Here is a 72,089-nt window from a genome sequence, read left to right on the forward strand (position 1 = left end):
GGGGGAAAGTCATTGTGGCAAAATTGGTCATAGGACTTTTCTTTTCTCTAGTGTCGAAATTGTGTTTTTGTTTTTGTTCTCTATTTTGGTAGCTTTACTTTCTTTTTTTGTTGCATTTTTTGGTTGAGGCCGAATTGACCATTTGCGTATTTTCCTTTACTTTTTCAAACCTTAGCTGATTACCCCTTTCTCTTTTCATTTCTATTCCTTCCGCTTTCTTCAAGCGTCCCTTCTCGCATTGCTAAAACCGAACACTTTCTACTTTGCCCTCATCTCTTTCTTTCAGTTCTATAGTTATTGGTTTCTTCTTCTCTCCTCTCTTTCAGATTGTTTTATTTATCATCTCTATTTATCTGGTATCCTGGCCGAATACTCCACCCTCTACTCTTTTATCATTGTTTTTGTTTTCGAGTTAGTAAGGGTTCACTGACAAATCGGTAAGTGTTCTTGATTTTCCTTTTTCGTTTCTCTTTACCATTATTATCTTTCTTTTAATATCTCCTTTTCTTTGCCGATTGCTGCCAAGGGTACGATTGTACCACTTTGTCCCTATAACTCTGTATACTTTCGGCTTTAGTGTGGGTGTGGGCCGATTATTATTTCGTCCTAGTCTGGACATTGCGTTTTGGTAAGTGATTGTTCATCTAGTTCAACTGTTCATTTGTTTGGTGGTTGATAAGGGTTAGTTGGAGTGCAGGAAACCCCTAAGGCCTATTGTTATGCTTTTGCAAACGGATTTAGCGGGCAAGCCACGATCGACTGATCTAATCAAGTAAGAGGTAAATTTTTGGAAAAGTAGTTCGATGGAGGTTTTGATAAGTCAAGTGGGATGCGATTAACCGAAACTTGTGATTGAATGTAAGTTGAAGTGCTCGGGGCCTAGTTGCACATTTTCGTAATTAGGTGTGTAATCACACTGCTTTAAACGTAGATCGGTAAAAGCCAAAAAAGTATGACCATTGACGCTACCCGAGCGTACGCTCGCTCGTGTGGTAGTCTGAACACGTAAAACGTGGGCGTTTGTTCGTAGAGGCCACCATGAGCAATTTCATGGGTTTAGGTTGTTTTAGGCCACGTTGGGCCGTGTGAGCCCCACACGGGTAAACCACACGGACGTGTGGAGATTATTGTGCCAGGCTGTGTAGTCCATACAAGGCCATTTTTGGGCTTTATGGGCCGTACAGGCGTGTGAGCTCACATAGGTCGCATTATGGGCTTTGGGCCCATTATTACTGTTTGACTGTTAAGGTTGCACGGGTCGCCTGAGACGGCTGTGGACCTACTGTTGGGTTGATAAGTACACTTAGACCTTATACTGATGAAATGACTATGATACCGCTACGAGGTAAAATGATTGATATACCCCTATGATATGTATGACTGTATTCGAGCATGACATTCTTACATACACGTATGATATTATAACCTGACATGTTGCATAAGGATGGGTTTGATATATTTGGAGGAAGTGTACTGTACTGGAAGCTCTGTTGCAATCATTGTTTAGTGTCGCAATCGGTGCTATAGTTTGGAGTGTAGGGATGGGTGGGTCAAATTTATCCCCACATGGAGTGTGGGGCTGGACGGAGTGAAGTGTAGATGATGGATGGGTAGGATTTCTGATTGCATTACTGTTACTGTTACTGTATTGGGCTAAGGCCCACACTGATATTGATACTGTAATGGGCTATAGCCCTAACTGATACTGGACTGTCACTGAAACAGGCTTAGGCCCAAACTATTTTTGCCTACGGTCAGGCTGGTTAATGTAAAGGGGTTATACACTTAGTTTTTCATAAACTCACCCTTCTGCTTTCATGTGCAAGTAATCCTTAGGCGGGTCGTTGCTGCGAGGGACTTGATAGAGGCCACACAATTGCTTTTGCTACAGTTTTAAACTTTTATTCTTTAAGTTATTTAATTTGGGTATTTGCTATGCAATAAGGCCTCTTTAAATTTTTACTTTAATTTGAGATTTACTTATTTTGATTTGTATCTACTAGTAGTAGGACTCGAGTTTTTAAAAAGAAAAATATTTTCCAAAACACCACGCTATTACTACATATTTCAAAAAGCTTCCGCAACAAACATTGTTTTTAGAGTGTAATAACAACCCAAAATGATTAACTTTTGCTAAACCTACTTGAGTTTTTACCAACGATCTTTAAAAGATCACTACAATGGTTTTGATATAGTTTGGACTTTTCAAATAGAACAATGCTTTTCAAAACACACTTCAATGTGACATCACAGATTCGGCCATAATGTCCAGGCCGAGTTTGGGGTGTTACATTTAGTGGTATCAGAGCTAGGTTGTAAAACTTGACTGTGGATTTGGGTTTCTTTTAAAACTTGGAAATTTCAAAAGAAAACTATCTTAAATAATTTCAAATACTTGAAAATGTTTTCCTGAATGTGTGGCACACTGAGTCTCCGGCGTCGATTTTGTAAGTTCTCTGAAATTACTGTAGGGTTAAATTGAAATATTGAGATTACTGTAGGCAATAGGCTGTACTGAAATACTTTGTTTAGGGTAACCTAAAACTGTAGTAAGACTACGATCTGTGAATCAAAACTCTAAATTATGATAATATTTTCCATAACATATCCTGTAATAAACACTAGAACTGTAAACTGATGCATAAGATTTATAATTAAGATAATACGCAAATCGATAAGAGCACTAGAGGTACTCGTAGAAGGGGTACAAAAGGTCGCGGCGGAAGTCGTGAAGGTGCTCGGGTTGGGTAGTCGGCATCGGGTCATATGCCTAACAATGAAACTAGAGAGGCACCAGCTTCACCCGTGACTGAGACTGGGTCACACGATCGTGTAGCTAGGGATGACGCACTGTTCCAAGCTGTGTTGCAAATTTTGAAAAGGGTCGCTGGGCCTAATACTAGTACTGTGGGTCGTGGGTCGGTGACGGAACGACTCATGTCTAATGGGGTTGAGATTTTTAGGGGTATCGCTGGAGTTGCCCCTAATGTGGCTGAATATTGGATTAAGGCCACAAAGAGGATCGTGGATGACCTCAACTGCACCCTAGAGCAGAAATTAAAAGGTGCAGTGTCGTGCTACTAGATGAAGCCTATCAGTGGTGGCTTATAGTGAAAGAGGGTACTCAGCCTGACCAGTTGACTTGGGAATTTTTCAAAACTGCATTCCAAGGGAAATATGTGGATGCTAGTTATGTGGATGCCCGAAGGAGAGAGTTTCTAAATTTGACTCAAGAGGATAAATCAGTAGCTAAATATGAGTCTGAGTTTTTGTGACTTAGCCGCTATGCGCGTGGGATGGTGGCAACTGAATCTGAGCACTGTGTTTATTTTGAGGATTGCCTCAGAGATAATCTACGGGTTCTGATAACTTTACAAAGGGAGAGAGATTTTATTGTGTTAGTGTAAAAGGCGAAAATCGCTGAAGATGTGAAGCGCGCTGAGCCCTAGAACCGTGAGGAGGAAAAGGGCAGGAACAAGAGGGATTCAGAGCCCTCAAGTTCATTTTAGAGGCCTAAGAAAAAGGCCAGAGTTGATGGATCAGTTAGAGTTGGGCCCCTTGTTGCTGTTTTTGGGTCACAGCCTTGTGCTGATTGCGAAAGACGCCATCAGGACGAGTGCTAAAAAAGGTTAGGGGTATGTTTAATGTGTAGATCTATGGAACATCGTATCAGAGGTTGTCCACGGAGGCCCAATTAGATGCAAGCTACTAGTATGGGTACTGTTTAGCCGGCGAGAGGTGTTTAGCGGCCACCAAGAGGTCGTGGTCAGGTCAAGGGTGGAAATGGCATGGGTTGTGGTCTTAAAGCACGGGGTAGGGGTGTTGGTTATACTGAGGCAAGGCAGATGGCACTGGTTTATGCTGTACGTCAGTGAGAGGACGAAGATGCCCCAGATGTTATTATGGGTATGTTCTTTATCCATAATATACCTTATACTGCATTGATTGATGTTGAGTCTACGCATTCTTATATAGTCTGCACTGTGTCTAATACTTTGGGTATAATGGTTGAAAAAATTACGAGTGAGGTTACAACGTTGAGTCCATTAGGGCAGTCTGTAAGGGTGAATAAACTGTTTAAGAATGTACTTTTGGAGGTCCAAGGAATGATCTTTTTAGTGGATTTAATGGAACTCACTTTTGGAGAATTCGACTTAATACTGGGCATAAACTGGCTGATTAAGCATTAAGTGAATTTGGATTGTGCTGTTAAGCGGGTGGTACTGAAAACTACAGAGGGTGATGAGGTTGTTGTAGTTGGGGAGCGTCAGAATTATCTGTCAAATGTGATTTCTGCATTGAGGGTCGATAAATTAGTTTGTAAGGGTTGTGAGGTGTATATAGCCTACATTGGTGTTTCAGATTCTGAAGTTTCTTTGATTAAAGATATCAGATGGTTAAGGATTTTCTGAATATTTTTCCCGATGAGCTACCTAGGTTACCTCCAAACCGTGAAGTTGAGTTTGGGATTGAGCTCCAGCCAAGTAAAGCTCCGATGTTTATCGCTCCTTATCGAATGGCACCGAATGAGCTTGTAGAGCTCAAAGCTCAAATTCAAGAATTACTGGATCGAGGGTTCATTTGCCCTAGTGTGTCTTCATAGGGAGCATTGGTCTTATTTGTGAAAAAGAAAGATGGATCCATGCGAATGTGTATTGACTACCGGTAGCTGAATAAATTGATTGTTAAGAATAAGTACGCTGTACCGAGGATTGATGATCTATTCGATCAGTTTCGTGGAGCTTCAATTTTCTCTAAGATAGATCTTCGATCTGGGTACCATCAACTGAGGGTCAAGGAGACTGATGTTTATAAGATAGTGTTTAGGACTCGTTATGGTCATTACAAGTTTCTAGTGACACTGTTTGGACTGACGAATGCATCAGCGGCTTTTATGGATTTGATGAACTAAGTGTTCCAGCCCTACCTAGATCGGTTCATAGTGGTGTTTATAGATGACATTCTGGTGTATTCGAGAACTGAAGATGAGCATGATGCACATCTCCGAGTGGTTCTGCAAATTCTTAGGGAAAAATAACTGTACGCTAAATACAACAAGTGTGAATTCTGGCTACGAGAGGTAACTTTTTTGGGTCATGTGGTATCTGCTGAGGGAATTAGGGTTGATCTTCAAAAAATTGAAGCTATTCTGGATTGGAAGCAGCCTAAGTCGGTATTTGAGATTCGAAGTTTTCTGGGTCTAGCAGGGTATTATAGACATTTTGTGGAAAGGTTTTCGTTAATTGCTGCACCTCTGACTAAGTTGTTGTGTAAAGGGGTACTGTTTGACTGGACTGATAAGCAAGAAGAAATTTTTGAGAAGCTTAAAAAGGTTCTGATGGAGGCTCTGTCTTGATTCAGCCAGAGTTTGAAAAAGAGTTTATTGTCTACAACGATGCATCACACGTTGGTTTGGGTTGTGTGTTGATGCTAGAAAGTAAGGTAGTGGCTTATGCGTCTCATTAGCTTAAGACGCATGCGGTAAACTATCTGACACATGACTTGGAATTGGCCGCGGTGGTATTCGCACTGAAAATTTGGAGGCATTACTTGTATGGTGAGAAGTGTATCATTTACACGGATCACAAGAGCCACAAGTATCTCCTCACTTAGAAGGAGCTAAACCTTAGGCAACGTAGATAGATTGAGCTACTTAAGGATTATGATTGTTTGATTAAATACCATCCGGGTAAGGCTAATTTGGTGGCCGACGCACTGACCCGTAGGGCTGTGACTGATCTAAGGGTGATGTTTGCTCGTCTCAGCTTATTAGATGATGGTAGTCTGTTGGCTGAACTTCAGGTTAAACTAACGTAGATTGAACATATTAAGGGTAAATAGATAGAGGATGAGTCACTAGGTCTTCGATTCCGACAGATAGAGAGTGGGGAAACTTCAGATTTTAGAATGAATAGTGAAGGGGTACTTTGTTTCCGTGGGAGAGTCTGCGTATCGAGGGATACTGGTCTGAGGTAGTCTATACTGTAAGAGGGGCATAGTAGTCTTTATGCTATGCATCCTGGCGGGATAAGATGTACCGAGACCTTTGTGAGTTATATTGGTGGCTAGGTCTTAAACGGGAAGTTACCGATTTAGTGGGTAAATCCCTTACTTGTCAGCAGGTTAAGGCTGAGCACCAATTACCTTCAGGGTTGCTCCAGCTAGTTAAGAGTCTACTGTAGAGGTGGGAGAGGGTGACTATGGACTTCGTTAGTGGGCTGCCCTTAACGCCTACTAAGAAGGATTCAGTATGGGTCATCGTGGATTGATTGACCAAATCTTCCCATTTCATACCTGTTCATACTAATTACTCGTTGCAGAAGCTAGCTAAGCTGTATATAGCTGAGATAGTGAGATTGCATGGGGTACCGATTTCTATAATATCTGATAGAGATCCTCGCTTAACGTCCCGATTTTGGAAAAAATTGCATTAAGCACTGGGTATAAGGTTAGTCTTCAGTACTGCGTTCCATCTTCAGACTGATGGTTAGTCAGAGAGGGTGATTTAGATATTAGAGGACATGTTAAGGAGATGTGTAATAGATTTCCGAGGTAGTTAGGAGGATTACATTGGCAGAGTTTGCATATTACAATAGTTATCAGTCTAGCATACATATGGCACCTTACGAGGCACTATATGGTCGTAGGTGTTGTACTCCTTCGTGTTGGACTGAGTTGGGTGAGCGGTGTGTTTTAGGCCCTGAATTGATTTATGATACCGAGGACAAAGTTAGACTAATTCGTGATTGACTGAAGGAGGCATCTGATAGAAAGTCGTATGTAGATTTTAAGCGTAAGGAGATTGAGTATTCTATAGGGGACTTCATTTTATTTTAAGCGTAAGGAGATTGAGTATTCTGTGGAGGACTTCATTTTTCTCAAGGTCTTGCCATGGAAGAAGGTATTGAGGTTTGAATGGAAGGTTAAGTTAAGCGCTAAGTTCATTGGGCCTTACCGCATACTAAAGCATGTGAGACCGGCTTCCTATCAACTTGAGTTACCACTAGAGTTAGATCGGATTCACGATGTGTTCCATGTATCCATACTGAGACGTTATTACTCTGATCCCACACATGTTGTCTCGACTGAGGAGATTGAGGTTAGGCCAGATTTGGCTTTTAAGGAAGAACCGATTCAGATTTTATACCGTGATGTGAAGGTCCTGAGGAGGAAGTCTATCCCACTGGTTAAGGTATTATGGCGTAATCACAGTTCTGAGAAAGCCACGTGGGAACCCAAAGAGGCGATGCGACAACAATACCTTTATCTATTTTGACCAGGTAAATTTTGAGGCTGAAATTTTCTTTTAGAGGGTAGAGTTGTAACGCCCTAAAATATAATCGCTTATTTTCTGTATGTTGTGTATTACAAATGCATGATTGTCTCAGTGGTTAAGTATCTTGGGAAGTTCCTGAGAAGTCTTTGGTTCAAGCTTAGGCATTTACAAAAAACTTTATTTTTTTTAGAAATAAAACCTTGCCTTTGGTTAATGGACTTTTAAATTTATGTGAGTAAAACATGACATAAAGAGCCTGTTGGTCTAGGGGTAAGTGGCCTGTGGAGTGTTCCTTGGGGTCTGAGGTTCGAGGATTGGTGATGCAAAAAGTGCATTTTATTTTGGTACAAGTATGGTGGAAGTATCCTTGGTTGACCGAAACTGAGGTGTGTGATTGGAGTTTGAATGAACGGTTGAAAACATTATGCTGGAGGAAGTTATGGAGGGATTTGGGCAAGTGATTCTAGGAGTTTTGTGGGGAGAAAAGTTAAGAGTTTTCGTAAGGATGTGGATACATTCAGCCTATTATTATTCCCTCTTAGTCTGGACATTGCGTTTTGGCAAGTGATTGTTTATCTAATTCAACTATTCGTTTGTTTGGTGGTTGATAAGGGTTAGTTGGAGTGCAGGAAACCCCTAAGGCCTATTGTTAGGCTTTTGCAAACGGATTTAGCGGGCTAGCCACAATCGACAGATCTAATCAAGTAAGAGGTAAATTTTTGGGCAAGTAGTTTGGTGGAGGTTTTGATAAGTCAAGTGGGATGCGATTAACCGAAACTTGTGATTGAATGTAGGTTGACGTGCTTGGGGCCTAGTTGCACATTTTCGCGATCAGGAGTGTAATCACACTGCTTTAAACGTAGATCGGTAAAAGCCAAAAAAGTATGACCATTGATGCTACCCGAGCGTATGCTCGCTCGTGTGGTAGTTTGAACACGTAAAATATAGGCGTTTGATCGTAGAGGTCACCATGAACGATTTTATGGGCTTAGGCCTTTTTAGGCCATGTTGGGTTAAATTGGGTCGTGTGGGCCCCACAAGCTCATGGGCCCCACATGGGTAAACCACACGGACGTGTGGAGATTATTGTGCTAGTCTATGTAGTCCACACGGCCACAACCATTTTTGGGCTTTATGGGCCACGGGCGTGTGGGCCCATATGGGACGCATTATGGGCTTTGGACCCGTTATCACTATTTGACTGTTAAGGTTGCACGGGTCACCCGAGATGACTGTGGACCACCGTTGGGTCAGTAAGTAGACTTAGACCCCATACTGATGAAATGATTATTATACCCCTACAAGGTAAAATGACTGATATACCCCTATGATATTATGATTGTATTCGAGCATGACATTCTTGCATACACGTATGATATTATGACATGACATGTTGCATGGGGGTGGGTTTGATATATTTGGAGGAAGTGTACTGTACTGGCAGTTCTGCTACAATCACTGTTTAGTGCCGCAATCGGTGCTATATTTTGGAGTATAGAGATGGGTGGGTTGATTTTATCCCCACATGGAGTGTTGGGCTGGACGCAGTGAACTGTAGAGGATGGATGGGTAGGATTTCTGATTGCATTACTGTTACTGTTACTGTATTGGGCTAAGGCCCACATGATACTGATACTGTAATGGCTATGGCTCTAACTGATACTGGACTGTCACTGAAACGGGCTTAGGCCCAAACTGTTTTTGCCTACGGTCGGACTGGTTAATGTAAAGGGGTTATACACTGAGTTTTTCATAAACTCACCCTTCTGCTTTCTTGTGCAGGTAATCCTTAGGCGGGTCGTTACTGCGAGGGACTCGATGGAAGCTACACAACTACTTTTGCTACTGTTTTAAACTTTTATTCTTTAAGCTATTTAATTTGGGTATTTGATATGCAATAAGGCCTCTTTAAATTTTTACTTTAATTTGAGATTTACTTATTTTGATTTGTATCTATTAGTAGTAGGATGCGAGTTTTCAAAAAGAAATTTTTTTTCCAAAACACCACGCTATTACTACATATTTCAAAAAGCTTCCACAACAAACATTGTTTTTAAAGTGTAATAATAACCCGAAATGATTAACTTTTGCTAAACCTACTTGAATTTTTAACAACAATCAAGATACCTAAAAGTTTGTAAAAGATCACTACAATGGTTTTGATATAGTACGAAATTTTCAAACAGAATGATGCTTTTCAAAACACACTTTAATGTGACATCGCAGATTCGGCCATAACGTCCAGGCCGGGTTTGGGGTGTTACATCTTGTTTTGGAAGAAAAATTAAACTCTAGTTTTTCCTTAAATCTATTTTCCACTTCGTTTTCAAAACCCAATCTTCCAACAAACGCAAATGGCTTAAATTGCTAAAATATTATGATATGATTATCGGCTTTCACCTAGGTAAAGCTAACATTGTGGTTAATGCCCTGAGTCGGATATATTTGTTTGCCTTAAAAGCAATGAATACCCTTTTGACTGTGAAATGTGATGGTTCTATTTTAGCTGAGTTGAGAGCCGAACAGGTATTCCTTCAAAGATTAAGGAATTATAAAAAAAGTAATCCGAAGTTGCTAGTAAAACGAAAAGTTGTTGAAAAATAATAGAATTCTGAGTTTAGTGTTGATAATAAAGAAAATTTGTGCTTTTGAAACCATTTATGTATGTTTAATATTGATAATAATATATTTTATAACAACCCGTTTTCAATGAAATTGGAACAGTGGTTTCAGGACCACAAATCTGAGTCAAAAAAAATTTATTTTAATAATATTTCATGGTCTGCATTATGATAGAAATGTTATATGAAAATTCTGATAATAAAATTTTACCGATTATGTGTGTAATTATGGAAAGGATCAAATTGCGTAAAATACAAAAGTTGAATTCTAGTAGTTAGAAGGATCAAATAGCTATGGAATTCAAAATGAGACGTATTTATATGGTAATTAGACTATTAAATAAAAGTTAGTAGATATTTTTGGTGATTCATCCATGGAAAATTAGAAAAAGAAAAGGATGAAATTGGAAAGTTGAAAAATAAAGGATGATCAATATAATAAATATCAAATAACATCATTTTGTATCATCTTCTTCCCCAAAATTTCTACAGAAACCCTAGGAAAGAGAAAATAAGCTTTCTTGGCTTAATTGGGTAAGTATCATTGTCTCGTTTTTAGTAATTTTTATATTTTTAAGATTGGAATAGCTTAATCTGTCTATTTTAGGGATTAATTTGAAAAGTTATCAAAGTATCAAAATTTTTCCATGGATGAATATGCTGAAATTTTGAAATTTATGGTAGAAAATGAAAAGTTGTTGATAGATAAACAACTTCCACAAAGTGAATTCTCATGAAATTGTGATTTAGGGACTAAATTGAAAAGTGGTAAAACCCATGGAAAAATTTTGATTTTTTTGAAATTCATGGGTTGTTATTGTAACATGTAAAATTTTGTTAGGCTTGAAATAAGGATTAAATTGCATGAATTTTATTTTCCGAGCTTAAGGACAAAATTGTCACTTATGAAAAGTATAAGGGCAAAATAGTAATTTTGCCTAAGAAGTGAATTGAGTTCAATTGAGTATGAAATGGATTAAAATGATGTTAAACTCAATTATATTGATTTGGAAAACTCAAATACAATGTTAGATCGAGGAGAAGAAAAAGTGTCGGGTTTGTAGATTTCTGTATACGAAGAAATAACGAGGTAAGTTATATTAATATGTTTGAAGAGAATGTTGTATTTGTGTGAATTGCATAAATGTTTAATGTAAAAATTAATCACATAATCGATATTGTTCGATAATTGATGAGTTTCGTTTGAATGATGAAATACGATGGATACAATATTTTCCACTATCGATTATAGTCCTGCATATGTTGCAGACATTATAGCTCAGACGAGCATCCTATTAAAAGCCTTCTTGAGCATCCTGTTATATAATTCCTGCGAACATCCTGATCAGTAGTGATTCTGCATGTGTTACACACCACCGCAGCTCTTTGTGGGCATCCTTTTACATGATTCGATCAGTTGTAATCCAACATATAATGAAGACACAAACGCAGCTCTACGTGAGCGTCCTGATATAGACTCTTATGAGCTTCCTGACATGGCTCGTCTGAACTTTCTATTACACTATCCAGAGCTCCCTAATAATAACTCTTTGGAGTTACTTGTTAAGCTCTATGAGTTCCCTGATTAAAACTCTTATGAGTTTCCTATTTAACCCGGATAAGCATCCTGTTACATGGCTCATCTGAGCATCCTGATATGTGGCTCGAGAATGTGCTCCCTGATTATATGCCCTAGCAGGTACCCCTGAACATGAATTGACGGATCACTAATTTGTATACCTTGTGTATACTACTTGAGTATCCATCGATATTTCAATAATTCAACGGATAAAACTCCTGACATGAGAAATTATAAGATTAAAAGAATTATATCTTGAATACTTCTGAAATACGTGAAAGTTTGTAGAATGATGAGCTCATCAATGTTTATTTGATATATATGTGAAATGTGACTAACTTACTTAATTGAGCGTATATGATTAGGAAAACTTGCCAATTTTTTGGGAAGCATGTGATTGTTATGCTTATTTAAATGAATATGATTGGTAAGTTTAATTCATATTATACGAACTTACTAAGCATTAAATGTTTACTAGGTTTCCTTTTTTCTGTTTTGTAGTGCTCGGAAGCTCGCAAAGGTTGGAGATTGGTCGGAGTGTAATCACACTATCCACCAGCTCGTTTTGGTATAAATAGTAAACATATTTTGTATAATGGCATGAATAGGTTAATATGGCCAATTGTTGGCTTGTAAATGGTTGTTTGTAATCTAGCCATTGGAATGGCTACAAATGGTTTGATTTGATATATTTATAAGGTTACATCATGGTAATTACATAAGTGTTTAGTATGGTTTAATTGAGTTATGTTAAACAAGTATGTCTATAAAAGGTAAGATTATAAACATGAATGCATGTGAAGATATATCATGTTAGATGTTAGTGTTGGCTTGGTTATAATATTTGAATTGGTTGGTATATGTTTTCAAGTATTAGTGTAATTTGTTGGAAAATTTTGGGTGAGAAATAAAGCTAAGGAATGGCTTTATTTTGTCCACATGGGTAGACACACGTCCGTGTGTTTTGACCGTGTATGACACATGGCTTGGCACATGGGCATGTAGTTTGGTCGTGTGCCTCATGCATCTTAAATTTTAGAAATAGAATGCTCAGAATTAGGCACACAGGTTGAGACACGGGCGTGTGTCTCGGCCGTGTATGACACATGACCTAAAATACGAGTGTGTGTCTTGGCCATGTGAATACTGCACCTAATTTTTGAAAAATTAAATTAAACACATGGCCTAGCACACAGACGTGTGGCTGACCATGTGACTCAAGTTAGAGAGTTACACGAGTGAGGACACAGGCTAGGACATGGCCGTGTGCCTCACATCGAATACCTGCACGGCTTGAGACATGGGCATGTCACACTAGCGTGTGACCCCTGTATTAAAAAAAAATTTGAAATTTTGCGAAAAATTATTTGAGATCCTGATTTAGTCCCAACTTGTTTATAATGCTTAAATTGGGCCTCGAGGGTCCATTCAAGGGACAATATGGTTATTTTCGAATATGATTAGCAAATGACATGAATTACCTGTAATTGTTCTGTAAATTTAGGAAATGCTCTGTAACCCTATTCTGACGACGAATACAGGTTAGGGGTGTTACATATTTTGTATTAGGTTTATCTAACATCTATTTTGGCGGATCGAACATTTTGGCATATTATTGCAAACTGACTGTCTGAAGAAGTGTTATCCACCCAAATGATTACTTTGGCACATGCGTGTGGGCAAATTGTATCTACAACATAAGAAACTATGAATTTTACTTCATAATATTCTGCTATTTTACAAAGAAATTTGTGTTAAGATATAAAGGGTAAGTATGAAATGAGTATTCGCTAAAAGTATGGTATGCCTAATTTGTATGGAATACTATGCTAGTTAAACTTTAAGTAATCTAGTTAGAACCTAACTATATAGCTTAACCTTATAAGTATGAGAGAGAGTATTTATTTATATTTATCTCAGGAATTGAAGGCTAATAAGAAGGCAAGTACTGATACATATGACACATGTTAAATTTATCTAAGTAAGCTGAGTCATATTTATATGTGAGAGATGAGTTCTGAAAGGATTCTTTTTTCTTCTTCCTCTTCCTTAAGTGATATTTATTGATACTTTCCTCAAGTTTGAATGTACCTTTCATCGATGATTTAGAGGTTATGGTTCTTTTATGATCGGTGGTTATTTCGCACTAGGGTAAGTATTTTAGTTCTGCATGTTAATTTCTGAATGAGTAAATCTATATGTAGTAATTGAACAGTAAGATGGTAAGTATAAGGTTTCTGGAGTTTGTTAGTGATTGAGAAGATAAGTAATTTTCTTGTACAAGAGTAGTAATAGTGAAATTATGTTTTTAAGCAATGGTGGTTGTTGGTTTGAGATGGATATCTGAATCTAGAATTTTGAACTGCAATAAGTGAGAATTAGGTGAGTCTATACTCTAACTCTTGCATGTATACTGTTCATATTGATGTATATCTATATGAAAGTGATCAACTAGAAACTGGAAATCATGGATAGTATAGTATGAATATGTTACTTATACAATTATAGGAATAATAATATAATTAGATTAAGAGATAAGTTTGTCTAGTTGAAAATAAGTTCCTTGGGATGTATGAAGAGTATTATGGAATTATGAAATCTTAGGTCTGGGATGTGTTTGGTTCGTAGAGCTTGTAAAGTGCGTCAGGTCAACATAGTGGTAAATAGGGAAGTTTGTCGAGACTGTAAACATGAACTCTGATATGAAACTCTAAAGGAAAAAGTCCATGGCCATGGAATACCTTAAAAAGGAACTGTTGAATGGCATTTTATCTAATGGGGTTCTCTACGTGTCCTAGGGCGACTATAGGCAAACCTCACTCAATGTGAGTTTAGGCAAATCCATATTGAAAACACGAACTCTTATGGCATGTACAGTATATCATTTGTTTTCCTCCGATGTGTTTTATGAATTTCACCGGGAAAGTAAACACGAGGCTCTGTATGATTTCTTGTATGGTATGTTTTGTTAGGCCTTTGTGGCATGAATTGTCAGGAATGCCTGGTAAGAATTTAATCTGAATGTCTGTATTTATTGTAAGATATGAGTAAATTCTTTTAGTTCTATAATAAGTAAATCTAAGATGATGTATTGATATGTTATGGGTTATGAATGACTAAGACTTAAGGGTTTCTATGAAAAAAAGAGTGTATATGTATGATAAGAGGGGTATTCGTTAGGATGATCTGTATATATGGAAAGTGAGGGGTATTGTACCTTCATTATATTGAATCAGAGTTAATTTATCTTGAATTATGAGATTCTGATATATCATGATATAAAATTCGTCAGAGTGGTCTATGTAGTGATTTATCAGTATGGATATGTTTGGTATTGAATAAGGATATGTCTGATTATGGATTGATGGTATTATATTTTGTGTAAGTATTTTCAAAACATAATATGTATCCACCCGTGATAAATGTCAGTGAATAGCTGTTTGAGATAAAAGTATGTGTTAAGGCAATGATTATTGGAAGTAGTTTCTAAGGGTATGTATTGTTAACAAATTATTGTGGGACAAAAGATTTATGAAACGTTTGGAAGGATTTCTTACTTAAATAGATAAGGAAGATGGAGTATGAAAAAAGTAAGATAGTTGGATTTTAAGGGAATGGTATTTTGTGGTGGTATTCGTCAAAATTAATAATGTAGAATAATTGACACTTAGTAGTTCATAAAAGATTGCAAAGAATCCTTCAAGGTATTGTTATAATAAGCTCACTAAGTACTTCTGTACTTACAAGATTTGTTATTACTTTTCAGGTACCTGAGAAGAGACTTCACTTGGAGGGACGACGTCAGAAGTAGGCTAAGGTAGTGGCGAAGTGGGCTATTATACATACAGTAGATATGTAGTGTAGCCTAGGAATACGCCTTTTGATTCTATATGAAATAAACTTCTAACTTGTAAATATTTGTATCAAGATTGATGTAATCAAATATATTTTAACGACTTCCTTTGTTTTCTTGTAATAAGTTTTTAATTAAAATGCCAAAGAACATGTTTAAAGAAATAGGAAATTTTAAATTATTTTTGTTAATGATTAAGTTTTGTGTAGTAACACCCAAAATCTAGACCTGGTGAATTGGGTCAGGTTTGGGGTGTTACAAGTTTGGTATCAAAACTCGGTTTAGCCTGTTCCCGGATAAATAATGTGAAAAAAAGCCCTATATGCATAATGTACCAAGCTTGGCTTAGCCTCTTAGGTATGTGAAATTTATCATTTTAGGAAAGACAGTTAGTAAAATGACTCTGAGATAAGTAAGACAAAGATAAAATGAGTATATTCATTGATAAAGTTGATTTACATTACTGAAATAATAAAAATAAAAATGCAAGAATTGGCAATGTATATATAAGTTTTCTCCCTTAGTAGGCTAATCAGTGGGTTCAGTAAGGGCCTCTTCGGTTGGAGAAAGATCTTCAAGATTTTGACCCTTATTGGCTGAGCTTTCATCGTTGTTAGCAGCGTTAGGTGTAGAAGGAATGATAAAGTCATATTATTATTTCCACTCCCTTTGAAATACATCCCATTCTTCGCCCTTAAGATGATAAATGTTAAAGTTAAGTGACTCAGTAGAAATATCTTTCAAACAGTTGAAGTTTACTCTACTAATATTAAGAGGACATGTAACTACTTGGGTGTGTAGTTTAACGACCCAAAAGTTGGGGTCGTTGGAAAACATACTCCTGGGACCCTGCCTTTGTGTGTCGAGTTTAAATATTTTGATATTATATTTCGGGAAATTACTGTAGATGTAAATTGAATGTTAATTTAATAAATCTTAATTCTTAAGGGCTATATTATATATATATATGAAAGTGAAATAGTTGCTAGGACTATTTGAATAAATAGTCCATTTCTTATGTTAGTCAAATAGAGTTAGTGGATGAATATGAGACTAATAAATATAGACATATAGGTGATATCGTTAATAATTATAATAGGATATCTATTATATATGAAAGAGAAGTGAATAAATAAAAGAAAAAGAAATAAAGTGATGAATAAATTAATAATAAAAAGAGATAAAAGATAGAGTAGGTAAAAAAAAGGTTGAAAAGTGGAGTAAAAGTTTCATTTCCTCTTGCTGCCAAAAATTGAAGAAGAAAAGCAAGAAATATGTTCAGCCATGGGGGTTTGACATTTATATAAAATTGTAAGTTTTGGTTATTTTTGGCATGAAGCTATGTTTTTGAAAGTATGGTGTTATGAGTTAGTTTACCCATGTTAAAATTTTGAGAGTGAATGGAGATTCTGAGAGTTTCCATGAATGAGAAATGTGAAGGTTTGAGGTTATTTTGTTGAATACCTAATGTTTGTGATATGAAGATTTGAGTGTAAATTTTGTAGACTAAGTTGGTCATGTTGTGAATGATTTTATTCGTAATAATTTCTAGAGATTTGAATATGGTAACCTCAAAGACATAGTTAGAATTTTGGTAAAACTAATGGATTGATTTGGGTGAATTATATTGAGTTGAAATGCTTTTAAATTATATGTAAATGTTGAGGGTTTAATGTGGTTAAATTCTATGTTTAGTATTAGGATCGAATTAAACAAGCGACTAAATGTTAGGACAATTTTATAATAAAAGTAGAATAATGTAATTGTATAAATCTCATTATTAAATTGATAAAATAACATTGATTGAATTAAATTATGAAATTTTTTTAAGGAACGAATCAATCAGACTTGAACCGAGGAAAAATGAAGGTAGCAGACTAGCTATTGGCCTCACTAATACGACCATTTTGTTAAGCAGAATAGCTATCGACCTCACTAATACGACCATTTTGTTAAGTTAAGTTCGTGGACCCGAACTTAATTTTACTTTTAATTATTATTGATTTTGCTAAATTAATTCTTGATATAAAATGTATGCACATTATGGAATTAATGATAAGAAAATAAATGAGGAAGTTGTGGAAATAAATAATCGTACAATTGTCGATATAATCGACTAGCACTAGGGGCAATCTTTGTCAGCTTGTCTGACTAGAGCTAAGCTCATAATTATTATCGTCGGTTAACCTGACTAGTACTGGGTGCAATTATTGTTGGTTTATCCAACTAGAGTTGGGCTCACAATTATTATCGTCGGGTTATTATTATCGTCGATTAACCTGACTGGCACTGGGTGCAATTATTGTTGGTTTATCCAACTAGTGCTAGGATCACATTCATTATTGTCGGTTAATCTGACTAGCGCTTGGCGCAACCTCTTCTGCGGATTACCTCTAGGCATCGGGTGTCACATCGTTAACTAATATTACGATAAAGTTAAATGAATTATCGAGGGACTAGATTCTTATTTGGCGAAGTTAGAAATTTATATAAATGGAGATTGGGATTGTGTTTGTTAACAATTGAAAACAATTGAAACATAATAATGATAATTTGATTTACATGTTACAGGTTAGATAGATAGTAGAGTTGGACTTGGCATCCAGTGAGAATCCCGTCCACAAAGTTGGTGACGTCTCTTCTTTTTGTGTTTGGCATGTACCTAGGATGCAAATTTAATAATAGTGACATTTTGTTTATTGAACACTAAAGTACTAGCTTTTGTAAGTGTATAAGATGGTAAATACTTGTTGACTTTTAATACTATGTTAAAATGATGTTTTTTTTAATAAGTCGAATATGAATGATAGATGAAGAATGTGTATTTAACAAATTCAATGTTGTATGTGGTAATGCTACAAATTTTTAAGTCCAATTCTGGGTTGAATTGAATGCCTATTATATTATGGTCATATGCATATGGTTGAATTTAGGTTGATGTTAATTTGGATGAGAAATAAGGCTTGGAAAATAACCTATTTTTGTCCACACGGGCGTGTATCTCAGCCGTGTGTGACACACGGCCATGCGCACAGGCGTGTGATTTGGCCATGTGACCCCTGTATCTTAAAATATAGAAACTGAATGCTCAGGTAACTTTACACGACCAGAGACACGGGCGTGTGTCTTAGTCGTGTGATACGCACGGCCTAGCACACGGGCGTGTGACTTGTCCGTGTAAACCCTGTACCTAATTTGTGAATTTTACAACATCCACACGGCCTGATACACTGGCGTGTCTCTTGGCCGGGTAAGCTATACAGCCTGGCCACATGGGTGTGTGGTAGGCCGTTTTTCTCAAGTCAGAGAGTTACACGAATGTGGACACGGACTGGGACACGGCCGTGTGCCTCACATCGAATGTCCATACGTCTGGGACACGGGCGTGTCTCCTGGCCTTGTAAGCCACACGGCCTGGCCACACGGGCATATGCCCCCTACATCTTTGAAAAATTTCTTGAGTACCTGGTTTAGCCCTGAACTATTTTTAATGATTAATTTGGACCTCGAAGGCTTATTTTAGAGACTATATGAATGTTTATGAATGGTTTGTGATTGAATGAAATATGTGTATAAAATGTTTGATTGATTAAGTCATAAGTCTGATAATACTCCGTAACCTTGTTTCGACGACAAACATAGGTTTCGGGTGTTACATGTAGAATCAAATTAGACCTCCACTCTTGTAGAGCATCATTGAGATTCTTCTCGGTATCCTCTTGAAAGTTTCTAAAAGTTTCATCATGGGATTGACATAGACTTTCTAACTTTGCCTTGTAACTTTCCTCCTGAGGCTTGAGCTTCTCCTCTAAGATAGACTTTTCATCCTTTAAATGATTAACCTCTTCCTTATACTACTTACATTCAACCTGTACATCCTTATATTTACCCTTTAAATTTATGATTCGAGTATCAAGCCTCCTAATAAAATCAGAAGACTCTTGATATTTTTGGTGTAATTGGGGCAAAAGAGTCCTGGCCAGTTTTTACATTCTTTTTTAACTTTACGATTCTGTCATTTTGACTCTTACTTGCATATTTGAGAGCACTACCCCAAAGATTGTGTTCCACTGGAAAATCTTTGTTAACTATTTCTATGAGTGAAAGAGGAGACCTTTCAAACTTTGTGGAAAGGTAAGAGGAAAAAGCCTCCATTATCTGTTGAGGCACTGAACTTTGTTGATGTTGAAAAATGGTATCAAGGGAGATAGATGTTGGTATTGACTCCAAAAGATCATGTCAAGGACAGTTTCTTATTGTTCCAACGGAGGGAACATCTTGCGAAGGAGTGGGAATGACAGCTGATTGAGTTAAAGGAATTGCCTTAGCATGATTCGCTGACAGTGAAGGATCATAAATGTGTATGGGAAAATCTATTTGATGGGCAGACTCTTCAAGTAATAATGGAACCTCAATCAAAGAAGGAACTGGAGGAGAGTGAGTAATTGCTGTGATAGGCTCCCTATTTGGTTTATTCCTTTCTAATAGAAGGCACTCACTACTTCCAGACTCTTGAATACTATCCTCCAATCTAGGCCTCTTCTTAGACTTTTTGGCTGATGATTTACTTGATGGAACAACAATAGCCTTCTTTTGGAATGAGCTTCCTTAAGAATAGAAGAAATATCCATGTTCTAAGTATAAGACTAAAATGAAGACCCTATACCATCAATAGGAGAATTAGCCTGATTTGAAGTAGAAGTAAAATCTATAACAGGATTAGTTATAAGATTCCAATTTTGTGGGCGAAGACCAAAGATCCTATAAAATTAGAAAGGATGTTCTTTCTTATGCCCCAATAAAATGTGTGCCAAGTCACTGTCTGAATTGTAGGGCCAAGCTTTAACAGCAGAAGGCACGACTAAATCATCCAACCATTTGGTAGATTTTTTTGAATGATAACAATTCGAGCTTAAGTCTTGAAGGCAATATTGAAATACATTTATGACTGAAATGAGTTCTACCAAATCTAGTACCCGCCTTTTCTTAAACTTTTATACTGTTCTTTGGTAAGCTGAGAATCCACTGGTTGACATTGTGCACAAATTTTCTCTTTAGGAAGAGACCATCTTGTGAGGAATCGAATCTGGGATTCAAGCTTACAAACAACCCTTATGTTTTTATCTCTTTTTTTTTAGAAAGATTGGAGATGGTATTATGAATGATGGGTTTATGACTTGTGTGAACACTGAAGTGAGCATTACTAGTAGAAATCCTCTGTCTTTTCATCTTCAATTGATAGAATTTTTAGAAAACCCAAAACAACAGTAACTCATTGTGTTTGCAGCAAACAATATAGAAAGCCGCCAATATCCACCACGAAAGGGCTGATAATTGCCTTAGTGAAATGTCGTATTTTGTTAGCACGACACAAAAGAATGGATTGAGTGGCAAATGGAAATCAACTTCTAGCAGAACCAGAGGTAAGATGAAACCTTCGGTGTTGTCACTCAAACAACAATGTTGAGGTCGTTTGCAATAACTCAAATTTTACGGTTATCGGAAAAAGTGTATTTTCGAGTCACCGTTACTGAAAAATGGATCCGTAAGTAATTATAATTTTTTTTAAAAAAAGTTGATTGAGTGATTAATTAGAGTTTAATTAAGTGAATTTAGCTTAATTAAGGATAATTGATAAAAGGATTAAATTGAATAAAGTGTGAAAGTTTAATTATAGATTAAAAAAATAAAAATGACCAAAATGGAAATTATGCCATTTAGCATAAGTGAGGCAACATATAAAGTAAAAATCTAAGATTTTTACTTAGATTTCAAATTATAAAATAAATATATTTATTAGTAATAAATGATATTAAATTAATTTATTATAATTATATTATAAGATTTTATATGATAAATATATTAAATAATGGCAAATGTATGGTTATAAATGAATACAAATGTACTAATAATATACACATGAATAAATAAATAATACTTATTATTTAAGTATAAATACATATGTGTGTATACATATATATGTATGAAAAAGAAAGAAAGAAAAAGATAGAAATGAAGAAAACAAAGCAAACGAAACAAATAGCAGGGGAAGGAAAGAAAGAAAAAGAGAAAAGAAAGAAGAAAAGGGGAAAAATAAAAGGTGTGATGCTTGGAAGTTTAATAGGTAAGTCAATTTAGCCCTTTTTATTTGATTTTGATGTTTTAGAAGCTTTGGAACAAGATTTTGATAAAATTAAGTTGATATTTTGAAAGTTAATAGATTTCTAGATAATGTTCATGTTGAGTAAAATGATTCATAAGGGTTTAATTGATAGAAATTCAAGTTAGAAATGAAATAAGGATTGAATTGTAAAGTAATTCATAAGTTTTATGTTCAAGGGCTAATTTTTAAAGTTATTATGGATTAATGTTGGAAACATATGATGAATAAACATAGAATTGAAGCTTTAATTTTGATATATGATAATTTTATCAAGTAAAATTAATGGAAATTGATTTTAGGACCTAATTGTGAAAATGTTTGGAATTAAAGTCTAGTGCTGAAATTATGATTTCCAAAAGTTGTAAAGTAGTTTAGAGTGATATAATAAAGTGTTAATTGAGAAAAATCAGCTCAATTGAGAGGCTAATTTAGTAGGGACGAAATTGTTATTTATTAAAGCTTAAAGAAAAAAAATGGTAATAAACAGCTTGCACTAAAACAATATTGGACAGCAGCAATAGAGTAACTTTGAAAAATCACCATAAATTTTAGAAATCGAATTATAAGATAAAAGAATATGAAATTAAATCTTATTGAGTCTAGTTTCTCATAGAAGAAACGATGTAAGCAATGAATTTGTAAATCATGAGATATAATGAATTTTGTGAGACAAAGTCAGAATGAATTCGGGTTCCCCTGTTCTGATTTTGGAAAATCATAAAAAAATTGGATAGAAATAGTTATGGGCTTAAATTTATATGTTTAGAATCCTAAATGAGTCTATTTTCAAAATAAATAAATGAGAATATCATTCGAATCCTGTACAAGGAGATAATTAGTTTTTAGTGAAGAAGGGTTAGAACTGTCAGACAGCAGAACATGGGTAACTTTAAAGAATAAACTGTACTTATTTTCTAAACCAAAAATTCTTAAAATTTTATGGTAAAAATATATATGAGTCTAGTTTTAGAGAAAATTTATGGATCTTAATTTGGAGTTCTATAGCTCCATATATAAATAATTTAGTGACTATGACACAGATGGACAGCTTGAATATTCATAAAAGTAAATAATAAAAATTATAGATGATGTTACTTACAAGTGTGTTATATACATTAAAGATGTGGAATGGAGAGGAGGAGGAGGAAAATATATATGACTATCCAACTAGCATAGCTAATTTGCATGTTTTAGGCTTAAGGACTAAATTGAATAAAAGTAAAACTTTAGGAGCAATGTTGTAAAAATGTCAAAAATGACCAAATTGAAGGGAATGAATTGTTTTATTATCCAAATTAATAAATTGAATGAAATTGTCAATTTAAGATTGAGTGAAAATCGAGAAAATGGTAAATTACCAAAATGCCCCTGAATCTTGATATTTCTGCAATTTCGCTAGGTAAGTTTGTGTAACTTGAATTATATTCTTAAATGCTTGAAATGTATGTTTTTGATATGAATATGATTTGAATTTTTATTATATGAAAATTGATAAAACATTGATATATTTGATAAAAAAAGGGGGAAGAAATCCTGGTTGAATGAAAGGAAAATTCGATGGATCTCTGAAAAGGAATTGATGGTAAAAAGGATCTAGCCCGGACGAGTGATCCTATCCTGATATAGCCCTCCTGAAGAATATGTGGAAATGGATTTAGCCCGGACGGGTAATCCGAATTAGGGTCTGAATTTAGCCTGGACTGGTAATTCAGATCCAAACTCATAAAAGTAATTATCGTTGCAGGGGATTTAACCTGGACTGGTAATCCCGACAATACTCTATGAGTTTATATTACACGGGATTTACCCTGGACTGGTAATCCCACTGTAAGGATAAGGTTCGCAGGAGTGTGCTCTCTGATATGAAATGTGTAAGACCATGGTTGAAAGATACCATGGCAACCTGATATGAAATGTGTAAGACCATGGTTGAAAGATACCATGGCAACCTAATATGAAATGTGTAGGACCATGGTTGAAAGATACCATGGCAACATGATATGAAATGTGTAGGACCATGGTTGAAAGATACCATGGCAACATGATAGAAAATGAATAAGACCATGGTTGAAAGATACCATGGCAGCGTGACATGAAATGAATAAGACCATGGTTGAAACATACCATGGCAACATGACGGGAAAATGAATAAGAACATGGTTGAAAGATACCATGGCAACATGACAGAAAATGAGTAAGACCATAGTTGAAAAACACTATGGCATCATGTCAAAGATAAATAAGACCGTGGATGGGAGACGTTATGACATCTATTGAACAATTGATATTCAGGTAATATGTACCGGATGATGAATGGTTATATGAAATGGTTATGTGAAATGCTTACAAGAATTGGTCATATGGAAATATATGTACAAAATAGTTGTATGAAATAATTATGAAGATAGATAAACGAAATAAGAATAAGTACATGAAATATAATTTATGTTAAGTTTGATATAAACTTTACCAGAATAAATATACATAAAATATATGGAAATTATGGAGCATGAAATATTAATATAATGAAATGATTGATATATATACTTATGAAAAAAACGGTAAGAGAATGATATGTTTCATGACATGTACATATATGATTGTCTTTGATATGTTGATACAAGGAAATTATGTAAGTAAAGAAAATTATTAAACTCAAGTGTGACATGTCGAGAAAATAAGTATATCAATTTTGAATTTATATGAAATATGTGCAAGTATACTAACAATGATGTTGTTTGACGCTTAGACAAGTACCAAGCTATTGATTGAATGGTAACATGTTTAATTATAAGGAGCATTGAAATGGTAAGTACTTAGATGAAAATAAAATTTAAGATTTTGCGAAATTTTTTTAATCCCGATTTAATTCCAGTTGGATTCTAGTGTATGTTTGGGGCTTCGAGGGCCCAATAGAGAGACGTTATGATTATTTTCAAAATCTGAATAATAAATGACTCAAAATTATCTGAAAATGTTCAGAAAACTCCGACAGTGCCTCGTACCCTATTTCGACAATAGATACGGGTAGGGGGTGTTACATCGTTGAAAATTGTAAGCGAAGTTCGGGTCTTGGATACTCAAAACTCTTAAATATTGATTCATTTCATCTTGAGTGGTGCTACAGTTGAGCATCTTTGTCTCTACCTGCGGTGGTGTATCTTTGAATTCTCGAGGACCACATGGAATGAAATTACTGAGTGTGATATTTTGTCTGGCTTGGCCTCGACGTCTTCCTCTAGTTGTAGTTCGAACCATTGTGTGATTTTAATGTGATAAAAGGACATGAAAGAAATAAAAAGAGTTACCTTTAAGAAAAAAATTGAAATTGAAGATGAAGAATACAATAAGATTAAGCAGAAGAAAGGTTAGAGATTTCAATTGGTTTTGCAAAAATGTTTGAAAAAGTGTATATGTACCTTTTTTTATAGGAATAACTTGTACAAGAAGTTTATTTTGTGGAAACTGTTCAGGTTCTCCAATATAATCTAGACATCTATAAAAAAGGGTAAGTTTGCAACCTTTAAATTTAGGCAGTTAATAGCCAAATTCTGAATTTGCCTAACTTATGGTACGCATCTGGCATGGTCAATTAGTTATTAGATATGTTTAAATTCTTCAAAGTTAGAAAATACAAGGAAGAAATTTTGTTAAGGGGAGGAGAGTTGTAACACCTAGTTCTGGTGGATCAAAATTTTTGGCATATTATAGTAAACAGGCTGTTTGAGCAAGTGTTATCCACCCAAATGATTATTTTGACATATGCATATGGGTGAACTATATCCACCACATAAGAAAGTAGTAATTTTAGCTCATAATATTCTGTTCTATTAAGGAGAAATTTGTATTAAAAGATTAAGGGTAAGTATGGAATGAGTATTCGCTAAAAGTATGGTACACCTGATTTGTATGGGATACTGTGCTAGTTAGATTTTAAGTAATCTGATTACAAACCAACTATATAGCTTAGCCTTATAAGTATTTTAGGAGGGTACTTATTTATATTTCTCCCAGGAACTATAGGCTAATAATAAAGCAAGTTTTGATACGTATAACACTTGTTAAATTCCACTAAGTAAGTTGAGTCATATTTATATGTAAGGGATGAGTTCTGAAAGGGTTCTTTTTTCTTCTTCCTCTTCCTTAAGTGGTATTTATTGATACATTCCTCAAGACTAAATGTATCTTTCATCGATGATTTAGAGGTTATGGTTCTTTTATGGTCAATGGTTATTTCACACTAGGGTAAGTATTTCAGCAGTTGATCGCGTGATTTCGTGATAGGTTTTAAATATTTATAATTAATCGTTCTTGAAACTAACTATTATCGCAATGTAGACAAGTGTACCTATCGAACAGTAGTATAGTTTTAGCAAGACCGGATTGTTGAACCCAAAGGAACTAAAAGTACTAGTAATGACTGTCTTTTTATTATCTAGCCTAAGAATAAAGAGGTTTTGTTTTAACTAACTAATTATCTAAACTAAGAATTCACAGAGAATGGAATTGGGGAATTGCTTTTGGGAAAATCGATTGAATTAAGACAATACCTAAGGAAAAATCCACCTAGACTGTACTTGATATTCTGGCTCTGAATCGGACGATTTATTCATTTAAATTGTTCCGTAGAGATCCTTAAGTTATGTTATTATCCCTATTCAAGAATAATAACGTCTAATCTCTAGATTGAATAATTGAGATCTTTCTCTAATTAACACCCTAGGGTTGCATTAACTCGATCTATGAATCCCCTTATTAAGTTTCACCCTAATCCCACAAAATCTTGTCACCCTATGTCTAGGGGCGCAAACAACTCCGCTTAATTATGATAAATGTACTCTTAGACAGGGTCTATTCCTCCTCTGAATAAGAGCTTATCTTGAATCAGTATCCTGGGATATCAAAACAAGAATTAAGAACACATAATTAAGAACAAGTTAAATATTTATCATACGATTCAGAAAATGATAACAAGATTCGTCTTAGGTTTCATTCCCCTTAGGTATTTAGGGGTTTTAGTTCATAACTAAATAAGAAAACATCTCAGAATAATAAAGAATACAAAACATAAAGAAAACCCAAAACTCCTGAAGGGTAAATTGAGGAGAGATCTTCAGTCTTGATGGTGAATCCGGCTTCTGAGATGGATCAATCGGCTTTCTTGGAGTAATTCTTTACTCCCTATTCTGTGTCCCCCTTTTACTTCCTCCTCTAGGGTGTATTTATGGGCTTTGGAATGCCTAAGAGCCCTTAAAATTAGCCTTTTCCGAATTGGACTCAACTTGGGCTCAGTAGGGACACGCCCGTGTGATACGCCTATGTGCGATTACTTCAAGCTGCGCTCGAGCCTGCCAAATTGACATGGTCGGCCGTGTTGATTTCATACTTTGGCCCATTTTCTCCGTTTTTGGCCCGTTTCTCTTTCCTTTCGCTGTCCTATGCTCTCCTAAGTATAAAACATGAAATTAAAGCATTAGGAGCATCGAATTCACCAATTCTAATGGGAAATCATCCATAAAATGCATTAAACATGGGGTAAAAATATGTATAAATTACAGTTTATCAAATACCCCTACACTTAAGCATTTGCTTGTCCTCAAGCAAAATTCTCAACTCATAATCAAAATAAATTCTTCTTAACTTATAATTTCTATCGATAATATCTCAAAATAATCCATAGGTAATCATACATTGAAAATTCAACTAAAAAAACATCACAGTTTCAGTCATTCCAAGTTAAGCATTTTATTCCGAAAACATAGGTGTCTCCCCTCGTCTAAGTAATTACCTTTGATTCAGAATATCACAGAGTTTCACATCCTCTCTAAAGATTCACTCAAATCACTCGAGGTGTTTAAGGATAATAAATGAAGCACTCAATAGTCAATAATGAAAAGTCATTACCATAGGCTTGCATGAAAATCAGATCTCCACCACTATAAATTGAGATGATACATCAATCAAAAGGTCTTTAGAGGGTTTTAATAAGGCTTGGTTAGGGGGTGTGGTTACAAGCTGAAAGAAAGGGTTAGAATCGAGATTGAGTTGAAAAATTACTTAACTAGAAAAATATTTAATCATCACTTACGTACAACATAACTCCTTCTCTGACTATGGAATTTAAATATTGAATCTTACAAAAAAAATCACTACTAATATGTATACATGTTTTTTTTAAGAACAAGTTAAATAACATAGACTAACTATTAAGAACAAGACATAGCTAAGAAATTTATTCAACTCAAATCTTGACAAAAAATAGGGATCAAATTAATTTAGGGGATTTCAACAATAATGGGTTAAGGGTTAATATTAAAGCTAATACAAGAAATGGTTTGTTAGCTCAACGGAGTTTACTAAGGGTTAATCGTGGAGTAGGCTTTTCATGGCATGAGTAGGTTAATCCTAAGTGCCTTTCTCATTTTGACATATCAAATTAAACAGTGTGGTCTTGACATGCATAATCAAGCAAGTTCTAGAATAACAGTTCAATACTAAAGCACTCAAAGCAATAATAAAAGTGAGCATGAAAGAATTAATAGATGCTCAAAAGGCTCAAAAATCTCACAAAAATTATGGCTTTTTGATGTTTAAAACTTGTGAATTCCAACTCAAAGTAATACCTAAATTTTGGGGAACAACCTAAAATTTTAAATTCTTAAAAATCAACTTATCATGCTTGATTCTCTAATGTCTTGAGGTTTAAACAATCAATGCATAAGTGCCTATGTTTTAATTCAAGATATATCAATCAACGTTATAAATCAATCAAAATTTATCCTGAATACGATATGAGAGTTTTCCAAGAGAACAAGACAGTCATTCAGGGATTTTTCTGATAATGAAATAAATACCCCCATACTTAAGATGTACATTGTCCTCAATGTACAAAGATAGATATTAGAATATAAAAATAAGATAGAGAAAGAAGTGAAACTTCCTGTATGATGAATTCCTCAAACTGGAGTTTTGGAGAGTAATCAGTGCGAGAGTGGAGAAGGATACTCTGGCGGTGGTAGAGGTTCATTAGTCTATAAGTCTTGCGCCAAAAGAATATTATATCTAGTGGTAGCTATGGTCATGGTCGATCAGGACATGGCAGTTGTGGAGAACCTTTCCCGGTGGAGTTTTTAGTTCCTATGCGATGATGAGCTTAAGAGCTCTATATAACTGTGATAAAATCAGGATCTTTTTAGGGAATATTAGGACGAATAATTATTCATAAAGATTCTAAAAGCTAATAAAAATAAAAAGTAGTTTTAATAAAAATTAAAAACATAAAATAATAAACAAATGTTTTTAAACATCTTCATCACTGGATGGTTTGCGAGGTGGGATTGGCGATGAGATGTGGAGGTGCTGACAAATCTGCTGTAGAGTAGCATCAATGTTGTCAAATCGTTGAAAACACTATTGCTCGAATCGAGTGAGGTGCTCAGAGATGTCAGCATATGAAGTCGCCGCATAAACTGGACGTGAGAGTGGTGGTTGCTAAGTCGGTGGGTCCTCGTGCTGTGGAGGGACACCATCAGGAATGTCCTCGTAGGCCTCCTCCTCTGTAGATTGGGCGAGACGATATTGAGGAAGGTAGGTTCCTCGGCGCTTTTCGATCATCCTCATGCTAAACATGCTCGAGATGCCTTGTAGAGACATCTGGCCAATGAGGGTTAAGGATGATTCTTGGGCTGCGATGCTGAGGAGCCCAAAGTGTCGTGCCAACCGAGTAACATAAGGGCCAATGGAGATGACCCCCTTCCTATGACGCTCCGTCTGGTGCTGAATCTCGAATTCTGAATTTGAGTGCGTTTGACATTTAGTCCACCCCGTGTTCCTTGGGCGGATGGGTGCACACGGCCGTGTCGAACGGCCGTGTATGGCATTGTTCGCTTCTCCCACGCCCGTGTATGAAGACCCACGTCCGTGTCAATCTAACAGGTTTGAACACGGGTGATAGTCACAGGCGTATCGCACGCCCTTGCTATTTTAACAGGTTCACCCATGGTTCTTCCACACGGGCGTGTCTCACACTCGTGTTGTTTTGGCAGGCTCGACTACCACCATGTCGCACGGTCGTGGCATTTTATCATAGCCCGTGTTTGGGAAAATTGTTGCCCTATTTTCACAATGCCCTAAGCACGTCCTTGTGCTTGGCCGTGTCTCTGTGGAAAACCTGTATTCAAGAGCTCCGTTAGTAAGTTAGGTGTTGAAGACTAAATTTTAAAGAAATTAATACAGTTAGTGCTTGGGTTGCCTTCCGAGAAGCTCTTATTTATAGTCTAAGCTCGACTTACCTCTCCATTGAATGGTCATGGTGGTTTGAGGAGTTTATACTCCTCATTCGTGCTATCATTCGCATCAAAATAATGTTTCAGACAGGTGTTATTTACCTTAAAAGTGCCGAACTTGGGATAACTCACCTCGACCGTACCGAATGGGAAAATGCTAAGTACCGTAAGAGGGATTTCTTCATTTGGTGTGGTAGCGACAATGTGGGGATCTGCGGCACCTAATAAGACTTTATCTCCAACCTTAAGTTGATTTGGAAATGTATTGAGCTCGTTCTGTCGTAGATTCGGTTTGTTAGGTGTTCTCGGTTTATACGTCCGCCATTCATCTAGCTCCTTGATTTGTAGCCTTCGATCTTCATGAATAGGTCCTCTACTATTGCTTGAGAATGGCTCATGTACTTCCTTCAGACTCATTTCCTGCAAAGAAGGTTGCACCATATTGTCAGTTTTAGTAGAACGGTTTAGACGATCACCTTCAATTTCCAATGTGCTGCCGGAATTGCGAGCTTGAAGGGTGATTGTTTCGTCTCCCACACGGAGTGTGAGTTCACCTATGCCAACATCAATAATTGTTTTAGCAGTTGCTAAAAAGGGTCTTCCTAGAATTAAAGGAGTGTTGCTATCCTCCTCTATGTCTAGAACAAGGAAGTCAACGGGAAATATAAATTTATCGATTTCAACTAGGACATCTTTAATAATACCCCTAGGGAATCTTATAGTTTATCTACTAATTGAATGCTCATCCTAGTCTGTTTGGGTTTCCCGAGACCTAGTTGCTTAAACATTTTGTAAGGCATGACATTGATACTAGCCTCTAAATCAGCTAATGCATTATTAACATCTAAACTACCAATTAAGCAAGGAATTGTAAAACTCCCTGGATCTTTTAATTTGTTTTGTAGCTTATTTTACAGAATAGCTGAGCACACTGCGTTTAGCTCCACATGCGACGCCTCGTCCAACTTCCTCTTATTTGCTAAAAGCTCCTTTAAAAATTTCATTGTGTTTGGCATCTGCGATAGAGCTTCAATAAACAGTAAGTTAATGTTTAATTTTTTAAGAGTTTAAGGAATTTACCAAATTTTTCATCTAAGTAGTTTTTCCTTGTCGCGTTGGGGTATGACACATGAGGTTTATATTCGACATTCACTGATTTGTTTTTATTATGACCTACCTCACCGTGACCTTTACTTACCACAGTTTCTTGCCTCGGTTCTGGTTCAGGCTCAACGACTCCTTCGTCATCTTCAATATTAATTGCGTTGAGCTATTCCCTTGGGTTGGGTTCAGTATTACTTGGCAAGCTACCTTGTGGTCGTTCGGAGATTAGTTTGGAAAGATGGCCTATCTGAGTTTCGAGTCCTTGGATCGACACTTGTTGATTTTTAAGTACTGACTCAGTGTTCTGAAAACGGGTTTCTAACACCGATATAAACTTTGAGAACATCTCTTTAAGGTTCGACTTTTTTTCCTGTTGATAGGGTGGTTGTTGAAAACCCGAAGGATGTTGTGGTCTTTGATTTCCTTAACCGCCCTACAAGAAATTGGGGTGGTTTCTCTAACCTGCATTGTAAGTGTTACTATATGGGTTATTTTGGGATCGAGAGTTATTATTACTCATATATTGGACTTGTTCCTCCTCGATGCTAGGGTTGAAGGGTTGATACTCTGTGCATGCTCCTCCTCCATTTGTCTCACACCTCATTACTAGATATATCTGAGTAGAACCAAGTAAACCATCAATCTTTTTATTTAGAAGTTCTACCTGGTTTGACAGCATAGTAACCGAATCAACGTTATAAATGCCTACTGTTTTAGTTGGTTTAGTCCTCATAACTTACCACTGATAGTTATTCAGTGACATCTCCTCTATAAACTCATAAGCATCTTCAGGTGTTTTGTGATTGATGGTTCCGCCAGCAGCTGCGTCAACCATTTGTCGAGTCGAAAGATTCAGGCTATTATAGAACGTTTGAACCTGTAGCCAAAGCGGTAACCCATGGTGAGGGCACCTTCTCAGTAAGTCTTTGCATCTCTCCTATGCATCGTAAAGAGTTTCTAAGTCTATCTGCACAAATGAAGAGATATCATTACGTAATTTAGTTGTTTTAGCAGGCGAAAAATATTTTAATAGAAATTTTTCAGTCATTTGTTCCCAAGTAGTGATTGACCCTCGTGGTAATGAGTTCAACCACTGTTTAGCTTTTTTTCTCAATGAAAAAAGGAATAACCGAAGACGAATAGCATCATCAGAAACACCATAAATTTTAAATGTATCGCATTGTTCCAAAAAGTTTGCTAAGTGAGCGTTGGGATCCTCATCCTACAAACCATCAAACTGAACAAATCGCTGTATCATTTGAATAGTGTTAGGTTTTAGTTCAAAAGTATTTGCAGCTACAGCAGGTCTAACTATGCTCGATTCAGTTCCTGTTAAAGAAGGTTTAGCATAATCATACATAGTGCGTGGAGCAGGATTTTGATTAACTGCAATTGCAGGATGTAGCTGATTGTCTTGGTTTTCAGCCATCTCTTCGGTTAGGGGTTGAGTATCGTCCTCTTGCTCGTTCTCTGTGTATCTTAAGCTTTGCCTTATTTCTCTTTGGTTTCTGCAAACTATACAATCGATTTCTTCGTCAAAAAGTAGTGGTCCTGACGGGTTTCTTCTAGTCATAAACTATAAAAACTTGCCAAGAGAAAGAAAAAGTAAATTAATAAATAATAATAATAAATAAAAATTAAATTGTAAGAAAAATAAATGGCTAAAGTAATAAAAATTGAGCGTTTCTAATATCTTCGTTCCCTGGCAACGGTGCCAAAAACTTGATTGCGTGATTTTGTGATAGGTTTTAAATATTTATAATTAATCGTTCTTGAAACTAACTATTATCGCGATGTAGACAAGTGTACCTATCGAACAGTAGTATAGTTTTAGCAAGACCAGATTGTCGAACCCAAATAAACTAAAAGTACTAGTAATGACTGTCTTTTTATTATCTAGCCTAAGAATAAAGAGATTTTGTTTTAAATAACTAATTATCTAAACTAAGAATTCACAGAGAATGGACTTGGAGAATTTCTTTTGGGAAAATCGATTGAATTAAGACAATACTTAAGGAAAAATCCACCTAGACTGTCTGGCTCCGAATCGGACGATTTATTCATTTAACTTGTTCCGTAGAGATCCCTAAGTTATGTTATTATCCCTATTCAAGACTAATAATGTCTAATCTCTAGATTGAATAATTGAGACCTTTCTCTAATTAACACCCTAGGGTTTCATTAACTTAATCTATGGATCCCCTTATTAGGTTTCACCATAATCCCACAAAATCTTGTCACCCTATGTCTAAGTGCGCAAACAACTTCGCTTAATTATGACAAATGTACTCTTAAACAGGGTCTATTCCTCCTCTGAATAAGAGCTTATCTTGAATCAGTATCCTGTGATATCAAAATAAGAATTAAGAACACATAATTAAGAACAAGTTAAATATTTATCATACAATTCAGAAAATAATAACAAGATTCGTCTTAGGTTTCATTTCCCTTAGGTATTTAGGGGTTTTAGTTCATAACTAAATAAGAAAACATCTCAGAATAATAAAGAATACAAAACATAAAGAAAACCCAAAACTCCTGAAGGGAAATTGAGGAGAGATCTTCAGTCCTGATGGTGAATCCGGCTTCTGAGATGGATCAATCGGCTTCCTTGGAGTAATTCCTTACTCCCTATTCTGTGTCCCCCTTTTTCTTCCTCCTCTAGGGTGTATTTATAGGCTTTGGAATGCTTAAGAGCCCTCAAAATTAGCTTTTTCCGAATTGGACTCAACTTGGGCTCGGCAGGGACACGCCCATGTGCGATTACTTCAAGCCGTGCTCGAGCCTGCCAAATTGACACTACCGTGTGCTCCGCCCATGTGAGGAGGTCCAGGCCGTGTTGATTTTGTACTTTGGCCCATTTTATCTGTTTTTGACCCGTTTCTCGTTCCTTTCGCTCTCCTAAGTATAAAACATGAAATTAAAGTATTAGGAGCATCGAATTCACCAATTCTAATAGGAAATCATCCATAAAATGTGTTAAACATGGGGTAAAAAATATGTATAAATTACGGTTTATCAGCTGTGCATGTTAATTTTTGAATGAGTAAATCTGTATGTGGTAACTGAACAGTAAGATTGTAAGTATAAGGTTTCTGTATGAGATTGTATAGCATGTTCTATTAGACCTTTATGGCATGAACTGTGAGGAATGTCTGGTAAGTATTGAATCTGAATGTCTTTCTTTATTGTAAGATATGAGTAAATTCTTTTAGTTCTATAATAAGTAAAGCTAATATGAGGTATTGATATAGGTTATGACTAACTAAGTCCTAAGTGTTTCCATGCAAAAGAGAAGTGTATCTATATGACAAGAAGGTATCCGTTAGGATAATCTGTATATATGGAAAGTGTAGGGTATTGCGCTTCTTTTAGAATTATTTTGAATTAGAGTTAATGTTATCTTGAATTGTGATATTCTGGTATATGCCTTAAACTAAATAGCTTATTTATGAGCCTCAATAATAGCCATGTACTTAGCTTCAGTATTAGACAAAGCAACTGTAGTCTGCAAAGTGACTTTCCAATTAATTGCGCAACCCCCAATAGTAAAGACATACCCGTTGAGAGATCTTCTTTATCAAGGTCTCCGGAAAAATCAGAATCAACATACCCAATGACTTCACCTCTAGTTCTTCTAAACTGTAAGCAAACATCAATAGTACCTCGTAAGTATCTAAAAATCCACTGAATTGTTATCTAGTGTTCTTTACCTGGATTCGCCATGTATCTATTAACTGCAAATGATTAATCTGGACGTGAGCAAACTATAACATACATTAGAGATCCCACTAACTAGAATATGGAACACGTGATATGTAGTCAATCTCATTATCTGATTGCGAAGAAAAAGCCGATGGAATTTTAAAGTGGGCTACTAATGGAGTACTAACAGGCTTGGCACTTTGCATATTTGAACCTGCATAGAACTTTCTCAATGTACCCTTTCTAACATAGGTACAATTTACTTATTTTTCTATTTTTGAGAATATGCGTCCTGAGTATTTTTTTTTACTCCCAAATCTTTCATCTCGAATTCTTTACTAAATTGGGCTTTGACCTTTCCTATCTCTTCTTTATCTTTGGCTTCTATCAACATGTCATCAACACCAAGAAGTATATATCCAAAACTGTCAATGCTGCTTCTTTTGAAATCATGAGTAGTCATAAATGAATCAAACCTCTTATACCATTGCCTTGGTGATTGTTTCAAGCCATAAAGGGACTTTTTCAACAAGCAAACATAGTCCTCATTTTCTGAGACTATAAAAATCTCTGGTTGTTGCATGTAAATATTTTCCTCAAGTTCTTCATGCAAGAACGTTGTTCTTACATCTAACTGCTCAAGCTTCAAATCATATCTGACCACAATACCAAGTAAGGCTTGAATCGAACTGTGCTTAACAACTGAAGAAAACATATCTATAAAGTCTACACTTAGAATCTGACTACAGCCTTTTACAACTAGCCTTGCTTTATACTGGAGTTCTTCAACTCCTGGACTCTATTCTTTCTTCTTAAACACCTATTTACAATGAACAACCTTTTTACCTTCAGAAAGCTTCACTAGTTACCACGTTCTATTCTTATGGAGTAATTTCAACTCTTCTTGCTTGGTAATCATCCACTTTCTTAAATCTTTACAGCTAACTACCTTATAATAAGTAAATGGCTCCTGATTTGCACCTATATCTTTTGCCACATTTAAAGCATAAGCAACTAGATCAGCCTTGGCAAACCTCTTTAGAGGTTTAATTTCTCTTCTAGGTCTGTTCTTGGCAATAGAACATTGTGATACTGACTGTAGTGAAGAAGCAATTCTGCTCTAAGTTTTTGTACTAACCTCAGTAATAGACTCTGTTGTAGATCTTGGATTAATCTGAAACTCCACCTGCTTCACATGTATGTTTGATTTCTGCTGGCTTTATTGGAAGAGTCTTTAAGAGATAAGTTTGGCAGCATAGTAGTTTCATAAAAAATAATATCTCTGTTAATCACAACTTTTCTATTTTCAGGACACCATAACTTATATCTTTTAACACTAGCCTTATATCTAAGAAAAACACGCTTAATAGATCTAGGTTCCAATTTACCATTATCAATATGAGCATACACAAGACACCCAAAAATCTTCAAATTAGAATAATCAGCAGGAATACCAGAGCATACCTCTTGTGGAGTCTTTTTCTCAATGGCAACAAACGGAGACCGATTAATCAGAAAACATGCAGTAGAGGTCGCTTCAGCCCCAAATGACTTCAGTAAATAGGCATTCGACAATATACATCAAAATTTTTCCATTTTTGTTCTATTCATTCATTCTGCAACACCATTTTGCTATGGAGTATGGCGAACTATCAAGTATCTCACGATCTCTTCTAATTTCACAATTTATTAAACTCATCAAAACAGAATTCCAACCCATTATCTATGCAGAGGTGTTTTATTTGTTTTCATGTCTACTTCTCGATCATAATCTTCGAAGCCTTAAACATAGAAAACACATCACTTTTATACTTTAGGAAGAATGCCTAAACTTTTCAAGAAAAATCATTAATGATCGTCAACATATAATTAGCATCACCCCTCGAAGGCACTCTAAATGCTCCCCAAATATTAGAATGAATATAATCCAACGTTCCCTTCATGTTATGGATTCCTCTGGTGAATCAAACTCACTTTTGCTTCCCAAAAACGCAGTGCTCATAGAACTTCATTTTGCTAATACCTTGTCCATCAAGAAGTCATTTTTTTCTTAATTTTATCATGTCACTCTCACTTATATGTCCTAAACACATATGCCAAAGTCTAGTAACATCATCATCTGACAAAGAAGAGACAATGACAACTGTATCACCAATAATAGTTGAACCCTGCAAAACATATAACTTGTTAGTCTTTCTTTACCCTTTCATCACTACGACGGAACCCTTGCTAATATTTAGAACCTCACTTTCAATTGTGTACTTGTACCCTTTTGAATCAAGAGTATTCAATAAAATTAATTTCTCTTCAACTCTGGTACATGTCGTACGTTACTAAGTGTTCTAACGACTTCATCAAACATCTTAATTTTGATCGTGCCAATACCTGTAATTCTACATGAAACTTTATTTCCTATCAAAACAACTCCTTCAGATACTATTTCAGATGTTGTAAACCAATCTCAATTGGTACTTATATGAAAGGTGCAACCACAATTGAGGATCCACTCCTCGCTCATGTTAGAGTTGTTGGCAGAAGCAACTAGGAGTTTAACATCGTTGTAGTATTCTACAACACCATCTTCATTGGATTGTTCTAGTTGTTTTCTCTTTTAATTTGTTGCCTCCCTTTTGATCTTTTTTTGCAACTTATAGCACCCAAACTTAAAGTGCCTTTTCTTCTTGTAAAAGTTATAGGTTTTACCTCTATTTGAATATCTCGATCTACCCTTAGATTTACTACAACAATTTCATTCTCGTGTCCTCCCATAATTATCATAGTATTTTGTTCTTGTCTTCCATGAGCAATGAGACCCTCTCCTCAAGAATCAGATCCAGCTACAAGATGCTTCATCTTGTTATATGAGGATAAGGAAACATAAACTTCATCAACTGTGAGAGATTTGTGACTATACAAAATCGTATCTTTAAAGGTTAAATAAGATGGAGGTAACGAACAAAGTAGAGTTAATCTAAATCTTCTTTATCATACTGAACCTCCATGGCCTCTAAGCCCAAACAATTTCTTTAAACATGGTTAAGTGTTCGAGCACAGACGTACCACCTTCTTCCAAACGATGGGAATAAAGATGATGCTTTAGATGCAACTTGCTAGTTAGGGTTTTTGACATGCATAGCTACTCCAGCTTTGCCCATAACGTAGGACGATCTTCTCCTTCAACATGTCTTATAGAATATCATTCGACAGATGTAGATGTAATTGCGTTAAAGCCTTTCGATTTTTATGCTTCTTTTCTTCAAGCGTCAATGTTGAAGACATCTTATCTAACCCTAGTAAGGCATCCTCCAAATCCATCTTCGTACGAACTGCCTGCATCTTTACCTGTCACAACGCGAATCTGGTGTTGTGATCCAACAGCGAAATATCAAACTTCATCATCATAATTACAATGATCGACACAAGCAACCCGAAAAGCTTTGATACCATTTTGTTATAATAAAGGCTGATAATGGCAATAGAATGATCGCAATATAAGAAAAATAAGAGCGCGCACATATTTTACGTGGAAACCTTTTCGGGGAAAATCACAGGCAAAGGAGAAAAAATTCACTAATGTTGAAAAACGAATGATACAAGAGGAGTTTTGACTACATCTATTTAAAGGTTAAAAAACCTTATTCTAATCAATGTCACATAGAAAAAGTGTAGTTCTATGCAGATTCTACTTGTGTCGCCCCCACGGATTCTCTTATTTTGCCACTGTGTTTTATTTCTTTAACAAGTGATAGGATTCGGGTCACACAATTCTAACAAATCTTTTAGCCAACTTAAATTATTCTAAAATTCATGTAATTATAAATTAATTTTACGTGGTACTAGACTAAACAAAATTTAACGAACTTAATCTAATTAATTGGTTTGTGTTGTAAATTCAATGATAAATGAATATCCATAACTCCTAAATTCATCATCTTATAACCCCTAAATAATTTATAAGGTACGTTAATATTAGTCATTAATGCTTTGTAACTTTTGGCACTTAAAGCCCTATAAATAGAGGGCATATACAAGCTTATTGTATTCTAAGTGGAGGTTGAATCATCCTTTCATTTCTTTATCTTTCTTTCTCTCTTAATCTTTGTATTCTTCTTTTAGTTTTATAATAATTTGTAACTTTAATAATAAAACCTTCTAATTAATATTAATTAAATCTAAAAACTGAAATTAATAACAATAATAAAATTATCATATCTTAAAGTTCTAACAATATTTTGAAAATAGCTTAATTTGCAACAATTCAAAATAGTTTTGTGCTGTTAGTTGTTCGAACAAGACTTCGACAAGAAAATAAAACAATGAAATTTTATACGAGAATTTGCAAAGAGAGAAAGAAAATCAACATAATAAGTTTGTTAAAGTAGTTTGGATTCATTAATCCTATGTCTATGAAGCCTTGCTCAGAGAATGGTTTCATTCAACAATTTTGATGGACAACTATTGGTTTAACCCTAATCTATCTCCTCATAATAGATAATTGCAGCCCTAAAGTGAAACTCAAATTATCACAAGCACTCTTCCCAAAACTTCACAATACAATTAAAAATAACTCTTCAATAAATGGTGGAGTAAAAGGTGTTTGAATGCACAACAGTCATCTTTCAAACTATTGAGAAAAAATGCCCATAAAAGCACTTAATAGGCACCTCTCCAAGAGAATCTCATTAGGCTATTTATAGGCCAAGTCGACAACTTCTCCAAACAATCTTAGAAATAAATTAGCATAAAATCTTCCTTTTAGACTTTTGAAACAAAGCCTTTAGCTCTAAGCAAATTAAAATCAAGCTTGGCTTTGACTAAGGTTAAGTCAAAAACCAAAGCCTTCAACTCCAAGCAAAGTCAAATCAACTTTGACTCCAAGTAAGATTATGCTCGAGATTTTAAAGAATAATGATAAAATACTCAATCATTACTCAATCATCTCAAACTTCATAATATAATTAATTTCATTTCAAACGTCCCTGGCTACTCATTTGTTGCTTAAAAATCTTAAATCAAAAGCCATGTAATTAAAAGGTCAAGCATGCCAACACAAAAAAAAAACTTTGACAACACCACGACTATTATTTTAATTATTGTTTGAACATAAAGTAGAGCAAGAGAAGTAGTTAAATGTTCTAACAATCTCCCCCTTTGGCATTTTGAAAAAAAAAACATGCAACAAATGATATACACAAGGTCAATATGTAGGAACACTAGTACACCCCGTGGCACAATGAAAAAAAATACTTTTGACGATTTCAACCCATCAATTTGTGTATGAGAAACAAATCCTGGTTGAGAAAGGGTGAAAATATACCAAAAACAATTTGAAAAAATAGCATTGGTATGGTATTAAAGCCTCTGTGATGTCACAAACCTCAACCTCAACGAAAAAGTCCGAGGCTCTATTTGATCCACTTGGAAAAGAACGGCCAAAAAACCTCCAAACTTTTCAAAGAAAAATAAAACTTTGCTATTAGTCAAAGTGATATTTCGAGTAACTTGAAAATTGGGATTTAACCATCTATTTATTCAAAACTCTTTTAAGTGGTATATTTTTGCAAACTTAATCTTTATTTACCAAATTTTATTAAATACTATATTTAATAAATTTGATAAGGTAGATTTATCACATTAATATGTGAAACATATTTTTACATTATTTTAAGGGTAAACTTTACAAATGGTCACCTAATTATGTCTGTATTCTTTTTTTGGTCACTCAACTTTAAAAATTTTCAATTTAGACACTAATGTTTGAATTTGTTCTTATTTTTGTCACCCACCGTTAAATTGATAAGAAAATACCTTTTTCTAACTAGTATAATAACATATTTAGTCCTCAATACTTACATATTCTATCAATCTGATCCTAAATCTAAATAATTCAATAATTTTAACCTTTCACATTTACAAATTTTATCAATTTGATCCTCAAACCTCCCAACCAAGACTTTTAGCTTTTAAAAGAGAGGCATTTCACATCTATAAATTTGTAAACACCCTCAGTGATTTAAATGAAATTTTTTGAATAGTTTAGTGACCAAATTGTACCTTTTTTAGTTAAATAACTAAAATGAAAAGTGATTAATAGTGCAATTTACCCTTTCTTTTATAAAATCACTATTACATTTATATATATATATATATATATATATATTTTGCGCCACTTACATTGTTTTCGAAATAGAAATCCATGTTTTAAGATTTAAACATTCAATTGATATCTAAAATAGAAAGTCCAAAGTTTAATTTCTAGAAAGTGATATTTATGTTTTAATTTAACATTAACAAATATTTAGGTGAAATAAATAAATAATAAAAGGTGTAATTCTGATTTTGATCATTTTACTTTACAAACATTGAAAATTTAGTTCCTCTTCTACTTTATTAAAATTAAGGAATTTATAAATCAACAATTTATATACACGAAATTAACAAAAACCAATTGTTCGTGAATTTATATGTAATAAATTAGTAAAATTCAGCGATTAAAGTTTATGAATTTACTAACAATTAGATTAACTTTTCAACTTTCATAAAATATAAGGAATAAATTTTAATAAATTAAAGTAAAAGGACTAATTTATCAAAATAGAAGAATGAAATTCATAAAGTTGAATAAAAAGGATTTTCGACTTTTAATGGTACAGCTGAGAAATTAAAAATAGATCCAAACCATGATGTATGGATGATTTTTGGTTAATCACCGAAATAGAAATTAATTCTATTTTTCATTTAATTAAAATAGTATCAAAATAAATATATTATATTTAAACTTAAATTATTATATAAAAATTAGTTTTAAAAAATTCTAAGAATTATGATTTATTTGAAAATTGTTTAAATATTACTAAATATTGTAAAAAAAAAGATCCCATTTTGCTAAAAAAAACAAAAAAATTAAAAAAAAAATGGAAAATCTAAAAGGTGCGACCGAACCTGTTGAATTGCATGGATCCGACCAAATAATCCGATCTTTATCAATAAGATCTTAAAACATACATGGTCAGAAATAAATCCAATGACAAATCAGTAATTTTTATATATTATAATAAATATAAAATATAAAATATAAATCAAAAGGCTAAAGCCTGATCTCGATCTCCGGCCGCTCCCATCTCCGATCCTTTCTTCCCCGTCTCTCTAAACAATTATTTCCTTTTTTAGAAAATAAAACTTTAGAAAAATATATACATTTCTTACTACACACTTCAAATCTTTCTTTCTTTTTTCTTTTAATACACATAAATTATTTATTATATATATTTTTTATTTCTAAGGATTTTCTCTCTCTGGAAGGCTGTGAGCTAAGTAGAGAGGGAGAGACAGAGAGGAGAAGATTACAATGCTAGAATGGCTCAGTACAGGCAACAGTATCAATACAGTAATGGAACGACGTCAGATCATGTCGCCATTGGGGTTCGAGGCGGTGCTGGCAACAAGGCCGCTCGATGGCGCCGATCCGGACGCGCCGACAGGAGCCGCCGAATCTCCATCGGCTCTCTCATCTTTGTTTTACCTCTCGTGTTTCTTGTAACTGTTCTCGTATACTATTACATCTCTGCTGATAGTAATGAGAATCGTAGAGGTCAGTCTTAAATATTTAATGCGAATTTTAGATTTTAGATTTTCGATCTTTCTTCTTTTTCTTTTTCTTTTTTTTTTGTAATTTCTCGTTTATTTGCTTTGGAAAATGGCATGCAAGTGAATTTCAGATTTCGGTTGCTACTGTCTATCAGCACGTTTTTATAGATAGTTCCTCGTTTATAGATCATTGCCAATTGTTTTTAGGAATTGTTTGGATTCAGAGAAATGGAGAGAAAAGAGAGGAGTTTGAATGAGTTTAGGTCCCAAACGTAAGGATTATTTATGGCGAAAACAAATTAGATGTTTGGGTATTATGAAACTTGCATTGTTTAAAAAAAATGAGATTTTATCACACAAATTTTTCATGCCATTTGATGAATGTAAATTTGATTTGTTTCGGTTAAATGAGTGGAATAACTTTCCTTTTAGGGCTTAAGTTTTGACTTTTTTTTCTTCTTTGTTTTTGAGTTAATTGTGATAGAATGAATGTTTTTGAGTAATTACAATATTCCAAGCATGAATGATCGATATGATCTATTGCTGGGAGAAATTATTAACTAGATGTATGTTGCTGCAGAGTTAATTCGTTATCAACCCGAGGATGATGATTTGAAGGCTGATTCTGATTTCCTCACAAATGTCACACGAATGGAAAATTTTAAAATCCTTAACTTTGGCAATGGTTCTGTTGCACATGGCCGCGATTCACGATATTGGGATAGGGATGATAGGAGAAGGGATGATGATTACAATGAGGATGCGGTAGAACACAATATCATGGATTCTAGAGATAAGCCTCTTGATGGTGGCCATGTTCCCACGAAAGTGAAGAATAAGAAGGGGGCTTCCCTTGATTCTGATGGGGGCCTGGACCGTAGAGTTGGGTTGTACAATGAAGCTGGGCGCAATGAATTAAAGATGTATGAAGCTGAATACGAGGCATCTCTGAAGAACGGGGACAAATCAAAAAAAGAACTTGGAAATAGCCATCAGCTCTCTGACAGTAAGGATTTTGGAATTCATGATGAGATTGATGATGATGATGACCATTATAATGATGGCATTGATTCTAATGATAGTCGCAAGGAAGATTATGATGATTTTGGACATGACAAGGACTATATTTTAGATGAAGCAAAATCTCATGATAAAAATGTTAATGAGTCCTCTACTTCCTTTAATGCTAAAACTAACAATGAGCATGCTGTCAAAGAGGTAAAGGAAGAATCCTCTTTATCTAGGGAGGCCTCTCAAGATTTTGATGATGTAGATGCTGATTCTCATCATGCTGGTTCTCTTAGTCATAAATCTGGAAAAAACTTACGGTCAAGTCCAAAGAAAAAGCCAAGGCGCCGAAAATTTTCAGGTAATACTAAATTTCTTTTAAGTTCATGTCAGATGTTCTTACACAATGTAGACTTGTCTGGCTGTGCGGATTAAATTCAGCATGATTTGAAGATAACAAACATTGCTTAGATCTTCGGTCTTAAATTTACAGTGTTTTTCCTTCCCTTATGGGTTAGAAGTAAATTTATGGTTTGGTAATAAAAGAACTAGGGAAGATTAGTATTGGGAGAACCTTGAGGATTAGGATTCATTTGGTGGGCTTGTATGCAAACCCTGTTTGCTTAAAAGGAATTAGAAGGAAAGAATGTGAATTTAATATGAAGAGCTTTAAAACATTAGAGATGGGAGATCAAGAACTGAAATTCTTGATGGCTTTATGTGAAAAAAAAATTCATAGCTTTAAATTCTTGATAATGTGTCACCCATCTAAACAACAGCTTACTTTGTTAGATTTTGGTGTTAATTCTTAATAGTATGATAAAATCTTTTCCCTATTAAGCACCCTAATCAAATTATGAAAGGAGATTGTAAAACTTATTCTCAAAGCATTCTAGGAAAGACTAAAACCCCAGTTTTCTGCTAACATGTATATTATGCATTTTGATACCAAAGCACTTTGAAGTTTACCTATAATTGCATGGAATGCATGAATATTATTGAGAGCTAATAAGAGGGGGGTGGGGGGAAGGGAGGGATGGGAAATTAAAAATGTAACTCTCTGCTGTATCATGCCAAAAGAACTCTCTGGAGCTTTAAATTCTTAGTAACATTTCACCTATTTGAAGAAGAGGAAATCTTGGCAAATTTGGCATCAAGGTAAACTTTCTGTAATTTAATTCCCAATAGTGTAGAAATATCATCTCTTTACCTCAGAAAGCACCAATCAGAAACAAAAAGATCATTCTTCAAAAGGCTATCCTAGTATCTAATCTAATTTTCACTGGTAAAGTACCATAGACATTATATTTGACGGTAAAACTTTGGAAGTAAAGAAAAACATTTAAGAGCATCCTTAGAAGTTTTACCTACTGTGATAAACTTCTTTTTTCGCTGCATTTCTTTTAATATTTCCTTATATTCTGATGTACCATAATGAAAGCTGTTTTAAGGCTTTATTCAAGGATTTCATTCATTGGCATGCCTGTAATGAGCCCCAATTGTTCTTTGCTTACTATTTGAGGTTTGAACTTTTCGCAAACACCTAATAGAGGTTGCATTGTACTCCCCTCCTACTGGTTTAATTAAGGAGTATAATGCCTTTCAGCACCTCTGTTTTCATAAATAACATTGTGCCCATGTTCTAAACCTCCTTTCTGACAATGGATATAATATCATTGTTAAGTGTTGTTATCCCACATTTAATAATTCTTGGGTTTCATGAAGTCTTATATTCAAGTTGGCCACTAAACCTATTGCCAATTGGTTTTAAGTTGGATGTAACATGGTATTTAGAACCCAGGTGGTGTTTGGTTTTTCCTGCCTATCCTATCTGAGGTTGATCCCTTGGGAGGTATTCCACATGTAGGCCCTTATTGAGCTACATGTGAGAGGGAGTGTTAAGTGGTGTTATCCCACATCTGTTAAGTCTAGGGTTTCCCATGGTCTTATTTAAGTTTTCATGGTTTTAGGTTGGATACTTAACAATCGTGAACTAGAACATTAAAATACCCATTAGAGCTTCATTCAAATTAATTTAGCTTAATTTGATTCTCTCTACCTTTTACCAATGTTCATCTTGTTGGAATGCTCTCATTTGGGGAATATTACTTCCATATCAAGTCTCTTTTCTTGTTAATTAGTACACTATGCAAAACTAGTACTATTAGTTCCTTCAAGGTAAAAACTCTTTCAAAGTAATTTCACTTTCCTAGGTTATCCTAAAGGAGATAAATTGAGTCAAGGATGAATGGTTCTTCTTGAATAACATTTTTCTTTTAATTCTTAGGTTCTTGTGAGATGAAATTAATGAATTCAACACACCTTGTGGAGCCTGTAGAAAGTCGGAAGTTTGCTCGATTTTCCTTACAGTATAAACAAATGGAAGAGAAGCCTGAAGGAGAAGACCAATGGGTACCTAGATTTGCCGGGCATCAGAATTTACAAGAACGTGAGGAATCTTTTTTCGCACGTGACCAAAAGATAAATTGTGGGTTTGTTAAAGGTCCACAAGGATATCCAAGCACTGGCTTTGATCTGGCAGAAGATGATGTGAATTATATCAGCAGGTGCCACATTGCTGTCATATCTTGCATTTTCGGAAATTCTGATCGCTTGAGGACACCTGCTGGCAAAATGGTATGAGGATAATCTTTTTCTGGCAGCACATGGTCTTAGTGTCCTTTGTGATTGTTTTTGAATTTTAAAAGATATGCACTTCTGTTTTTAGAAGTAGCTGTTCTTTTGTTTTCTTCTTTTTCTTCTTCTGCTGTTTGATAACCTGATAAGTTTTAGGTTCAAACGTTAATTAATAAGAGCCTTCGTGTTACCTGTTGACTACCTCACCATGCACATGCATGATGAGGAGGAATAACTTGGTCCTTCTCCTTTCTTTACCCGTGTGTAGCATTACTTTAGTACTTTCCATTCCTCCTGCCCTGGTATCTCTTCTTTAGACCGTCTTAACACTTTGCTATCCTCTTCTTTTGGTTGTCACTGATTATCATCTTGCACATGATGTATTAAATTTGTGATTTTGTTGTAGAATTAGCAGTTTTCTTTTTTCCATTTTGCATGGCACTTTCCAGGTTTCATGAATGCCGGAGGCTGAATCAATTCACAAACTTTTTGATGGGAAAGGGAAAAAAGACGATTTCAAAAGCCAAAATAAAATGAAATAAATTCTATATGCATTCCACAGATTGATCACTTCGTCCAAAATTTTCTGAGTTTGGCAAAGATACCCCAAAAACATTGTTTGCTTTGTATGGTGGGTGAATGCAAGATTGTGTTCTGTGCACACCAGCCTTTCAAATCCCTATCCTCAGCCCAAGCCTTGAATGTGATGTTTGAGGTGACATGAATATGTTCTAGAGCTAAGAAATTAGGGAAAAAAGAAAAACAATGGCATGGTTTGACAAACAAAAAGCTTGCCCCTGTTGGGTTGAATGGCATGAAATCTAACTGGAGGAAGGAACTGCCACTTCTATTGGTCATCATTTGAATTTGTTAGACTACTCTGCATAGTGTGCTTCATACATGATATTATTACACTGTTCATTCTTTAATGGTTTATCATGCATTACCATTTTGTTTATCATTGAATTGCTGGAGTAATATGTGACTTGGATTATAACAATGGTTGAATCATTATTTCTCCTGATTTTAGGTTACTCGTTCGTCAAGGAAAAATGTCTGCTTTGTTATGTTTGTGGATGAAGCTACGATGCAAACACTTTATTCAGAAGGTCAAACACCTGATGGTGGTTTTATTGGTTTATGGAAGATAGTGGTTGTAAAGAATCTTCCTTACACTGATATGCGTAGGGTGGGAAAAATACCAAAACTGTTACCGCATCGACTATTTCCTTTTGCAAGGTTTGAACTGGATATTTGGAAATTTTTTGTTTCATAATGCATCTACTAGGTTTTATATGTTTCACATTTTATGATCATATTCAGGAATGAAGTTTTCTTAGTAGCAAATTGTTTATTATGATTATCCTTTTTCTGGATGATATTACTTAGGCAGGCTTGACATTTGTTTCTTAACTCTTCTGATCTCAGGTACTCAATCTGGTTAGATAGCAAACTACGTCTACAGCGTGACCCCTTACAACTCCTGGATTACTTCTTGTGGCGAAAAGGTCATGAGTATGCCATTTCTAATCACTATGATCGTCATTGTGTCTGGGAAGAGGTTGCGCAAAATAAGAAGCTGAACAAGTATAATCATACAGTCATTGATGAGCAATTTGATTTCTATCAGGCTGATGGACTGAAAAGATTCGATGCTTCAGATCCTAACAAGCTTCTTCCTAGCAGTAAGAAAATTTCACACTCAAGCACCCTTAGATGTTTGGAGTTGCATGCATATACACAAATATACACCCGAGGATTTTTATTTATGTCAGTTAATGCTTCTACTTTGTTTGAAATGCAGATGTGCCTGAAGGTTCATTTATTGTTAGAGCACACACCCCGATGTCAAATTTGTTTTCATGTCTTTGGTTCAATGAGGTTGAGCGGTTTACTCCCCGTGATCAGCTAAGTTTTGCATATACATACCAGAAATTGCGAAGAACAAATCCTGACAAACCCTTTTATCTGAACATGTTCAAGGTAAAGAAACTCTGACAAAAAGTGGCTGCAGCTTTTAAAATTAGACTACAATTCATGTAGGTCCTCATGTTGCCTCTCTGGTTTATTTGATTGCAGGATTGTGAGAGGAGAGCCGTAGCTAAGTTGTTTCGACATAGATCGGATGAGAAGCGATATGTTCAGCAACGGGCAACATTGTAAAATGTATGTTGTATTATCAAACCTTTGCTGTTGAATATAAAAAGAATTATTTTTTGTACACTTTCCTTGGCCATGCTGGTTCATAAAGAAAGGATCAGAGTTGCATCGGTGGTGATGGTTGTTGACATAGAATGATGGACGTCGAGGGAACAAAGTTTGTCGAGCATGGTGGAGGTATCTTGGTTGGGGGGGAAAGTCCATTGGCTTTAATTTGCTAGAAAAATTCTGTTTTGCATAATTGTTATTTGTTCTTTTGTTCACATTGATTGCTTCGTCCATAGGTAAAAACGGAGGACCAATACTAATGTACTTCTTACAACTAAAATTTGTTGTATTATTGCTATTACTATTATCATCATTTTTTGAACCTTTCAATTGGCTATTGAAGTTTTATTTGACTGCTCAATTCAACCACAAATATAAATGATTTTCCTAGCTGGTTACAAATAGGACCATTGCTACCATTCCAAATAATATAATTATTTTTTGGGTTGGGTAAATTATTCTCTAACTATTAGTAAATTTCTTTTTTAATTATTCAACTATAAAGAATTACAAAATGATCACTGAACTATTCAATTGTCTTTTTTAGTTACCAGTTGATTAACTTAAAAATGGAAGCATTCAAAAATTCGAGACAAGCGATTATTTTATAATTTTTTATAGTTGAATGACTAAAAAAAAATTACTAATAATTGAGTGATTAGTAGTGTAATTTATCCATATTTTTTTATATTATATTTAGTACATGTTGATAAATCCTCCACTAAACCTTTACAAATTATCTAAATAAATAAGAAAAATAAAAAATTGAGTTTAGTTACTATCATGAAATCCTAGAGAAGCCGAGTATGAACACCATTGGTGATACGATGATCTGCTATAACATTCACCAACACCAATAATGCAAAAATGTTGTTATACTTATGCAGCTGTGAATAAATAAATTAGATGATGAACAAAGCAGCTCATCATTTTGTTACCTGCATACGAATTATATTATGCAAAAGTGTTCCTTTTAAAGCAAAGCAGCTGTGGTATGAATAAATAAATGCAAAAGTCTTCTTCTTATTATGCCTCGTTCAAATGATATTAGAGCAGATACCAACTTTATTACTTTTATATAATGTGTTGATGAAGCAGACAAAGATCAATCTGCATACTTCGGGGCAATTTTTTATACTTAAGTTAGATGGAAGAAGATGATAAGCTTTTAGGGGAATAATCGGGATCTTAAGTTGCATGAGAGTGCATAAAGGCTTGAGTTTTGTAAGGAGTGAGCATTCGATAAAATCGAGTGAAATGAAATTCTATTTTATTATTCTAATTCGATTTGAATTTTTTGTAGTCGACTTTGATGAATTTATTTGTGTTAAATTAAAAAAGATTAAATATGTCAAAGTAAAACATTGGTAACAATAACAAATAAATTTGACACCATATTTATTTGAAAACTCTTTCCAAACAAAATAAGGGAAAATACTATAAATTCAATATGATAAATTTGATAATTTACTTGTTCAATGCCTCAAGTTTATCATTTTTGGGAAAAAAATTATAATTCAACCTTTTATATATATTTTTTAATTTTTTATAATTTTTATAAAGTTTTTTATAACTATTTTGATTTTTTTTATTTTTTAAAGGAATCAATTTATTCATTTTAGAGATCATAGAGACTTAAGAAGCATTTAAACCAATTTATTATTTGAGTTGTAAAAATTCAATTTCATTTAAACTCAAAAAAAATTATTTATTCAAATTGATTTACTCAAAATTTAATTTAATTTTCCTTTACCATTTCAAGTTGAATTCAATTTTATTCACCCAATTGAATTGGTGTCATTTTTATCTAGGCTGCTCTTGTATGTCATTTGTTACTCTTATCCATCAATCTTTAGCTGGTAATATTGTTTACTATAATCCACATAAGATGTAAAATTAAATATGTTGCCAAATATGTCTTTAAACATAAATTAAATCACATTTAAGTAAAGTTTCTTTTTATTTGGTAAAAGATTAATTTTGGAGAACCGGCGGTTATAGTGTCACTGATCACGTAACGATTGAGAGAGAGACTGGACCACACCCAATCGAGAGTAAAAAGACAATAATCGTCCTAGCAAAAAGGGCCACATTAGAGTTTCTTTTTAGTTATTAGAAAATTAATTTTGGAGAATTGACAGTTATAGTATCAGTGATCACATAACGAATGAGAGAGAGACTAGGCAATAGACACTCGAGCGTAAAAAGACCATAATCACCCTAGCGAAAAGGGCTACATTACATCCCTTTCTTAGACTATTAACAATTACACATAAGCGATGCTACATGTCATTAGAAAGTTGTTGGCTTAGCTACCCATTGTGTAGCAATTAACCATTATCAAACTCTCTTCTCTTGGAACAAGTGATTTGCTTGAGCTTCATGCTTATTCTTTTAGCCTTAATTCTTCCTCTTATAATTAAATTGGTGAAGAGGTATACAAATTAGGCACAAGTACTTCAATCACTTCAATAGCACTAAAAGTATTATGGAGGATCCTGTATTGGAAGTTAGATTGTATTTTGGCTCGTCTAATAGGTAAATTAGTCCATGTATGTTAGATTAAAGAGCAAATTGGTCATTCTATTCAAAATTTTTTCTGTTAAAAATTAGTTCCTATACGTCAACATAAGGTTCAGGTGACATGCCATACGTCACTGTCCGATTATTGTGTTAGATACACTACTGTTTAACAGTACAAAGGAATGAAATTTTTCAAAGAAGATGATCGACTTGCTTTTTTATCTAACATACAGAGACTAATTTGTCAATTTTCTGAGTAGGAGTAAAATGCAATCTAGCTCCTCGTATAGGGTTGTACTTTTAGCCTTTAATAGCTTTTGCGATAATGCTTTAATAGCTTTTGTGATAATAGTACCATACTTAGTCGTGATGGAGCTTTTGTAAGAGTTAAGTGAGCATTATAGCAACCAGTGAAATATGATTTTGTAAAGTGTGTTACTTCTGAAATTAAGGTCACTATGATATATTTTTTAAGCATTTGTAGAGAGCTTGCCATGGGTTTGAGCAGTGTTGTTGGAATTGAATTTGAAGCATTTTTCAATATCAAGTGCTTGAATACAATGTATTGGCTAATGTATTGTTTTTACCATTATGGAAACAAAAAAAAAAAAAAACCCCTCTATCTAAATGCTTGAGACTAATAACGTTAGTATTGCCCAACACCAAATCTACAAATTTATTTAGACTCAAATATCCGTAGTTATATACTCATACCGCAGATGAAGAAGACTCCTTTCCATTAACCTTATGCATCTCAAAAACCAATGGTGACTCCTCTTTTGGACCAACTTGGCTACTTTCATTCGACGACCTTTTGAAACCACTGCCCTTATTCTTCTTTCTTGCCTTCCGAGCCCATCCAACCAGCCCTTCCTGAATATGTTCCTCGAATATCGCCTTCTTGTACGAACTTCCCATCTGCATATTAACCAAAGCATGTCAAATTAAAATACAATGACTAAATCAAAAATTTGAGCATAGTAGAGGGAATAAAACCATAATTTCACAGTTCATAATGATGTGTTACCTGTGTGACAAATGCATATAGTGGCAGGGTACTATAACTGCAGACGAACTGAACAAAAACCCTGACAATGAACATATAAGATCACATAAATACTTGAAAACATCATTTGGCAACACATATAAGAAACCAAGTTTCTTTGTTATCTTCTTACCCAATAACTAGTCTGGGTATAATAAAACGAACTTGCCCCATCATGCATGAGTTGAAACCATACTGCACCTGTTACAAAAATGGAACAAGAAAGGTTGTTTACTTACTGACTATATGGAAAAAAATGGCATGTAACGTTGTTAGGGACATTGTGTTTTACCCATATCCAGGCGAAGAAGGCCATTTCGAATGAATTTTGGAAGAGGATGATGTGAATGAGGCGGAGGACGAGGCGCGGCCTTTTGAACCAGAAATGGTTATCTGAAGGTTGAACCACCAATTCACCTGTCACCACCATGTGTCTCTCAGCTACCTCTTGAGCTAATTGTGTGATTATATGTTCCAACTTGGTGCCAACAGCAAGTAAAAGCTGCCAAAGGTTAAAAAGGGAACCATTGTCACATATATGCTAACATGCCTGCCTAGCTTATTCAACATGTAAGTACTTCAACTTACAATGAAGGGAATGAATGCTATCCAAAAATACGTGTGCCAACCTGCGAAACCAAGTTCGATTTTAAGTCAATATTAGGAACTCAAGACGTGTGGCGAAAATACAAACGAATTCAGCATCTTACCAACAAAATTCAGCAAGAGGAAAATGACTACAAATGCCCAAAGATACCAACTGCAATTAAGTAACTGTTAACGGTATGGTAGTATATAATGATATGTATGTTGATGAATAGAAACGTGACAAAACACCATTTTCACCAAAGGTATACATTGACATAAATGCTTATGATGCTAAGCATGTACATAACTTTAACTGCATAATGCATTCATGGAAGAACACCTTTCTCTAACACATAAGAAAACTGACCTTATCCCAACAACTTTCTTAAAATCGGCTTCGAGAGCACGCATCATGTAGTTGTGAAAGTTAAACTTTGGATTTCCCCTGCAGTGAGTCTAGATAAGAAATTTTCAGAAGTTAATCTAAGAGAGTTGAAGTAAAAATGGAATGAAGTAAGATTAATTCATTTTAACTTACCATGATGAAGCCTAGTCTTAATGTGATATAATCTGACTTGGTCACAGATCCATAGAATTGCTTGAAAAAAGAATACTGAAAGCAAAACAAAGCCATCAAAACTATGTTACTGGCTTATCAACAAATAAATAGAAAAGAAAAAAGATCTTGACTTACCACCCATCCCTGGATCTCAGAATTCTTTCCAATGCCCAAGAACCGACCCTTGATAAAATCATGTTCTTGGACCTGAGTGATCTTTGTTTTCACAACTGCAAAATCACATTTACATCATAAACTAGTCATAAAAGCTGAAGTTTGAAGAATCCCAATGCTGAATTGTTGATAAAGGATGTTAGCAGTTATTCATTACCTCCCTCAGGATCATCTTCCATATCCTTAGCATAATCTTCCCAATTTTTCCATTGATGGATCTAGATCATCATATATATCAGAAGGCAATTGAAAGCAGTAGTAGCATTATACATGGCAGAGAGAATGGAGGAAACATACCTTTGTGCTCCCAAAAACAATGGTTAGAGCACTGAAAGTCACATGTACAACAGCTAGCACGAAGATGAATATATGTAGATGATGCAATGCCGTAGTGGATAACAATGGAACTTTCCCCTGGATTCAAATTTCAACATATTTGCTGTTGAGTCATATACTCTTCTAAGACATGGTTTCAAGTTCCAAAACTGTTGCAGTATAGGGGTACCTTAGTAGTACAGTAGGCAGTGAAATCGGCAGGCTCGGCGAGAAGACGACGGCCATTACCATTGGGAAGAAAAGAGGAGAAAAGGGTCTGAAAGTGTTCTGTGGTTACTTCTTTCTTTTCCTTACAAGGCAACCATTGATTAGCCAAATCCTCTGATATACAGATTTTGGCAATCCTGTCTTGAAACACTGTTAGTAGCAACGATATGAATCCCAGCAACATCAACTCTGCATCCACACCACAAATTTAATTTTACAGATTCACACAACACAACATATAATCCAACATGATGATATTAGAGACTATAAATTATACCTTCTTTGATCTTCTGCAAGGCCTCAAAGAGAGGTTTCTGATTCTTTTTCTTCAAATACTGAAAAACCAAAAAAAAAAAAGCTCATTCAGACATTTCATCAACAAACACACACAGAATGCATAAACACATTTCCAACATGTTACATGCCTTGCCAAAGAAATGGAGGATTCTTTCAGCAACAAGGGAAATGAGGACAATGACAGAGCAGACAACAGCCACCACCCATGTCGGGGTGTATTCTATGGTTGTTCCTCCTTCAGACATATTTCCCACCACCACTCAGTTTTTGTTTTTCTTCCCTTCTGTGTTGTTTTTGTATGTAAATGGAACGTGAAGACAATAATAATAGTAATAAAAGGAAAGAGAATGATTAGAGCTGAAATTCAAGCGAATGGAGATTATGATGAGTTGTTAAATTGCCATATATAAATTTGTATTAAAGCTTTATTAGTTTTGGAATGGAGTTGGTGCAATGCATGTTCAAACGCGGACTACGCGTATATTCTACAAAGACGATAAAATTAAGTATCCGTGACCAAGGAGCCGGCCTTAACCCCCAAGAATTTAGAGGAAACTAGTTTGTTTTTACCCCGTTTATATATTAATTCAAATCTATTATTTTAAAAAACTCCATTCACATAAGTATTATTCTCAATATAAAAGAAAGTAGATTTGAATACGCTGAATTAAATTTAAAATTACATTTAAAATTAACTTGAATAAATTAGAATTTTAAAAAAATTAAAATGAAAATAATTCATGTTATATTTAAGCACAAATTTTTAAACCCATTAATAAAGGATTTAGGTTTCTAAAATATATATTTTTCCTTAGAATCTATAACAACAAAATTATGGGGTAACAATTTTAGTTTTAAGAAATGTTTGATTAAAAAAGTTTTTTTTTCTCCAAATCGTTTGTTTATTTTTTGTTTTGATCGAAGGTAGTGTCAGTCTCCAGGTTGACTATACCAAATCTCTCTTTCTTTCTTTCTTTTGTTTATTCACTTTACATGTCTTCTCTCTTTTCAATTTGTAGATCTATTTTGTGGGTATCTTTATTTTCTTCACAAGTTGTGATGGACAGATGACAGCACCGGTCGTTCGCTAAAACTCCACCGGCTACAAGTAGTTTTCTTGGAAAGTGAGTGGGAGTATTTCAGAATAATATATGATTTCACGAGTTGATTTGGACCCATGTTGTATGTTTTTTGTTTGTTTTTTCATTATTTAATAAGTTTTCAGTTTTAGAAGTTTTTTTCTTCTCTTATAGCATGTTTTTTAGTCTTGCTTATTCATGTAACTTTAGTTTTGCAAGTGATTTTAGGGATGATTTTGTTTTCGCCCTCTCTAATTTGGTGAATGTTCGACTCTTTTGTCGATTTTTGCTCGCCACTTTGGACCATTCGGGGCTAATTTCCTTATCGTATTAAGTGCTTACAATCACTTCAGATATGTCCTGCTTGAGTTGTAACAAAGCCGATTATCAACGTGTCATGATGTTCTATTAATGTTGAGGCTAAAGCCTTTGTTGTGTTGATGGAGCTTATCTTTCACCATCTACGATAATTGTTTGTTTGCTTGTTTTTTTCTCTGAATTATATGATTATATTCATTGAATAAATGAATGAATTTACTTTAAAAAAAAATGTCATCCACCATATACGATGAGTGATTTTTTTGCACTCAATTGGATACTTGAACTTTCAAAATGCATAAACAAAATACTCAATCTTTTTCAAAAAAAAGCAATTAAGCCCTTGCTTTTTCTTTTCACTCAATTGAGTACTTGAACTTTTAAAATGCATAAAAAAGGCCCTCAAACTTAAAAAAAAAATAAGCCCCTACTTTTTTCTTTTGTACTCAATTGGGTACTTAAACTTCAAAATGCATAAAAAAAAGACTCTCAAACTTTTTCAAAAAAAATTAATTAAGCCCCTACTTTTTTTTTACACCCAATTAGGTACTTGAACTGTCAAAATACATCAAAAAGACCCTTTGACAGTTAAAGTTAGTTGCCCCTAATTTTTTTCAGTTAAAGTCACCCCATGTCACAAACCACGGCGTGACACATGAAAAAAATTATAAAAAAATAAAAAAATAAAAAAATTATTAAAAATTAGAAAAAAATGATAAAAAATGTAAAAGATTTATAAAAAATTGTAAAATTTTATAAAAATCATAAAATGCATCAAAAATGCCCTTTAACTATTAACTTTAACTGTTGACCGTTAAAGTTAATGATCTCCGATTTTTTTTTCAGTTAAAGCCATCATGTGTCGCAACACAGCATGACATTTGACGAAAAATGACAAAAATTAAAAATCAATAAATGTTATAGAAATTACAAAATGCTTCTTTTGGTATGATAATTTTATAATTCTTTTATGAATTTTATATTTTTTTTATTTTTTTACGGCTTTATAAAATTTTATAATTTTTTCTATATTTCTATATATTTTTTATATTTTATAATTTTTAATAAATTTTAAATTTTTTATTAAAATTTAATAAATTTTATAACTTTTATTGATTTTTATTTTTTTTATAATTTTTTACTACATGTCATGCGGTGGCTTAACAGAAAAAATTAGAGGCAATTAACTTTAATGATCAAAGGGTCTTTTTAATGCATTTTGGCAATTCAAGTACATAATTGAGTGCAAAAAAAAGGTATGGGCTTAATTGCTTTTTTTTTAAAAAGTTTGAGGGCCTTTTTTATGCATTTTGAAAGTTTAAGTATCGAATTGAGTGCAAAAAAGAAAATAAGGGCTTAATTATTTTTTTTGAAAAATTTTGAGACATTTTTGCACCCTTAAGCAAAAGATAATTTCAAATTAATCTAGTAGAGAAAGTTTTGAAAAAATAAATTTTAGAAACAAAACATTTATTAATAATATAATTTGTTGTGTTAAAAAAATCTTTATATTTATTATGTTAACAAACTTTTAAATTATTAATTTGAAGATTAATTAATTTTAATTTTAATTTTAATTTTTTGAATATACTTGAATAAAGAAATTTATGGTTATATATATATATGTGTGTGAATTACTATTTTAAAATTAAGTTATAATTAAATCTTCAAGCAATCGTATATATTATGGAAATGATTAGATTTTAGGGAATGAAATATATTTTTATATTTTGGAAACAACTATATATTATTAATAAAAAATACCCTGATTTACTAATTTATGAAAATAAGTGTTTTCTTTTAAATATTAGAAAATCGTGAAATTTTGTACTTTTGGCCATGATTTGAACAACCCTATTGTTAATAAAAATATTAAATTTGTATTGACAGAATGAATACTTACATTTTTAGGTAACCAAAAAAATCAGTAACTGCTTTCCTTATTTATGCATAATTCAAATCAATTAAATAAGATTATGATGCTTTAAAATGTAAACTATATATACATATATTATAAGTTTAATCTGTTAAAAAGTATGTTGTTTTTCTTTTGAAACCATACATTATTTTTTGTTATTACTTACAACAATTAAAGTTTTATTATCAATTTAATTTCTAATATGTAATAATTTAACTATCAAAGTGTGTAACTGTAACGCATTTATTTTCTTATTTCTGTTTTTTCTGTAAGTTTTCAACAAATGTGTGTTTGCTTTAATGGTTAAATATTTTGGGGTGTGTATGAGGTCTTAAGTTTAAGTTTTACCTTTAGCAAATTTTAGTTATTTTTGAATCTAAGCTTTATCCTTGGTCAGCGGGCTTCTATTTAATTGCCTGTAAACTCATATTAGAATGAGTTTGCTGGTTCAGGTGATAAGGGAGTGGTGTGTTGGAGGTCCTGTGTTCAAATCCCCACGTTAGCATGGGTAATTAATTTTTGCTCTGTTGTCGGAGGGAGTTTCGGTTGAACTGAAAGTCTGAGGATGTTGGATGTTAATGGGTTGGTAGGAGAAAAAGGGGGGATTTGAGATAATTTTGTTTTATTCTTTTTTTTTCAAAATTTTCTTGTTTCCAGAAAAAAAAAACTGAAATTCTTTCTCTTCTCCGCTCTGCCGAAATTCTACTCTTCCTTTCTCACTTCGTTTCGATTTCTTTTCTGAATTCGTCTCGTTCTTTTTGTGCAACGTTTGACTACGTTCGTTTGGTAAGTTTTGTATTGTTAGAATCTTAACGTTTTTCGGCTAAGTGTTTAACGAGAGGGTTTGTTTTGTTACTCTTGATTTAGTCGAAGGTCAAGGATCGACTGTAGGCCTACCGTAGGGTCGGTAAGGACTAACCTAACCCCAAAGCTGTAGATTTGATAAGCTGATGATCTGTTCTGAGTATGATAATACCATGCATATCTGATTATTCTGATATCCGTACATAACATGTTGAGCATGTCTAATATGTTATTTTGTATCTGTTCTGTGTATGATTGTGTGGTGGGTTTTGTATTGATGGAGGAATTGTTCTGTACAGCGTTCATCACCTATTATCTGGAAGCTTGGCTGCGCTATGTCTGATACGTGTCGTAATGGCACAACCTGGTTTGTAGGGATGGGTGTGTGTTTTTAACCCCACATGGTGTGTTGAGATGGTCGGAGATGGTGTGTAGAGGATGAGGGTAGGATTCTGATTATCTGATTCTGATTATTGTATCTGTATCTGAAATGGGCCTGAGCCTGAATCTGTTTCTGTATCCGTTTTGGACGTGTATAGGATTCTGTTTGATTGCATGCTTAATTCTGCTGGGTTACACACTGAGTTTACGTAAACGCACATCTGCTTGTCTGTTTTGTCAAGTAATCCACAGACTTAGGCGGATCGGTGCGTCAAGAGACTTAGTGGTGATCACTCGTTCGTAAACTGTTTTCAGCTATTAATTTATGGTTTTATATTAAATTTTGGATTCATTAAGAGTTTGTAAATTCTAAGACTCTCTGGACTGTTTGAGACTTTTTTAACTATTGGCTTTGGATTTGTTTGTTAATGGTATGCATGCTTTGACAAAACGTTTTATTGAAAATAACAGTTTTTACACAAACAAAGGTTTTCCTAAAAACGCGACTGCATTTCTAAAAACATAATGATTGTTTTCAGGCTTCTGCTGTAATACGATTTGGCAAATGAACTAATTAAATGATGTTTTCAGTAAAATCGGGAATGTATGTGAAGTATGAAATGTGAACAATTTGACGAGACAGCTCAGTTTTCAAAACCATTCTTTGTGACATCTCTGAATTCGTCCATAACGTCTAGGCCGAGTCTGGGGTGTTACAGTACGTAATCAATAATTCAAGCAAATGTTATGTAATTAAAAAAATCCAATATTTAGTATTTTTATTATTTTATTTTTCATTAAAAATAAATTAAAATTAAATACATAAAGATTAAATCATATATCATATAATAAAAAAGAACAAAATTAAAATTAAAATCATAAAACATAAAATATTAATATTAATACCCTAAATGAAATCTCCAACTTAATATCTAATATTGCAATATTTTTATTGGTTTAAATATTTACTATATATATTTTTTGAAAGTTGATCAATGAGCAAAGAATGCAAATTCACAAAAAAAATATTAAAATAATTGTGGGCACATGTAAAAATAAATTTTAGTTATTTATATAGGGATTAAAAGTAAAATCTAAGGCATGTCATATATTATTAATTTTATTTTCTTACTCATAATATGAAGTCAAAGATATTTAAATTATGTTTAAAAAATATTCATCAAAATAATTACTAATTTTTTTTATAACCATAATTTCTTCCTTATGTATAAGCAAATTTGAGGCTTTCAATATGGTAAATAATATTAGCATGTAATGCCTAAAATATTTATTGCAAAATTTAAAATATACATGTTTAATAACAATATTAATTTCATATTACATAGTTGACCTTAAATTTTTTAATTGAAATTATAAAAGGTAATTTTTAAAATTAGAATATATACGCACGTTAACTTATTAGTGCCAAATGGCAATGTATGATTTATTACACAGTAGATTGTTTCCTAAATTGTAATTTTTAATAAGGGTGTTCATAATTCGGTTAAAATTGAATTAATCAATCGTATCAGTCTAATTCAGTTAATCAATCAGTGCCCAAATTTAGTTCAGTCGGAAGTCAGTTAATGATTTTTTAAAATTTCGGTTATTGATTAATTCGGTTTGAAATCAATTAATTAACCAAATTAACTGAAATAAATAATATATATTATATATAAAATATTTTTTATATTAGTAATATATTTTTTGAACTATTATTTTTATAGTAATCGAAATAAATAATATATATTATATATAATATTTTTTTGAACTATTAAAAAAATAACATTAGTAATATATTTTTTTATATGTTTTGTATTTATTTTAACCAAAAGACAAAAACATATAATTTTCGATTAACTGATTGAATTATTCAAAATATTTCAGTATGGTTAATGTAAATTTCGATTCGGTTAACCGTTAAAGATTTTTACATTTCGAATAATTTGACTAATAGTAATTTGATTCGACTAATAACCGAACCAACCATTTGAACACCCCTAATTTTCATTATATATACTGCTCGTATTTGGAATTTTTACACAGTATTTTTTTATATTTTTTTAAGAGTTAATTTCACCATACATTGTTAAATTATAACATTGACTTTAAATTGGTCCCAAAACTTTAAAGTATTCTAATTACCTTCTAAACTATCGAGGCTATGTCAATAAGGTCCCAAAACTTTAAAATATTCTATTATGAAAATCTTATGCAATATAATTTAAAATACAAATTTTAAAGAAAAATGAACTGTAAAAATGAATTTTGTAAAAATATTGATTTAGAGGTTTTTGAAACTTTTACAAAAATTTATCCTTTACTCTCTATTTTTCAATTTTATTTTATTTTTAGTTTTAGGTTATGCAGTAACGTTTTATTTTTCTTTAAAAAATTTATTTTAAATTATGTCACATAAAATTTGACGAGTCATTTTAACGATTTGATTTATATAATTTTGATCATTTATAGATATAATTATAATATTTTAAAGTTTAAGATCAATTTAGAATGAGAATCATAATTTGAGGATACCCAATATAATTAACTCTTAATATTTCATTACATTGGATGCATTATAGAAAAAAAAATTAGGATAAAAATATAATGCCTTTATTAACTTAACTTTAGGAGTAAAGCCTCCTCTTACCCTTGGTGTTGTTGTTCCATTTAATCTTAATGAACGCTCCATTGTGAAATAAATTTTTTAAATTAATCCCTCAAAATATTCCTTCATAAATTACTCAAAAATATCTCTTTTATTCCAAGGTTTGACATAATAGAGGATTATTTGAGGACTGAATTGCAAACTAAAAATTGAATTCAACTAACTATCTTTTGAAATAAAAAATGGCATATATAAAATAAATTTTAATTGGTCCCAAAACCAAATGGTTATTGAGAAAATTCAATGTGAATGCTTCCGCGTTACGCTTGATGTGGGGTAGGCGAATCCCGGCAGTGATGATGCCGCCATCACCGCTCATTTTAGCTACTTCATTGTCAAACTCAAGTCAATGATTAATACCACCTAAATTCATATTTAATGAGTCAAAGAAATTACTTAAAAATCATTTTTTTAAGATTAATAATTTTATCTTAAGTCAATAAATTTTATTAAAAGAAATAATACAAATCAAAATTTGGTACGCAACAATAGTTGGCACTAATAAAACACAAAACATATAATAAGAAGAAAAAGTAGATAGTCATATCATATGAATCAATCCAAATCAAATACACTCTCCTTTAAAGTCATAAAACTACATGGATGGCAGCAATATCAAAGACAACCGTTCATATCAGTGGTACTAGCAACATAAGATTCAGCAATAGAAACTTCTCTCTTCAAGTGTTGCATCCCCAAAAATGTATAACACAACAAAGCAACACCAACATCAAAATGAGATTATAAAGATAGAAATAAACCATTTAAAATAGGGGTGAAGTCAAAAAATTCTTTTAAGGGGCCGAATGAATTTTTAATTTTTTTTATAGTTTATATCTTTATAATTTGTAAAGGATTAAATTAAATTTTTATAATTTTAAGGGGTCAAAGTGTAATTTTACTTTTACTAATTTAAAATTTTTTAAAAAAGTTTAAGGGCCAAAATAATAATTTTACATTTTAGGGGGGTCGAGGCCTATGCTAGCCCCCTGGCTCCGCCCCTGATTTAAAACAAATCAGCAACTTAACATTTTTTACTCTCCTATCACTCCACATTAACATTTAGCTTCTGTTGTATTCAAATACGTTATACAATCATGATGAACCATGCAGCAATAAGGTCGAATGACATAGCTTACTCACTTCGTAATCATCAACTAGACACAAGATCTCACCAATTACGTTAATTAGTAAGCTTTTATATCAAATAAAAATACAAATGTTTAATTTATGTACTTATAACTACTAAAGCATAACACAAAAAAAAGGGAAAAATAGAAGCATGAACACGAAGATTATTTACAATTTGATGTCACACCTACGTCGGCGGGGTTACTTAGAAAAAAATTCATTACTAAGCTTGGAGTGCGAATAATTATTTAGTGAAAATTCATTACAAAGAAATTCCAACAATCATTTGAAGAACATGTTAACTCATTGAAAACTCTGATAGTATTCTCTAACCAAAATTTAGCAATTTTCTGGATCGTCTTCAACCTTACCATGAAATTCTTCATCCTCATATTTGCAATTTTTATCAACAGAAGGCTTGTTTACACATGCTTGTTTCGTACTTTGCAAAATGGGGGGAATTGGTTGAGGCACAGGAGTAAGCGGAGTTCATTGAGTCATTGGATTAGATCGTATAAAGTCGGTAAACCATTCCGACATCATATCAAAGAAAGCTTTATGTGCCTCGCTCCTTCGTCCACTAGAAATAGGCTCATTGTGAACTGTTCCCTAAATCAAAACTGGTATATTACTTTCAACTTCATCAAAATTAGCTTGATTATGATAAGAAAACATCTTTGATCTAAATCAATAACAAGATAAAAATTTTAAGTCAAGAGATATCACACTATCACAGGTTATATAATGGCATGTATTTCTAGACTCCATACTGTCTCCATCGTCGAATCAGGGTTACAAAGCATTACTATACAAATCAAAACTTTTAACTTCAAAACAGAAGCAATTATACAATTCAAATGTTAACATTTAATTATAGTAAGAATACATTTATGGGCCTTAAATCGAGCCTATGAGACTCTAACAATAGCTTGGAAACATTCAGGGATAAATTTAAAAAAACATCAAATTTTGGAAAAGCTAGAAAATTTTGAAAATAAGGGTCATACGGCCATGTGACATAGCCCAGGCTGTGTGAATATTCGAAGTATGGAAACACGGTCGTGTCCTAGCCCATGTGTCCGCTCGTGTCGGTATTCGAAATAGGGTCACACGGTCGTGTCCTAGCCCATGTGTCCGCTCGTGTGGGTATTCGAAATAGGGTCACACGGTCGTGTCGTAGGTGTGTGCCATTGGATTAAATCGTATAAAGTTGGTAAACCATTTTGACATCATATCAAAGAAAGCTTCATGTGCCTCCCTCCTTCGTCCACTAGAAATAGGCTCATTGTGAATTGTTCCCTAAATCAAAGCTGGTATATTACTTTCAACTTCATCAAAATTAGTTTGATTATGATTAGAAAACATCTTTGATATAAATCAATAACAAGATAAAAATTTTAAGTCAAGAGACATCACACTACCATAGGTTATATAATGACATGTATTTCTAGACTCCATACTTACTATGTTTAGTCTGAGAATTGACTAAACTGTAACTCTGATACCACTAAATGTAACACCCCTAACCTGTCTCCATCGTCGGATCAGGGTTACAAAGTATTACCATACAAATCAAAACTTTTAAATTAAAAACAGAAGCAATTATGCAATTTAAATGTTAACATTTAATAATAGTAAGAATACATTTATGGGCCTTAAATCGAGCTTATGAGACTCTAAAAATAGCTTGGAAACATTCAAGGATCAATTTTTAAAAAATATAAAATTTTGGAAAAACTAGAAAATTTTGAAAATAAGGGTCATACGGCCATGTAACATAGCCCAGGTTGTGTGAACATTCGAAGTATGGAAACACAGTCATGTCCTAGCCCATGTGTTTTCCCATTTGGGTTTTCGAAATAGGGTCACACGGTCGTGTTGTAGGTCGTGTGCCAAACCGTATGCATATTTGAAATATGGTCACATATGCTCGTGTTGCAGGTCGTATCTCAGACTGTGTTACATACTGACTTGAAACACACGGCCATATGGGGTGACCATGTGTGACACACGACCGTGTGACAGCCCGTGTCCCAGGCTGTGTGCTTCATAAGTTACCCCTAAAACAAGCCAAGCCAAGCACCAAGACTTGCACACCAAGACACACCATTCCCAAATGCATTCATATGTCCAAAACACATTCAAACACATTCCAAAACATGTCAAATCAACCATCATATAAACCTAACCAATATGCCATCCAAAAGGCACTACAATTCATGTCAAAATGAATCAAAACCAAACACTTTTCCAACACTTAACTAAATGGTATTTAAATTCACCAAAAGCAAAATATTCAACTAGCTAAATGCCATTCAATCATATCATCAATATCCACTTTCAAAAATCTACCATTCCAACTCAAACTAACACATTAAGTATACATAATTAAAACTATTCAATATTTCATCTCATTTCATACACTTTTAAACAACTTATATATATAAATATATATACATCATCACAATCATCATCCAAAATACCTCAAGCATCTATAACTACACTATTTGTTCAAAGTACCAAAACGCATATACAAGTCTACCAAATATTACCAATTCAAATACCATACAAAAATGACATGGATAAGTCAACCAAAAAGATCCTCATACATGTCATTCATAACCAACTACAAAATGACCCAAACATCCACCGAGATAAGATGGATAGTGTGAACGCCCCCGACTTGACCTTCCAACCAAGCAAGCTTTTCGTGATCTACAAAGAAGCACAAAGAACGTGAGCACGTAATGCTTAGTAAGTTCGAATAAATGAAGACATAACTGATAAGTCGTAATTTAAACATATTTTTTATCCCATGCTTAGCATATTTTTGGATGAATTATCATTAGATTTGTGGAATTCGATGCTCCTAATCCTTTAATTTCATTTTTTATACTTAGGTGAGCATAGGAGAGTAAAAAGAGTGAGAAACAGGCCAAAAATGAAGAAAATGGGTCAACGTGGGAAATCAACATGGTCTGGACTTCCTCACACGAGTAGACTACACGTCCGTGTCTATTTAATAGATTGTAACACTGCCTAAGCCACACCACATGGCCGTGTCTATTTAGTAGACTCTAAACACGGCCTAAGCCACCTCCCACGGGCATGTCACACGGGCGTGTCCCTGTCGAGCCCAAGTTTAGTTCTATTCGGAAAAGGCCACCTTTGAGGGTTTGAAAGCATCCAAAAGCCTATTTAAACATCCTAGAGGAGGCACTTAGGGACACACGGAGCAGGAGGCAATGAATTACTCGAAGAAAACCGATTGATCCATCTCAGAAGCCGGATTCTCCTTCAAGACTGAAGATCTCCCTTCAATTTCCTTCAAGGATTTTTGGGTTTTCTTTATGTTTTGTTATCATTATTCTTCTGAGATGTTTTCTTTTACACATATGAACTAAATCCCCTAAATACCTAAGAGGGATGAAACCTAATACGGATCTTGTTATTATTTTCTGAATTATATGATAAATACTTGATTTGTTCTTAATTATGTGTTCTTAATTCTTGCTTTAATATTCCAGGATATTGATTCAAGTATTGATATGCTTATTCAGAGGAGCAAAAGTCCCTGTCTAAGAGTAGATCTAGCATAATTAAGCGGAGTTGATTGCACCCCTAGACATAGGGCGACATAAATCTGTCGGATTAGGGTCAAACCTAGTAAGAGAATCCATAAATCGAGTTAATACAACACTAGGGATTTTAATTAGAAAGGGATTTCAATTAATCAACCTAGGGTTAGATATTGTTAGTCTCCAGAGAGATAATAATATAAATTAGGGATTTCTACAAATCAAGTCAAGTGAATAAATCGTCTAGTTCAGAGTCAAATAACAAGTGAAGTCTAGGTGGATTCTTCCTTGGGTATTGTCTAAATCAATCAGTTTTCCCAAAAGTATTTCCCCAATTTACGTCTTGCGCATTCTTAGTTTAGTTAATTAGTTTAGATATAACAAATCCTCTTATTTTAGGCTAGATAATAAAAGAAGGTTAATACTAGTACTTTTAGTTCATGTGGGTTCGACATTCCGGTCTTGCTATAAACTATACTATTGTTCGATAGGTGTGCTTACCTTTATCGTGATAATAGTTAGTTTTCAAGTACGATCAATCATAAATATAAAACTTATCACAAAACATCACATCAAATTTTTTGCGCCGTCCGGGGAACTAATATATTAGGAACACTTAATTTTTATTACTTTAGCCATTTATTATTATTGCAATTTAAAATTATTTTTGTTTAAATTATTAAAATTTTCTTTTATTTACTTCTGGAAGGTTTTTTATAGTTTATGACTAGAAGAAACCCGTCAGGACCTCTACTTTTTGATAGTGAGATCGAAAGCACAGCTCGCAGAAACCGAAGAGAAATAAGGCAAAGCCTACGATACATAGAGGAAGGGTAAGAGGACGATAGTCAAACTACAACAGAGGGGATGGCTGAAAATCAGAATAATCAGCTACCTCCTGTAGTTGCCGCAGATCCAATAAATCAAAATTTGGCTCCTCGTACTATGTATGATTATGCTAAACCTAATTTAACAGGAACTGAATCGAGTATAGTTAGACCTGCTATTGCTGCAAATAATTTTAAACTGAAACCTAACACGATTCAAATGATACAACAGTTTATTCAGTTTGATGGTTTGCAGGACGAGGATCCAAATGCTAATTTGGCGAATTTTTTGGAGTTTTGCGACACTTTTAAGATCAATGGTGTTTCTGATGATGCCATTCGTCTTTGGTTGTTTCCCTTTTCGTTGAGGAATAAGGCTAAACAATGGTTGAACTCGTTACCACGAGGGTCAATCACTACTTGGGAACAAATGATCGAAAAATTTTTACTTAAATATTTTTCGCCGGCTAAAACGACTAATTAAGGAATGATATTTCTTCCTTTGTACAAATGGATTTAGAAACACTCTATGATGCATGGGAGAGATACAAGGATCTATTGAGAAGGTGCCATCACCATGGATTAGAACTTTGGCTTCAGGTTCAAACTTTTTACAACCACCTGAATCCTTCGACTAAACAGATGATTGATGCAGCTGCTGGTGGAACTATCAATAATAAGACACCTGAAGAGGCTTATGAATTTATAGAAGAGATGTCACTGAATAATTATCAGTGGCAAGTCATGAGGACAAAACCGACGAAAGCAGTCGGTGTTTTTAACATCAATTTGGTCACTATGCTCTCTAATCAGGTAGAACTTTTGAATAGAAAAATTGATGGTTTACTTGGCTCTTCACATGTTCACCCAGTAATGCAATGCGATGAAAGTGGAGGTGGAACGAGCAATTCAGGATACCCACCCTATGGCCACAACATGGAAAACGAGCAATTAAATTATATGGGTAATAATCCTCGACCTCAAAAAAACCCTTATAGTAACACTTACAATGCAGGTTGGAGGAACCACCTAAATTTCTCATGAGGAGGCCAAGGGAATCAGAGACCACCACTCCCTCTAGGCTTCCAACAACAACCCTACCAGCAAGAGAAAAAGTCAAACCTTGAGGAGATGATGACAAAATTTATTTCATAGCGGAAACCCGTTTTTAGAACACTGAAACTGCACTTAAAAATCAGCAAGCATTGATCCAATGGCTCGAGAATCAAATTAGACAGCTGGCTAAAATGATTTCAGAGAGACCACCAGGAAGTCTACCTAATAACACCAAACTCAATCCAAAAGAGCATGTCAAAGCAGTTACACTAAGGAGTGGGAAAGTATTAGCTAAGTCTGAAAAGAAGTCACTACAAGAAGCTGACAGAAATAAAGGAGAGGAAGTAGAACTCGAAAACAATGACAATCCAATGTCAAAGGAATATAAACCACCAATCCCATATCCAGCAAAGTTGAAGAAAGACCGCATGGATGCACAATTCAGTAAATTTATTGAACTTTTTAAACAACTGCATATTAACTTACCTTTTGTTGAAGCTATATCACAGATTCTTACATATTGAAAATTTTTAAAAGAGCTTCTAACAAATAAAAGGAAGTTTGAAGACTTATCTACAGTGGAACTTAACGAGGAGTGCTCGGCCATACTCCAAAATAAACTGCCAACCAAACTGAAAGATCTAGGAAGTTTTACTATTCTCTGCTTAATTGGTAGTTTGAATGCTGATAAGGCACTAGCTGATTTAGGCGCTAGCATTAATTTAATGCCATATAAATTGTTTAAACAACTTGGTCTTGGGGAACTTAAACCCACTGGGATGAGTATCCAACTAGCTGATAGATCTGTTAAATATCCTAGGGGTATTATAGCGGACGTACTTGTAAAAGTAGATAAATTTATATTCCATGTTGATTTCATTGTTCTTGATATGGATGAAGATATTGAAGTGCCTTTAATTTTAGGGCGTCCATTTTTAGCCACTGCTAAGGCTGTTATTGATATGGGTGATGGTAAATTGGTACTTAGAGTAGGTGACGAAGAGATTATTTTTAAAATTTATGATGCCATGAGATTTTCTATGGAACAGAATGACTCATGTTATTTTATTGACTCTATTGATCATGCTATTCAAGATTATTTTCAGGAAATCGTATATAAGGACACGTTGGAACTATGTCTTGCCCAAGGAGAGGAGGTAGATGATGATGATTCTGAGATAGGTAAGATAAAAGCTGAACTAAATTCCAATGAACCCTCCCTAAGACAAGCATATGAGGGTATTAAGGTAAACAATGAACTTAAGCAAAAACCTTCTATTGAAGAACCTCCCAAACTAGAACTTAAACAATTGTCAAATCACTTGGAATACGCATTCCTTGGAAATAATTCTACATTACCAGTGATTATTGCTTCTAACTTGCAACCCAAGGAGAAAGAGGAATTGCTCCAAGTATTAAGAGAACATAAAAGATCTATGGCTTGGAAAATTTCTAACATTAAAGGGATCAGCCCTTCTTTTTGCACCCATAAAATTTTAATGGAAGATAATTATAAGCCATGTGTGCAAGCTCAAAGACGACTGAACCCCAAAATGAAGGAAGTTTTAAAGCTGAGGTAATTAAACTCCTAGATGCTGGAATAATTTATCCTATTTCTGACAGTTCTTGGGCAAGTCCAGTACAGGTTGTTCATAAGAAAGGAGGCATGACTGTTGTAACCAATGAGAAGAATGAATTAATCCCAACAAGGATAGTCACAGGTTGGAGAGTTTGCATTGACTATAGAAAGCAACGAAGTGCCGCCACGACGCTCGTTTAAGACAACGCAAGCAATTTAAAGTTGGAGATCTTGTCCTGTTATATAACTCGAGGCTCAAATTGTTCCCTGGAAAGCTTAAATCACGATGGTCAGGTCCTTTCGTAGTCTAAATTGTCTTTCCATATGGCACAGTAGAGGTATGTCACCCATCACAAGACACTTTCAAGGTAAATGGACATCGTCTCAAGTTTTACAACGGTGAGAATTTTAAAGACAATAGAAAGGAGCTACGGCTCCACGAACTTCCCTAAATATACCCACAAGGTAGAGTCAAGCTTAGACTCTAAATAAGAGCTTCTTGGGAGGCAACCCAAGCACTAACCTCACTAAATAGGGTTTAATTTTCCTTTAGCCGTTCATAGGCTAACTGCAGGAAATTTTGACATTTGACAACGATGAACACGGCCTAGCAAACGGTCGTGCTTTAGGCCGTACTCATAACACAGGTAGCGACACAGCCGTGCTATACGATCGTATGAAAACAAAGTAAAAATTTTCCCAAAACACGGGATTCGATACGTTGCCACGACCGTGCGACATGGCCGTGGGCAATCCTGCCAAATGAACACGGGCGTGCGACACGCCCGTGCCCACCACCCATGGTCGAGACTGTCAAAAGAACAAGGGCGTGCCCATATTTACACCGGTGTTGGAGAAGCAAACCACATCGCACACGGTCGTGCGATACGACCATGTGACCACACGGCTTAGACACACGGGCGTGTCCTTAGGCCGTGTGACGATTTATCATTTCGCAATAAACACAGGCTGGACTCGAGCCACACGGGCATGTGACACGACCATGTGAGACCCGTGTTGGGCTACACAGCCGTGCCTCTTTTTAAACTTATACTATTTTTATTTTTACTTTTATTTCTATTTCTAATTTTTTTTGAAGACTCATGTTTATATTTTTAAACTCTGCTTATCTTTATGATTATTATCGAATTATTCCCTTAATTCTCTTTCACTGTGGTATCTTCTCATTTATCCCTCAGAATCATGCCTTTCTTTCAGCTTTATCTTCAATTCTCGCTCTCACTAATCTAGGGATTTCATCCGCAATTTCAGGGCAGTTTCACTTCTCTCCATGTCTTTTGATATTATCTTTATATCACTATTATACATCTTTGTACATTGAGGATAATGTACATCTTAAGTGTGGGGGGTTATTTATACCATTACCAGAAAACCCCTAAATTTTTATCTTGTCTCAAATAATTTTCTCATATCATTATTAGAATAAATTTTGATTGATCCATGATTTTTATCGATATGTTTTGAATTAAATCATAAGTAAATAGGCATTGATTGTTTAAACTTTAAGACATTAGGGAATCAAATATGATAAGTTGAAATTTTTGAAAATTAAAAGCGCTAGGTTGTTTCCCTGAATTGAGGTATTATCTTAAAGTTTTGAATTTATAGGTTTGACATCAAATACCCATAATTTTCGCGAGATTTTGAGCCTTACAGAACATATATCTTTCTTACTCACTAATTTTATTGGTTATAAATGTGTCAACATTGATTAGTTATTCTAGAACTTGCATAAATTATACATGTCAAGACCACACCTTTGATTTGATATACTAAAATGATAAAGGCACTTAGGTTTTAACCCATTTACCCCATAAAAAACCTACCCACATAATTGACCCCTAGTGAACCCCTTTGGGCCTTAACTATTTTTTTATTAATTTTCCCCTTAATAATAACCCATAACTAACCCTTTTTGATTCATTGAAAATTTTTCTTATTTTATTGATTCCCTCTTTGTCGAGATTTAATTTGGTTAATTGCCTAATTATGTTCCTTTATTCGAATCACATAATTCTCTCTTACTTGATTTGTTCTTAAAAAAACATACATACATACATACATACTAGTAGTAATTATTTGTTTTTGAGCTTAAGTTGTTAATTCCGTATTCTGAGAAGAAGCTCACATGTATTCAATTGATGATTAGTTATTTTTCTAGTTAGGTAATTTATCAAGTTAATATCGATTCTTACCATTTCTTTTTCAGCCTTAATCCACACCTTTAACCCAAGGCCCTATTACAACCCTTCACAGACCTTTTGATTTGTATATCATCTCATTTACAATGGTGGAGACTTAATTTTCATGCAAGCCTATGGTAATAACTTTTCATATTTGACTAGTGAGTGCTTAATTTGAACCCTAAACACATTGAGTGATTTGAGTGAACCTTTAGTGAGGATGTCAACCATTGTCAATTTGGAATCAAAGATAATTACTTAGATAAAGGGGGATGCCTATAATTTTATGATTAAAATGCTCGATTTTGACTATTTGAAACTTTAATGCTATTTTAGTTAAATTTTCAATGCATGACTACTTGTGGATTATTTCGAAACATTATTGATGAGAATCATAAGTTGAGAAGAATCTATTTTGATCGTGAGTTGAGGATTTTGCTTGAGGACAAGCAAACGCTTAAGTGTGGGGGTATTTGAGAAGTCATAATTTATACGTATTCTTTATCCCATGCTTAGCATATTTTTGGATGAATTATCATTAAATTTTTGGAATTCGATGCTCCTAATCCTTTAATTTCATGTTTTATACTTAGGTGAGTATAGGAGAGTAAAAAGAGCGAGAAACGGGCCAAAAACGAAAAAAATGGGTCAACGTGGCCTGGACTTCCTCACACGGGTAGACAACATGCCCGTGTCTATTTAACTGATGGTAACGCGGTCTAAGCCACACCACACGGCCGTGTCTATTTAGCAGACTCTAAACACGGCCTAAACCACCTCACACGGGCGTT

General features: G+C 34.2%; 2 protein-coding genes and 2 non-coding genes across 4 annotated transcripts; 2 read left to right on the forward strand and 2 right to left on the reverse strand.

The window, feature by feature from the left end:
• Nucleotides 1-31,774: 31,774 nt before the first annotated feature.
• On the forward strand, nucleotides 31,775-31,881 carry LOC121217568 (small nucleolar RNA R71). Its single transcript, XR_005913675.1, has one exon. It is a non-coding gene; the product is annotated as a small nucleolar RNA R71 (small nucleolar RNA).
• A 9,685-nt stretch (nucleotides 31,882-41,566) lies between these two features.
• LOC107951570 (uncharacterized) lies at nucleotides 41,567-48,356 on the forward strand. Its single transcript, XM_016886664.2, has 7 exons — nucleotides 41,567-42,177; nucleotides 42,754-43,542; nucleotides 45,469-45,818; nucleotides 46,849-47,057; nucleotides 47,247-47,503; nucleotides 47,623-47,801; nucleotides 47,898-48,356. The coding sequence occupies exons 1-7, from the start codon at nucleotides 41,943-41,945 to the stop codon at nucleotides 47,979-47,981; spliced, it is 2,103 nt and encodes a 700-aa protein (XP_016742153.2). The 5' UTR covers nucleotides 41,567-41,942; the 3' UTR covers nucleotides 47,982-48,356.
• A 2,706-nt stretch (nucleotides 48,357-51,062) lies between these two features.
• On the reverse strand, nucleotides 51,063-54,138 carry LOC107951571 (MLO-like protein 1). The gene is made up of 14 exons (XM_016886666.2): nucleotides 53,884-54,138; nucleotides 53,736-53,793; nucleotides 53,421-53,647; nucleotides 53,213-53,329; nucleotides 53,073-53,133; nucleotides 52,877-52,971; nucleotides 52,721-52,795; nucleotides 52,550-52,638; nucleotides 52,305-52,354; nucleotides 52,183-52,223; nucleotides 51,887-52,096; nucleotides 51,728-51,795; nucleotides 51,577-51,637; nucleotides 51,063-51,467 (listed from the first exon to the last, which is right to left on the reverse strand). Exons 1-14 carry the CDS (start codon nucleotides 53,998-54,000, stop codon nucleotides 51,258-51,260), a joined length of 1,479 nt encoding a protein of 492 aa, XP_016742155.2. The 5' UTR covers nucleotides 54,001-54,138; the 3' UTR covers nucleotides 51,063-51,257.
• Nucleotides 54,139-66,937: 12,799 nt separating this feature from the next.
• LOC121217011 (small nucleolar RNA R71) lies at nucleotides 66,938-67,043 on the reverse strand. The gene has a single exon (XR_005913206.1). It is a non-coding gene; the product is annotated as a small nucleolar RNA R71 (small nucleolar RNA).
• Nucleotides 67,044-72,089: the final 5,046 nt, after the last annotated feature.

The sequence above is a fragment of the Gossypium hirsutum genome, chromosome A02, assembly GCF_007990345.1.
Source record: "Gossypium hirsutum isolate 1008001.06 chromosome A02, Gossypium_hirsutum_v2.1, whole genome shotgun sequence".
NCBI classification, from domain to species: Eukaryota; Viridiplantae; Streptophyta; class Magnoliopsida; order Malvales; family Malvaceae; genus Gossypium; species Gossypium hirsutum.

Excerpts from the sequence above, each read along its gene's own strand:
- LOC107951570 (XM_016886664.2), top strand. The coding sequence starts at position 41,943 with ATGGCTCAGTACAGGCAACAGTATCAATACAGTAATGGAACGACGTCA. Across the intron at positions 42,178-42,753 it reads TAGTAATGAGAATCGTAGAG|AGTTAATTCGTTATCAACCC; the intron begins GTCAGTCTTAAA and ends ATGTTGCTGCAG. Across the intron at positions 45,819-46,848 it reads GGACACCTGCTGGCAAAATG|GTTACTCGTTCGTCAAGGAA; the intron begins GTATGAGGATAA and ends TCCTGATTTTAG.
- LOC107951571 (XM_016886666.2), bottom strand. The coding sequence starts at position 54,000 with ATGTCTGAAGGAGGAACAACCATAGAATACACCCCGACATGGGTGGTG. Across the intron at positions 52,097-52,182 it reads TAGCATTCATTCCCTTCATT|CTTTTACTTGCTGTTGGCAC; the intron begins GTAAGTTGAAGT and ends AACCTTTGGCAG. Across the intron at positions 51,638-51,727 it reads ATACCCAGACTAGTTATTGG|GGTTTTTGTTCAGTTCGTCT; the intron begins GTAAGAAGATAA and ends GTTCATTGTCAG.